At 33.9% G+C, this 72,089-nt stretch overlaps 4 protein-coding genes and 1 non-coding gene across 5 annotated transcripts; 3 read left to right on the top strand and 2 right to left on the bottom strand.

The window, feature by feature from the left end:
• Positions 1-31,792: 31,792 nt before the first annotated feature.
• Positions 31,793-35,128, bottom strand: LOC105973915 (uncharacterized). Its single transcript, XM_088815111.1, has 5 exons — positions 34,367-35,128; positions 33,999-34,206; positions 33,844-33,894; positions 33,196-33,760; positions 31,793-32,063 (listed from the first exon to the last, which is right to left on the bottom strand). Exons 1-5 carry the CDS (start codon positions 35,126-35,128, stop codon positions 31,793-31,795), a joined length of 1,857 nt encoding a protein of 618 aa, XP_088671237.1.
• Positions 35,129-38,457: 3,329 nt separating this feature from the next.
• TRNAN-GUU (transfer RNA asparagine (anticodon GUU)) lies at positions 38,458-38,531 on the bottom strand. Its single transcript has one exon. It is a non-coding gene; the product is annotated as a tRNA-Asn (tRNA).
• A 5,198-nt stretch (positions 38,532-43,729) lies between these two features.
• Positions 43,730-45,083, top strand: LOC105973917 (uncharacterized). Its single transcript, XM_088815110.1, has 4 exons — positions 43,730-44,264; positions 44,375-44,604; positions 44,743-44,953; positions 45,007-45,083. The coding sequence occupies exons 1-4, from the start codon at positions 43,730-43,732 to the stop codon at positions 45,081-45,083; spliced, it is 1,053 nt and encodes a 350-aa protein (XP_088671236.1).
• A 2,254-nt stretch (positions 45,084-47,337) lies between these two features.
• On the top strand, positions 47,338-47,799 carry LOC148771545 (uncharacterized). Its single transcript, XM_088815109.1, has one exon. It carries the CDS (start codon positions 47,338-47,340, stop codon positions 47,797-47,799), a length of 462 nt encoding a protein of 153 aa, XP_088671235.1.
• A 1,852-nt stretch (positions 47,800-49,651) lies between these two features.
• On the top strand, positions 49,652-51,952 carry LOC148771544 (uncharacterized). The gene is made up of 3 exons (XM_088815108.1): positions 49,652-50,209; positions 50,310-50,628; positions 50,835-51,952. The coding sequence occupies exons 1-3, from the start codon at positions 49,652-49,654 to the stop codon at positions 51,950-51,952; spliced, it is 1,995 nt and encodes a 664-aa protein (XP_088671234.1).
• Positions 51,953-72,089: the final 20,137 nt, after the last annotated feature.

Here is a 72,089-nt window from a genome sequence, read left to right as displayed (position 1 = left end):
AAGAATTTTAGGCATTCTCTTAGCCCATTCGGAAGGATCTCATCTTATAATTATCTATAACTGTTTATGTCTCTAGCATGACCATTTGATGAAATTGGAGGGAAGTGCAGTAAATGGCCGATACTACTGGAAGGATTCCTCTTTGGATAACAGGTACCGTAGCTGGTATTCTTGTGATCGGTTTACTAGGTATTTTCTTTTATGGTTCATATTCCGGATTAGGTTCATCCTTATAGTAATTAGTAGCCAAATCTTTTAGTGTCTCAAGAAGGCCTTTTTGTCTATCTGAAATAAAAGTCCACTTGTTTTCCTCTACACCACCAAGATCTTCAAGAAATGAAGCCACAAACCAACTCCACATTTCCCTATTCTCAACAGGGACAACAACAAGTGCATTGGGAAATAGATTGTGATTTCCATACCAATTGTACAAAGAAGTTGTCCCCCATGCAATGTTTTAAGAAAACACCCATCTAATCCTATCAGTGGTCTACATCTATTAAGAAAACCCCGTTATCATTGCATCAAGACTAAAATACATTCTCTCAAACACAGGTGGCTCAGAATACGGTACCTTTTTTAGCAGCATTTTTTATCGATCCAGGATTTGCACTCCTTACTGTTTCACAGTAATCCCATAATAACTTGTATTCTACTGCATCTTGCCCTCTTATCCTCTCAAGTGCTGTCTTTTTAGCTCTCATTGCCTTCCAATATCCAGCATCAACACCAACTTTTCTTAAAATTGCATTTTGCAGCTTCACTATAGATACATCTGGATTATCTTTTATTCCTTGCTCCAGTCTTTTTCCAATGTATTTGGCCTTAGCATGCTTAATAATCTTTGTCCGGGAACATGTGTACTCACCTTTTATTGTTTTGATCTACAAAATAAATAATGTACAGGTTGTAAATAATGTGCATGCTGAAAATATATATAAAAAAATTAAAAAAAAAATTAAAATATATATTGTACAGGATGTAAATAATTTACATGTTGATAATATATAAAACACTAAAAGATATAGTGCACAGTTTATAAATACTCTTCATAATGAAAATATATAAAAAAAACTAAAAAGTACATCACACAAATTCTAAATAATATACATGCCGGAAAATATATAAAAACATTATAAGATATAGTGTACAGTTTACCTGATATACATACTAAAACACTAAAAGATATAGTGTACATGTAGTAAATAAATAATGTACATGCTGATGAATGTATAAAAAAATACAATATATAATGTACTTACTGAGAATAAATATATATATATATATATATATATATATATATAAAGTATATAAGAAAAACTATAATATATAATGTACAAGCTGAAAATAATATTGTACCTGAAACAGTGGACCACCTTGAACTATAGAAGCGTGAATTCTACAATTGCATCCATTTGCATTGCATTTTGCAGTCACTCTCTTCCTTTCATTTTTCAGATATTCTAACTCATAGTCATTCCTCACAACCCAATCTTTCAGAGCCTCTCTATAGAGATTAGCATTTGGAAACTTCATACAAACCTCTAAGTTTATGTTCTTCATACCTTGTCCCTCGATATGTGCAGGAAATCTCTCATCACAATCATTAATGTTTTCAATATCATCTTCATCTGCTTCATTATACCACCCTGCTTCATTATTCCACCCTGATGGAGATGGATCGATTCTACACTTCTGGATTGTCGGTGTAGGACTCTTAGCTTTTCTCAACATAGCCTTCAGTTTGTTGACTTGGTCTTTCTTGGTAATATTTTTTCTTCCAAAAATATATCATCATCTGAAGAGCCTTCGATGTCTTCCAATTCATCAGAAGGAGCATCTGAATAAATGTCGACATCATCGTCATAATCATGTTGGATATAGTTCTCATCTGTTGAATCATCAAATTCAAAAGAACTTTGACGAACTTCATTTGTTAAAGGCTGCTCAGGCTCTTCATTTGTTGGAGGTCTATCTGTTGTTAGAGGCTCTGCATTCTTGGAGCATCATCATCTACTGAGTGTTGTTCTATTGTGAAAGACTCATCAAAATCAAATTGTGATACCCATACATTAAAATCATCTTACTCCGGAACCTCATTTGTTGAAGGTGGTCTACATATGTGATTCATTATGTATAAATAAATAAGAAAAATATAATTAAAAATGAACCACATTTATAGTTTAAAGTGAACAACATTATTAAAATATATACTTTATAAAGTAAATAATTTAACATTCAAAGCACTGTACTGAACACAACACAATAAACAATTGTTCTTAGTACAATATATTAAGCCCTAAGTTCTGATATACCTCACATATAAGTCTTGGGTAAATAGTACTTAACCCCCTTGTGGTTTTGACATTTTGCACATGACCCCCTTATGGTATGAAATTAGGCACATAACCCCCTTGTGGTTTTGATATTTTGCACATGACCCCCTTATGGTATGAAATTAGGCACATAAGCCCCTTGTGGTTTGAAATTTTGCACATGACCCCCTTATGGTATGATATATTATATTTCTCATTTTACAGAAAAGTACATTAAGCTTTTCATTTTACGGAATAATTATTTTTAAATTAAAATAAGAATTTTTGACTTGATAGGGGTGATTTAGTCTTTTCCAGTTTTCTATTCAAGGGGGTTATGTGCTAATTTCATACCATAAGAGGTTATGTGCAAAATTTCAAAACCACATGGGGGTTATGTGCCTAATTTCATACCATAAGGGGGTCATGTGCAAAATGTCAAAATCACAAGGGGATTATGTCCTTAAATTCATACCATAAGGGGATCATGTGCAAAATGTCCAAATCACAAGGGGGTTAATTGATATTTACCCATAATTCTTTTATAGCAGGAATTAGTGAAAGGAGCAATACACAACAAGAATCCAAGATAGATAAATAATAACAAACAAAAAAGCTACAGACAAAAAACCCTATAATTTGCTACCCCACAAAATGTTAGAAATATGGAAAAATTAACCCCACCTTTTTTTTTGAGAAAATTAACCCCACCTAATATTCCACGAAGTCAAAAACCCAGCCAACGTCCTAAGAGGTCAAAAAAGGTTACAATTTTACTTTTCATAAATGTCCAAAAGCAAGACCACAACCCAAAATTCCCATACTCATCTGTGTGCGTGTGTATATACATACATGTAGGGGTGAGATCGGCTCGGATCGGGTCGGTTTTAGCCTCAAACCGAACCTGGAACCGAAATGGTCGGTTCACGAAGAACCAAAAACCAAACCGGTCGGTTCATGTCGGTTCGGTTCTACTCGGTTTTTCGGTTCCTAAATTTTCGGTTCGGTTTCTTAACGGTTCCGGTTTTCGGGTTGGTTTTTAGCCCTTTTTTTTCTCTAAAATAAATCTAAATAAGCCCAAAATATGCTAAAAATAATTCAGCCCATTTGGAACCAACAAAGCCCAAAAAGAAACGAGTTGGGGCGGGTTATTGGGCTGGGGCGGGTTATTGGGCTAGGGCACATTAAAATTCAGAGAAAAAAAAAATCAGGAATATATATTAGGCTCTATCAAAACGACGTCGTTTCGGTTCGGTTCGGTACATCGGCTCGGTTAACCACTTGAAAAACCGAGTGTGAACTGAAAATTTCGGTTCGGCGGAAATAAAAAATCGTATATGCGGTTCTTGCTTCGGGACGGCATACTTCGGGTCGGTTTTTCGGTTTTCGGTCCGGTTTTTCGGTTTTCGGATTTTTTTTCCTCACCCCTACATACATGCGTGTATGTATGTATATATATACACACACATGTAGCTGTTAAAGGCTTTCAAAAATGCAAAAATAAAGTGCAACTCACCTAAAGAAAATAAAAGATCGAAATGGCTTGGGTTTTGTGAGAAATCACATTAATGATTTCACCTTTTTTTTGGAATTGAGTGACAAAAGATGTATTCTGTTAGGAATTTTTGGGGGTTTTGGTGAGATTATTTAGGGTTTTCAGGAATACATACGCTTCTTTTATTCTTTTTTTTTTCTTTGTGAAACAAAGAGAATTAAACCCATTAAACAAATATAATCCTTGCTTTTTACTCGAGGGCATTTTAGTCTTTGTATGTTGGATCAAAGCATAAATAGGTAATGGGTCATGTGTGTTATTTATAAAATTTCATAAGGGGGATTTTTGCTAGTTTATTTATCACACAGGAGTTTTTGCTATTTCAAGATAACACACGAGTATTTTTTGCACAAAACTCTATTAATAATATTGATATGAAAAGGCACATAATTTCATGTAAGAATACACAAATTAATTTCGGAAGTAAGGATTTTAAAAATGTGGGGTGTTACGCTTCCACCACTTTTTGTTGTTCGAAAGTATAATCAAACAGATGAAGATATCTAATCTTCTACTGTATTCCCAGATAAGGGTGGACTTGTGTTCTAGAAAAGCACTAAAATTATAATTGAGAAAGAAAAAATATTCTCTTGTTCGTGGACTGGGTCGGCTGAACAGAGACAAAGAGGGGGACAACAATTGTATTCTCGTCTCAACCCAATATCACTTATATGTAGCACAAGGAATTTGAGTTATACAAGGAAATGGTTACTTGTAAGCAAATCCATCTCTATACATGACTCCTAGTGGCCGAAAATTGTTGTCCGAGAAGACTCAATTTGTTCGGTCACTTAATTCCTAAAATATAATATTGGTTGAATTTTATTTTCTCGATTATTTTCTCAATTAATTTGATTATTCAATGGGCTACAATAGGGAGTAAGGAGAAAATAAAATACAGATAATTTAATAGTTAATTAAATCCAAATTGTAAAAATAAATCATTTAATTGAATATTAAATAATTATTTATATTCCATTATCAAATAATTATTGGTTCCCGGTTATATTGTCAAAATTATATTTTGAACTCCTGTTTATCATTACCTAAATACTTCTCGCATTAAGATATACCAGTAACCACCAGTGAATTTAATTTTATTCACTGGAAAATAGATTAACTTGGCATATTTTCTTGAGTCTTACTGGCTTAACATCGGATATAAAATCCACTTGGCCGAGTTTATGTAGTAAACAAAACTTATAAGCTACTCATCAATCTCATATTTCAGAGATGCAAATTCCTTTCGATAATTATTTCCACCTATTGATTCTTAGCATCTCTACCCAATGCACCGAGCTCATTTGACTCAATATAGATTTACAGATTATAACCGAAGGTAAGACTTGCAAGATATAAGAATTAAAGATTAACACCATATTTTCATTTTCCCCCCAAAAAATCATAAGTTTCGAAATTTTTAAAAGTATTTTAGGCAATCTTGCAAAATTATTTTTAATACTATTGATACCTTCTAATTGCTGCGATAAATTGAATTTCTTACCTATATAGCCGAAAGGAAAAGAAAGACCAATCAAAGGAAGATGCTTCAAGAGTTGACGCCAAATTCGAACTAAACAACCTTGATAGTGAAAGAGATGGTGCGGGTTTCCAAGAGGGAGATGATTATCTCTCTGGTGAAGGAGCAAGTTTTTCAAATGGTGTTCCTGGCAGCATACTCAAGAGCCACGGTTAAATATGGGACTTTTATAGAGATTTTTGTTTTTTCTTTGGAAAATGGAGACGAAGTGGAAGAAGTTGTTTCTTCGGTGATGAAGAAGAGAAAAATTCAAGTGTGAGATTATGTGGAAGAATGACAAAGAAGAAGAGTGTCCTTTGAACTCTCTTGAGTGTAAGATTCGGAAAAATGATTACTATGTGACACGTGCTAAACTATGCAAAATTATTACTAGTATATTTATTTATTTTAATTATGCAACTTGCTTACCAAACACACTCCATCCGAGAGTAAATTGCAAATATCATCCATGAGTAATATCTAATTGCCAAATACCCCCTGCAAAAAACAATTAACTCATACCTCCCTGTGTGATATTTTTCGAAGCACACTGCACCAATTGGTAGTTTAATTTTTGACCAAGGGCGAAAGGACAAAAATGCCCTAGGGTTTTTTTGCAATTAGTAAAACTTACCAGTGTTAAACAAATTTTTAATAATTTTATTGTGTTAAATAAATAAAATGTATAATAAAAATAAATAATAATAAGAAAATTTGAAGGAAAAAAAAAAGAAAAAAGAAAAATAGCACCCCACAAACTGCACACCACCCTACCCCACACCATTTATCCCAGCCCTTTGCCCGCTACGCCGCTCACTATCAATTCACCCCTCCTGCACCACCACCACCACCGTGTTTTTCTTGTCAAACTTTTGTCCAAATTTTGTTCGTTCCCATTTCAAAATACACACACCCATACAACAGGAGTGAGCAGCAATTGCACGATGATGATTGGCGGAAGGAAGAAAAGGAAAATATGAAGGCATTGATTGAGGTATAATCCACCTTTTCCTTTAAAATCTGAAGCTATCTGTAATCCTTTCGCGGATCATATTATACATTTATATGTATTTTTTGGAGATTACAAATTGCTTCTATGGCGAACACATCTGTAAATCCTGGCTTTATCTCCATAATACGTGTTAGGTTTTATTGCTAAAGATGGATTTTTTGAAGATTTCAACTGTTCGAGCAGTGTAATTACCGAAAAGCCCTTGTGTTCTGAAGTGTGTATCCTACATAAACTATTGTTTTTATGTGATATTCATATAATTGCAAAACCTTTATTCATGTAATTATGTTCCGCTTTTGGATTACGTAGAGCGAGACAAAACGAAATTTAGATCTGCATTAAGACCGGATTACTTTCTAAAAAAAAATCTTATAGTTTTCGGGGCATACTTTAAAAAAGGGTAAATTACAAACACCCCCCTGAGGTATGGTCAAATTACAAAAACCCCCCACTTGTTTGGATAATTACAACCACCCCTCAACTCCTCAAATTTAGTAGAATCTTCGAGATTATATGGAATATTATCACCTTTGTACCCGTTTTATCCCATTCGAACTCTACATTATGAAACAAGGTGATCATAATATGTGTTTTTTAGCTTGTATATATAAGATTGTGGTGCATCGAAAACTGTATTTTTACACAAAACGAGTACAAACTAGAGCACATTCCACGGAATCTAGATGATTATGTTGAACATGGCACCATAAGGGTAGAGGTGTAAGAAAAAAGCATAGTTGAGGGGGATAGATGTAATTATCCAAACAAAAGGGGGGTTTTGTAATTTGACCATACCTCAGGGGGGTGTTTGTAATTTACCCTAAAAAAGATTATTAAGTAATTAAGTTGAATGTTGCAAACCTACAATTTAAGTACAAGGTTCAATATCTTTTTGGATTGGTTGTCGTTTTACACATCGCATGCAATTTTAGGAGTTGATTGAACTTCCATTTAACAATTGGGGGGCATTGTTGTGCAAATTTTGTAGATAACACGAGACTAAGACTTTGAATCTCTAATCCGCCGTGAATTTATGTATTCCAATTACACAAGTAATTTATTGGCTTTTGACTTATTACTAATTCAAAAAAGGAATGAGGTGGTTTTAATTTCCCATTCATTGCTTTGGAGACAGATAAAATCGAATCTCAGAGAAAATTGTCAAAAGTGCAGGTATGAATCATTAATTGCCATTGAGGCAATTAATGCGCTAGAGATGGAAAACCGGGTGGCGGCATGTGTCAAAGGAAGATATTATAAAGTCGATAATCTGCGCGGGAACTGCATGAGTAGCTTTGCGGGTATGATTTACGGGCAATATTTCCTCCACTATACCTTACCCTTTCCCAGAAGACCACAAAATGTTCGCCCGGGCCCCGCTTTCCTGGAAATTTAATGTCGAAAGAAACAACATTCACTTAGACATCGGTGGTGCTGCAGTGGAAAGCAATGGTCCATTAATTTTATTTCAGCAGCAACATTGCAACATTAATTCAAAAAACCTCGTATCTGATTAATATATATATTATTTTGATTTAAATATTAGGTTTATTCGCAATATTTGCGCTTTCGTTTCATCCTTCTAGGTTGCCTCATACATCAAGCATAGCTCAAGTTGTGGTTCATATTAGCGCAACTCGTGGTTCGTATTAGCGCAAGTCGTGTTGCATATGAGATCAAATTATGTGTCACCCTTTCGCATTATTTGAATAACTTTCTCCTTTTACTCAAGATGAAAGCAAATCAAATCAAATTAGATTTCGTATCTTCTTAATATATAATTTGTAACCACTGCATATATATATTTCTTTAAATGTAATTTGAATTGATTTATAACATAAATACATGGCTCCAACTTTTAAAATCACAAAAATATTGATTTAATTTAAAATATAATATAAATTCTTAACTGGTATTTGTAATTCCTTTAGCAATATTTAATTTTTTTAGTAATGGTTGTTTCTTTTTGTAATTACTAATTAGGCTAAGTTTAAAGGATATATATATATGCAGGGATTATTAATTCGAATATTTGATTGGAAGATACCAAAAATGAAAAGAGAAAAAAAGAAAAAGGAACAAAAAAGAAGAGCCGGTTGTACTCTTCTAGTAGAGTCCCACCTCTCTTCATCTTCCCCACTACTCGAACAAAATCTTTAGAGTTAATTGCAAATACCATCCTTGTAAAATCTCTAATTGTTAAAAAAAAAAATCGCTCATACCCCCTGTGTAATACTTTTCGAAGCTCACCGCACTCATTATCATTTTAATGGTTGACCGAAGTTTAAAAGACAAGTATACCCCTAAGCAGTATAACATAAAATTACATTAATTTAAGAGGCTAAATTGGAATTTTGTTAAACTTTTAAAACTTAATTTGGGGGACTAAATTGCAATTTTCCAGAACCCATTCCCCTTTCTGCAATTTCGCCCAGCCGCAGCCCCAAATCCCCACTATTCCTCTCAATTTCCAACCATACTTATCATTCACCGTCGCCGCCCACCACGCACCACCACATCCATCAATTGTTTGGGCTTCTTCAAGCTCCGAATTTTTTGGTGGCAGCGTAGAAGCTCGCTGCTCGCGGCTTGATCGATTTTGTCGATTTCTAATAAAGGGTCTGTAGATGGCTGTGGATTGCGTTTTTGCAGGTCTTAAAATGGTGGCGGGTCCGGCGGTGTTGTTGTTGAAGTAGGAGGGAGAATTGGAGTGGGAATGGGCCGAGGTTTGGACTCGCTTCTCCCAATTGAGCTATTCCAGCAATTTTATTATACTGATCAACTAAGTAAATTGATGCATACTTAATAGTACATGAACCATGGGCATTTTAACATACTCCAATATTTCCAATTTCAACTTCAAGCAAACAAAAAAAAATCTTTTTTTTAGGAGGAATAAAAATTTTGTTAGGCAGATTGTGCCAATTCTTGAAGAAGGATAACTCTCTCGTTACATACTAAACCAAATATAGTGGCAACATGCAAGAAAATGCACCAAATGATTACCACTAGTTCAAATGCGTGTCAAATGATTACCACTACGTTTAACAAAGGAAAACTCTCATAACACCAATGAACTTGCAATATGCCAAACAATCTTCTATGAAGGCAGGAAAAAATATGTAGTACGCGTATATATATATGTATGTGTATGTGAATATATGTATATATAATATATGCATGCATGTGTTAGAAAAATGCACTTGTATGTAAAATACATAGGGCACGTATGCACACACTAGTCTAGATTAGGGTGTTTTAAAATTGGGAAAATTAGAGAAAACACCCTCATCTAGGAAAATGAGTTAAGGAAACACCTCCTCTAAAAAATAATTAGAGAAAACCCCCTTACCTAATATCCTACCCAAATGCTATTTTAATAGTTTCCAAATCACCCTTATTAATACTAAATCTCATTTTCACGTTTCAAAACCCTAACACATTTCATTTGCAGTTCTTTCTTCTCCTTTTCTCATCTTTTCTTCTCGACTGAAATTCGCAGGAAAAACAAGGCATCGTCGGAGAAGGATATCGGAAAGCGACTCTGGAAGAATGTTTGACGGCGACCGACGGCGGTGGTGCTGGAAGAACGTTTGTCGCCGCCCCCCGATGCCGCGTGAAGGGTGGTGACAGATCTGTAGTTGGCGGCGGTGGTTTCCATCGACGACGCTGAAGATGATGACTGCCAATCGTCGTTGAGGACGCTGTGGCCTGTGAGTTAGTGGGTGTGGTGTGGTGATGATGGGGTGGCGGGGGTGGAGCTCTGGCCGCGACGACGAGGTTTCGGCTCGACGATATGAAGACCCCGTCAAACAAGCTGCTGCCGACGCGGTTTGTTTTCTTAAACTGATTGATTTCTTTTTATTTTAAATTCATCATCTCCATTAAAATTTGATTTTGAATTCTCTGCAACAAAAATTTTTGTGGAGTAATTAATTACTGTTTGTTTTATTAAATTTTATCTGTCGAAGAAATCACGTTTCCCAAACAACACGCATACTACTTGATATCCATCATCAATTTGTTGGAGTCTTATTCCTGTTTTGGGCCACTGATCATCTTCTACAGTAGCATTTTCTACAACAGCATGAATAGTGTGTGTGGCGGCGGTGTGGTGACGATGGGGAGGCAGATTTAGTGTTTTTTGGTGGATCGGGCGGATGACGGCGCATGTAGAGAAATTCGCGCAGGCTGGAATCTTAATCGACTATGTACATGTTCAATAGTTGATTAAGCTAATCGAATATGCTCTGGTAGTCGATTAAGGTTGATCAACTCCAGTTTTTTATTTTTTATTTTCGATTTTTTGTTTATTGATTCCAATTGTAGAAATAAATTATAATGTTGGTATATTTTTTGTGTTTTGTAAAATGTAGTTGATTTTGCATTTTTTTGCAGTTGTGATTTGTTGTTTTTATTAGCAGATTCTTAATCGACTATGTTCTGGTAGTTGATTAAGGTTGATCGACTCCAATTTTTTTTTTTTTTTTTTTGTTTATTGACCAATTGTATAAATCAATTATAATGATTTTTTTTCCCTTTTTTTGTTTTTGTAAAATATAGTTGATTTTGGGGTTTTTGGCACTTTGCACCCTTGAATTACACTTTGGCACTTTGCACCCTTAAATTGGAAAATTGGCAGATTGCACCCTTTAAACATAAATTGTTTGGCACCTTGCACCCCAAATCACTTTTGGCTTAGAAAAATTATCTGCAACTTGTTGAAAACCTGAAAGATGGGCAAATTCGTAATTCTCTAATTATCTAGCCTCTTCCCCCAATTCTTAATCATCGTCCCACCATTTTTATATTTCGTCCTATTAATCAAAAAATCCTAAGTTCTTCTTAGCCGTTTCTATTTGCCATAATATGTAAATTCTGAACTAAAACTCAAGAATGGTCGGAATATATAGACAAGAGTCCGATAACACACCTTCAGAAAATCAAGTTTTATTCCATGGTAACGCTATTTTTTTTAATAATTTTGCAGATCCAAACTATTCAATGGGAGCACAAAAATCTTCCCATCATGAAACTAATAGGCACCACCTTTCTACCACCAAATAAACTTCTAAGTAGCCTTATTTTGTCATTTGACTATTTAAAAAAAAAATTGAGGGCTCGGCCTAAAATTTTCAGTTACATTATTTTTCATACTCAAAAGGAAAAAAAAAAGTGATGTACTATTGTTGTTTAGTGTTTATACCGATTTTACCATTGAAAGAAATGGCTAAAAAGATATAGGATATTTTGATTTAAGGGACGAAAGATAAACATGGTGGAACGATGATTAAGAATTGAGGGAAGATGATAGATAATAAGAAAATTATGAATTTGCTCATCTTCCAGGTTTCTAGCATGTTGCAAGTAAGTTTTTTCAGCCAAAAGTGATTTGGGGTGCAAAGTGCCAAACAATTTATGTTTAAAGGTGCAATCTGCCAATTTTGCAATTTAAGGGTGCAAAGTGCCAAAATGGTGTAATTTAAGGGTGCAAAGTGCAAAAAACCCTTGATTTTGAATTTATTTGCAGTTTTGATTTGTTATTTTTAGTAGCAGACTCTTAATCGGCTATACTTCATCATAGTCGATTAATATATTGATATAGAAAAAAAAATTAAAAAACAAATTTTTTTTAAAGAATTTCCTTAATCGACTATGAATCATAGTTGATTAAGGTAAATCGACTATGCTTCATAGTCGATTAAGAAAACTGATACAAAAAAAGAAGGGGGAAAAAAACGGAAGAAAAACAACAGGAAAAACAAAAAATCGCTGAGCGCGTGACCCGATGATGATGTGGCGGGCGGGGGCAAAGCTGTAAAACATAATGGCTCAAGATGGGCGTGGGCTTTTCTCAAATGGAGAGAAATATTTTGGACATCTCTCCATTAAAAGAAGTAATGAGAGGGTTTCCTCAAAGAGTCCCAAAATTAAATGACATACTTAGGCATATTTAACGTAAATGGTATAATCAATTCATATAATTCACATAATAATTAATAATATAATTCACATATTTTCGAGCAGATAAAAATAATTAAAGTTTATCATAATAAATCTACCAAATATTAATAATATTGATATGAAAAGGCACATAATTTCATGTAAGAATATAAAGATTAACTTCGGAAGTAACGGTTTTAAAATGCGGGGTGTTACACTTCCACCACTTTTTGTTGTCGGAAAATATAATCAAAGAGATGAAGATATCTAATCTTTTATCGTATTCCCGGATTTATTTTTCATCAAGGGTGGACTTGTGTTCTAGAAAAATACTAAAATTATAATTGAGAAAGAGAAAAAATATTCTCTTGTTCGTTGACTGGGTCGGCCAACAGAGACAAAGAAGGGGACAAAAATTTTATTCTCGTCTCAACCCAATATTACTTATATGTAGCACAAGGAATTTGAGTTACGTACACAAGGAAATAGTTACTTGTAAACAAATCCATCTCTTTCCATGACTCCTAGTGGCCGAAAATTGTTGTTCGAGAAGACTCAATTTGTTCGGTCACTTAATTCCTAAAATATAATATTGGTTGAATTTTATTTTCTCGATTATCATCTCAATTAATTTGATTATTCGATGGGCTACAATAGGGACTAAAGGATAAAATAAAATACAGACAATTTAATAGTTAGTTAAATCCAAATTCTAAAAATAATTCATTTAATTGAATATTAAATAATTATTTATATTCTCAAAATTATATTTTGAACTCATGTTTATCATTACCTAAATACTTCTCGCATTAAGATATACCAATAACCACCAGTTAATTTTATTTGCTGAAAAATAAATTAACTTGGCATATTTACTTGAGTATTACTCACTTAACTTATTTGAGTACGTCGGATATAAAATTGACTTGGCCGAGTTTCTGAAATAAACAAAATTTGTAAGCTATTCAAGGATTATTAATCAATCTAATATTTCAGAGATACAAATTCATTTCGATAATTAGTTCCACCTATTGATTCTTAGCATCTCTACCCAATGCACGGGTTCATTTGACTCAATATAGATTTACAGATTATAACCGAAGATAAGACATGAAATATATAAGAATTAAAGATTAACACCATATTTTCATTTTCCCCCAAAAAAATCATAAATTTCGAATTTTTTTAAAGTATTTTAGGCAATCTTGCAAAATTATTTTAATGCTATTGATACCTTCTAATTGCAGCGATAGATCGAATATCTTACCTATATAGCCGAAAGGAAAAGAAAGACCAATCAAGGAAGATGCTTCAAGAGTTAACGCCAAATTCGAACTAAACAACCTCGATGGTGACGGAGATGGTGCGGGTTTCCAAGAGGGAGATGATGTTCTCTATGGTGAGAGCAAGTTTTTCAAATGGTGTTCTTAACATACTCAAGAGCCACGGTTAAATATGGGACTTTCATGGAGATTTTTGTTTTTTCTTGGAAAATGGAGATGGAGTGGAAGAAGATGTTTATTCGGTGGTGAATAAGAGAAAAATTCAAGTGTGAGATTATGTGGAAGAATGGCAAAGAGGAAGGGGATGTTTGGTTATGTTTCCAATGGGAATTTCTAGTTTTCAAAATTTCTGATGGAAAAAGTAGTTTATTGGTTTTTGTGTAGAAAATGGGAATATGTTTGGATGAATGGGTATTTTTAGTTTTATGTAGGTGTAGAAATGAGAATATGTTTGGTTGTGGTGAATTTTCTCTACGAAAGTACGTGAAAAAGTAGAATATAATGATTGAGGATGATGATAGTGATGATTATTATTATTATTATTATTATTATTATTATTATGATTATTATTATTTTTTTATTATTATGATTATTATTGTTTATATTCTTATATTATTATAAGTATTATTATTTTATTATTTATTAGTATTATTATTACTATTACAATTATTATTATTATTACTACTTCTACAATGAATATTATTTTTAATAACAATATTATTATGATTATTATTATTATTATTAATTTTATTATTATTATTATTATTATTATTATTATTATTATTATTATTATTATTATTATTATTATTATTATTATTATTATTATTATTATTATTATTATTATTATTATTATTATTATTATTATTATTATTATTATTATTATTATTATTATTATTATTATTATTATTATTATTATTATTATCATCATCATATATTAATTTTTTTTTCAGTATTATTATTTTTGTTATTATTATTATTATTGTTTATATTCTTATATTATTATAATTATTATTATTTTATTATTTTTTAGTATTATTATTACTATTACCATTATTACTATTATTACTACTTCTACAATAAATATTAACAATAATAATAATAATAATAATAATAATAATAATAATAATAATAATAATAAATATTATTATTATTATTATTATTATTATTATTATTATTATTATTATTATTATTATTATTATTATTATTATCATTATTATTATTATCATTATTATTATTATTATTATTATTATTATTATTATTATTATTATTATTATTATTATTATTATTATTATTATTATTATTATTATTGTTGTTGTTGTTGTTATTATTATTATTATTATTATTATTAGAAGAAGAAGAAGAAGAAAGAGAAATTAGGAGGAGAGAGAGTGTAGATATTAATGAGGAGAGAGAAATTTGAGGAGAGAGAGTGTAAATATTAATGAGTGATGAATGGAAGGAGAGAGAAATGAGTTGGTGGAATAAAATATATAGGTTAGTTAGTAGGTTTTAGTATGTTTGAAAATTGAAAAAAATATGAATAGTGAATTTCCAATAGAAATTTGAGAATGAAAAATGGGATTTTCTGGATAAAATTGTCAAACAAACATAATCTCGGTTTTATGAATAGTATAAACCTGGAAATCCATTTTGGAAATAGAAACAAACATCCCCGAAGAGTGTCCTTTGAACTCTCTTGAGTGTAAGATTCGGAAAAATGATTACTATGTGACACGTGCTAAAACATGCAAAATTATTACTAGTATATTTATTTATTTTAATTATGCAACTTGCTTACCCAACACACTCCATCCGAGAGTAAATTGCAAATATATCCCCAGTGTAATACCTAATTATCAAATACTCTCTCTCAAAAAACAATTAACTCATACCTCTCTGTGTGATATTTTTCGAAGCACACTGCACCAATTGGTAGTTTAATTGTTGATCAAGGGCGAAAGGACAAAAATGCCCTATGGTTTTTTTGCAATTAGTAAAACCTACCAGTGTTTAACAAATTTTTAATAATTTTATTGTGTTAAATAAATAAAATATATAATGAATATAAATAATAATAAGAAAATTTGAAGGAAAAAAAAAAGAAAAAAAAATAATAGTCCTGTCTTCTTCGCAGCACCCCACAAACTGCACACCACCCTACCCCACACCATTTCTCCCAGCCCTCTGCCCTCTGCCCGCTACGCCGCTCCGGCACCACCACCACCACCACCACCGTGTTTTTAAGATCCACCGCCCACAACCGCGAGCAAGACGTCGTCATTCCCGGAGAAATTGGACATCAGAGTCCAGAGAGGTGCAATAGTGTTGGAATGCGATAAAAAAATTGCTTCAAATGATAAGCGAAGCAACTCACAGTGAAGGTGGAATTCACTTGAGATTCGAATACCCATTTATCCTTCGCAAAGGTTCATTTTGTCGACTTCTTTAATAGTTATTGTTACACAAAATCCATCGCTGGCGATTGAAGACAACGGCCGTGGATTGGGAGTTCTTGACAGAGAGGGGTCGATTAATTGGTGACGACGATGACGAGCAAAGAAGGGAAAGAAATGATGTTGGGGGCAACTCAGTCATTTCACACAGCAAAAGTGAAGAAAAATCGCACAACTCGCGCTTGTGAGACACGATTTGCCTTCAGGGGTCTTAATGCTTTAACTTTGATTACACATGGAGGTTTGAGTGAATTTTTATTCGTCAGGAGGTATTTGATAATTAGGAATTACACATGGGTGGTATTTGCAATTTACTCTTTTTTATTATATCAGTTTAGGAGCAAAAGCGCGTTTGTAATATTTGAGCTTCGCTGAAGTTATACACTAACACACTTTTTACTTCCTATTTAATTTAATTTTTATTTTTATTATCTTTATATATAAAAGAAAGGTTTGCCCCAAAACACTAAAAACAATTTTTTTTTTTATAAATATTTTTGTGAAATATTTGTTTTCTTTATTTTCTACTTTTTGTATAGCATATTCAAAAATTATTTCGGTCTTTATATATATAAAACACGTTTCGTTTTTTTTAATTGTTTTCATTTTCTTTTTTTCTTCTTCCTTTTTTTCCCTTCCTCACTAAACATGGTCAAACTTTTTTCACTTTTTTTTTTTTATTTTTAAATATTTGTTTCTTCTTCTTTTTTCCTTTTCTGGCACTAAATTTTCTCTCTTTTTTTATAGGATATGTTTTTTTAATTATTTTGTTTTTTTTCCCCTTCCCCCTTAAATACGATCAACTTTGAATCCTTTTTTCAGGTTTGTTTTTTCTTTTTTGATTATTTTCTTTTCTTTTTTTTTTCTCTTCATCACTAACTTTTCTCTCCTTTTTTTATAGCACACGTATGTGTTTTAAATTTTTATTATTAAAATAGATATATAGATTATGATTGTAATTAGTGATTTTTTTACATTTTCGATATTCCATTGTTTTTCTATTATGCATGTCATATATGTTTACTAATTTCTAATTTTGCTTATCTTATATTTTTTTATATATCCACCCGTACAACGCAAGAGGCAAAATACTAGTAAGTATAAAATGTTAGTAATTTTCCGAAATCATATTTACTGTAATCTCTGTCGCTCCGTTTCTCTCACAGACGCACACGCAATGTTGGGAATGAGCAGCAATTGCACGATGATGATTGATGGAAGGAAGAAAAGGAAAAGATGAAGGCATTGATTTTGAGGTACAATCCACTTTTTCCTTTAAAATCTGAAGCTATCTGTAATCCTTTCGCGGATCATATTATACATTTATATGTATTTTTTGGAGATTACAAATTGCTTTTATGGCGAACGCATCTGTAAATCCCGGCTTGTTTTCCATAATACGTGTAAGGTTTTATTGCTAGAGATGGACTTTTTGAAGATTTTAGCTGTTCGAGTAGTGTAATTACCGAAAAGCCCTTGTGTTCTGAAGAGTGTATCCTGCAGAAACTGTTTTTATGGAGAATATTATGTGATATTCATGTAGTTGCAAAACCTATATTTATGTTATTGGAGATATTAGTATTAAATGATACATTTCACTAACAGCTTAAACTTTTGGTTGAGATGGTCATTCAATATATGTAATTATGTTCCGCTTTTGGATTACGTAGAGCGAGACGAAAAGAAATCTAGATGTGCATTAAGACCGGATTACTTTCTAAAAAGATTATTAAGTAATTAAGTTGAATGTTGCAAACCTACAATTTACGTACAAGGTTCAATATCCAATGTCCGAGTGCCTCATCTTGTACTAAGGCGAGACACGTAACAATTACCAATAATTTATTGTACTGCGTCTTTAGTAGAATTTGAACGTTAAGCGGATATCTTTTGGATTGGTTGTAGTTGGCATCATCATCAAATGATGGTTTCGTTTTACGCATCGCATGCAATTTTAGGAATTCATTGAACTTCCAACAATTGGGGGGCACTGTTGTTCAAATTTTGTAGATAACACGAGACTAAGACTTTGAATCTCTAATCCGTGAATTGATGTATTGTTTCGTGAACTCGGTAGTTTTACAAGATACAACGTCGATGTTAGAGTAATTTCAAGAATTAATTCATCTATTTCAACCATATATATGGTCCTTATATTTACGTGGAACATTCTGAAAATAGCACATTTTAATCTTCCATAATACATCCAATTACACAAGTATTGGAATATAAAGTAATTTATTGGCTTTTTGACTTATTACTAATACAAAAAGGAATGAGGTGGTTTTAATTTTCCATTCATTGCTTTCGAGAGTTATTTCTATGCTACACCCGGTGAAGGTTACACCGGGTGATTTTTTACCGTTGATCTACACACGTACACCAATGTGTGTGTGTGTGTGTGTGTTTATGTGTATATGAATGGTAAATATCTACCCGGTGTATTTCACCCGGTGTAGCATAGTATAAGCCGCTTTGGAGACACATATGTGAGAGAAAATTGTCAAAAGTACAGGTATGAATCATTAATTGCCAGTGAGCAATTAATGCGCTATAGATGGAAAACCGGGTAGCGGCATGTGTCAAAGGAAGATATTATAAAGTCGATAATCTGCACGGGAACTGCTTGAGTAGCTTTGCGGGTAGACGAACCAATGCCTCTAGTTCAATCGGGATATATGTATCGAAGGGATCGTACTATACGTTAACTATATCACAAGGTTCTTGCAGACACTTCATTTTTATCTAGGGAATCATGACGCGTAGTTGCTAGACGCCAATCTTGATTCGTTGGGTAGTTAAGTTGAAACTAGATTCAACTTAATTGTAACTCTAGGGACGAGTTTAAACCACAACGGGTTGTGGGCCCACGGCTAGCTTACATCTGAACCATCGAGGGTCCCACTGCTCGTGAACTTGAGATCCTTAATGCAACGAGCTAAGATTAATCAGTTAATCTTAGTGTAATTGGAAGTCAATGTGATTGAGTCCAACATTCGTAATTGTTAATTACAGATGATATAAGTAGAGGAAAAGGATCCAATGGAAATTTAGTGAACTTTCTATTTTGGGAAGTTTCCCAATTTGGCAAGTCCTAAATTAGGGTTTCCAATTTCGAAAATTGGTAAATTGCAAAGTGGTACTCGTATCGACGAGAATTTGTGCTTGTTGTCAAAATATAATTGTTATATTTTACAAGCATTCGTTTGTTAGAAACGAGCCGAGAAAAAGAGTGGACTTAAGCTGTTGGGCCTAGCCCAACTTAAGGCATGTTAGGGTTTTCACAAGGAGCTGTTGGGCCTAGCCCAACTTAATGCGATTCTGAAAAACTGCTCTCGGATTTTCTGCGCAGTCCAACGAGAAAATTTGCCATAAACCAACCGGTGATCGGATGGACGTGAAATTTTGGCAGAAGCTTCACGACTCATAACTCTACAATATTCCAGAACGAATTGTCCTTCCAGAGGGTTGTAATTTCAGATCAGCAAACATGTTGGATCAGTAGGAGTGGGAAGAGCAGCTAGCCATCTTCTCGAGTCTTCGTTCGATTCATGCTTCAAGGGTAAAGTATCGTTTTCCCTAATTAGTATATATATATATATATATATTAATTAATTTATATTAATTGAGATTAATGTATGTTAATTGATTATTGAATCATATGAATCTATATGTTCAATTATGTGTTTATGTGAATCGTTCGTTGAGCATGTTAATTATTTGATTTAATTTCGAGAGCATGCTATGATGATTTAATTTTTGTTATTTAAATTAATTATATATGCCAGCATGTTTGTCAGTAATTGGAAGCGAAAAGGTACGCAATTAATTGTAATTATTGTGCACGTGTTTGTTTATGTAAATTAGTTTATATAAATAAAATAATATTTTTTTTGTATTCCGCTGCGTACACGTGCCCGATCCCAAACAATATGGTCATACAGTGAATATGTGTTACAAGATTCATGGTTACCCTCCTCAATATAAGCCCAAAGGCAGATTTGCTCCTCAATCTTCTTATGTTCATCAAGTCTCTGGAATGGAGTCTTCAATGAACCATCTTCCTCCTAATGAGGCTATTCAGCCTTCCCAGCCTTCTCTTGGCATGGATAATTTTCAACAAAATAATAACAGTGAATATTAAAATACGAATAAAGCTATATCTTCTTTCTCTTTTCTCAAGTCTTCAATGGAAAACCATAATTGTTGGTTTCAACATGGTAGCAGCAGTTAGATATTTTCGATTTTATTGTGATATATGGGCCGGGGCCCCTACAATGTTCCATCTTACAATGGTTTTAAGTATTTTATTACTTTAGTAGATGATTCTTCCAGATTTACTTGGGTACACATGATTAAATCTAAGTCAGATGCTTTGATAGTTATTCCTAGATTTTTGTCTATGATTAAAAATCAATTTGGCAAGCAAATCAAAGTGTTTAGGTCAGATAATGATCCTGAGCTTTCTTTTAAAACATTGTTTGTTGGCCTTGGAATTCTTCATCAGTTCTCATGTGTTCAAACTCCTCAACAGAATGCTATTGTTGAAAGGAAACACCAACATATTTTAAATGTTGCTAGATCTTTATATTTTGAATCTAATATTCCAATAGAATATTGGGATGAGTGCATTAGTACTGCTGTTTTCCTTATTAACAGAACTCTAGCCAAAAAATTGGGAAATCAAGCTCCATATAACATTATTTATCCTAACCTTTCTGTGGATTATGTTGCTTTGAAGGTGTTTGGTTGTTTGGCTTTTGCATCTACTTTGCCGGCAGCTAGGGATAAGTTTCAGCCCAGGGCAAGAGCTTGTGTATTCATTGGCTATCCAAGTGGTATTAAAGGGTACAAATTATTTGACTTTCATACTAGAGAAGTTTTTATTTGTAGAGATGTTGTGTTTTATAGAAATCAATTCCCTTTTACTGCTATTCCTAGTAATGAATGTTTTGATGATATTCCAAAATATATGCCTCTGTTAGTCACTCCTACGTCCATTACATCATCTTCTTCTCATATATTTCATGATGTTATTCAGCCTATTGATCCTTCTTCTGTAGTTCCTAGTTCTGAAGTGTCTTCTATTGCTGAACCTAGAAGATCTTCCAGAAATGTTAAGCTCCCTGCTTATTTATCTGAATATGCTTTTTCACAGCTTGTTATATCCAAGTATCCCATTTCTAATGTGTTAGGTTACGAAAAATTGTCTTCTGACTATAGACACTTTATTATGAATGTTGCTACTGAAACCTTCTCACCTGTTGTTAAACTTAATACTGTCAAACTTTTATTGGCTTTAGTTGTTGTCAAGGGTTGGGAATTACACCAACTCGATGTAAACAATGCATTCTTGAATGGTGACTTAAAGGAGGAGGCCTGTATGGATTTACCATCTGGCTATCCTCACTCTGCTCCTAATATGGTTTGTAGACTTAACAAATCTTTGTATGGCCTCAAGCAGGCTTCTCGGCAGTGGAATGAAAAAATTTCAGAAGTTGTTTTGCAATTGGGCTTCATTCAATCCCAGTCCGATTATTCCCTCTTTACTAGACGGCAAGGTGGTAAATTTATTGCTTTAATAGTCCATGTTGATGATATGGTTATAGCTGGCTCTTCTACTTCTAATATCAGTCTGCTTAAACTTGAATAGGGAAATATTTTCAAACTCAAAGACTTAGGAGGGCATTGAAATTGCAAAGTCAAGAGCTGGTATCTCTATTTCACAGAGACAATACACTCTTGATTTACTTAAAGAAACTAGTTTTACAGATTGTAAACCTATGCTTTTGCTCATGGATCCTAAACTTAATTTGAGTGCTGCAGATGGTGATCTTCTTGATGATCCTTCTTTATATCGAAGACTCATTGGTAGATTGTTATACCTCACTTTAACCAGACCTGATATTACATTTTTTGTGCATAAATTAAGTCAATTTGTTTCGTCTCCAAGATTTCTTCAAGATCTGTTCATTTGCAGGCTGCACATCATCTTCTTAGGTATCTTAAAGCTGCTCCAGGTCAGGGCTTGTCTACTCTTCCAAGTCAGATCTTCTTCTAAAAGGTTTTTCTGATGCTGACTGGGGCTCTTGCCTCGACACAAGAAGGTCTACCACCGGTTTCTGCATTTTCCTCGGAGATTCTCTTATTTCATGGAAGTCTAAAAAGCAGATGACAGTTTCTAGATCTTCTGATGAAGCAGAGTATAGAGCATTAGCATCTACATCGAGTGAACTTGTTTGGATTAATCAACTTTTATAGGATTTCCAGATTCCTTCTTCTTCCACTCTACTTTTTTGTGATAACTTAGTAGCCGTTTTTTTTTTTTTTTTTTTTTTTTTTTTTTTTTTTTTTTTTTAAAGATAGGAAATAAAATCCGCATCTACCTTTTCCTAATATATTTATTCCTATCATACCTATTCCTTAAAACATCTCCTTTTTTTTTTTTTTTTTTTTTTGGCCAAAATGTTTTTATTCCATTAACTACTTGTGAAAGTACAAGGGGGCCTCGTTAAAAACCTTATGGGCCTACACAAGGAAAAGAGTACCCCTACAATCGGAGCGGAATAAAAACGGGACAATCAAAGTCCTATACAATCGATTACAAAACAGCCCAAAAAACGGGTTAAAAAAGACATAAACAAAAATTACTATGTCTAATATGGACAATTTTTGGAAATTGCTCAAGAACCCCATGTGTGGATGAAAGTGCAAATACGCATAAGAACCATGTGTAAGTTGATATTCCTTCTCACCAATACAAAAATTGCAATTCGACCCCTTATTAAATTGAGAAACCCACATGTCATCATTGGTCCACATCAATTTAGGGGCGGAAATTAGCAATCCCCAACCTATCACTGATCAAAGCAGCTCGAACCTCCACTGGAAGACTAATTTCGGTAAAATATTCTTGACTTGATTGGTGATTATACGCCCAATTAGCTAATCGATCCGCCACCGTATTCTTTTGACGAACTACGTGCTTGAATTGAAAAGAAGAATCCACTTCCTGCAAGCACAGCCGAAGAGTATATTCTAACTCCCATGTAACGACCTTGGTTTTAATAGCATTAATAGCCAACAACGAGTCACTCTCCACCGTAACATGAAGGATCCCCATGTGCCTACACATTTTTAATCCATAAACTATAGCCAAAAATTCTGCAGAGTTGTTCGTACCATGCCCGAAAAACGAAGCGTATGCAGCAACAATATTCCCCCTCGAATCTCTAATAATACCGCCTCCTGAACTCATCCCACCTTTTGCCGAACCATCTGTATTAAGCGTATACTTTCCTGCCAGAGGAAATTCCCATTTGTGCCATGCCCCCCGTTTATGAGGCGGCTGCACCACCGGGAGACCAGCGGCTTGAATACGAAGGCTTTGAATCTTGGTAGAAGATTGCCTGGGACGATGCAAAGCCACCATGTTCTGCGTGTGGTAGTAAACCTTACGAATAATTTCCTCACTTGACATATCCCCATCAGCATATACCACCCGGCACCGAGCATTCCAAATTTCACGAAAAATGTGACATACCACCGAATTCCTAATCATCGCATAAAGAGAGAGATCGGATGGCCGCGGGACCCAAACACACAAAGCATGTTTGGGCGACTCAAACCGATCTTGGACATGGAAAAGGGAGCCGAAGTGCTTCCAAACCCTTACCGCAATCTCTGAGTGCAAAAATAGGTGAGCAATTCATATTGCTTCCAATCCAACATTTCATGAACGAACCAAGAATATCGAAATCGATTGCCACTTTGTTCGAAAGCAAGTCACCCAAGGCACACTGAGACTCATGCCTATTCGAGGTTCTGACCAGCTAGCAGATGTTTTCACTAAAGCTCTTCCTCTACCTGCTTTTCAGTATCTTTTATCCAAGATGTCCTTTATTAATATCTACAGTCCAAGTCCATCTTGAGGGGGATATTGAATATTATTTTATGTTTGTTATTTTCAACTCAAGTTGTTTATTGTTAAAGTTGCTATTTAGTAAATAGCAACTTCTATTCTTGTAAATAAGTGAGTAACACTTTTTCCTTACATTACTTTGTATATATAGTTGTACTCTTAGTTTTAGCAGATTAACAAAATAATAATAGTGAATATTAAAATACGAATAAAGCTGTATCTTCTTTCTCTCTTCTCAAGTCTTCAATGGAAACTAATTGTTGGTTTCAACAACTGTCTTGCCCATTGCTTAACTCGTAGGCATGTTGATGATTCTGAGGAACATGTTAATCTCCCTTGAATTTGGAACATATTGTTTAATGAAATATTCACTTTTTTCTCAAAAAAAAAAAATAAAAAAAAATAGAGGTAACTACATGTATCTGACATTTTTTTTAATTTAATTTTGTTTTTTAACAAAAATTATGACTTCAATTTTTGACATTTTTTTTAATTTAATTTTGTTTTTTAACAAAAATAATGACTTCAATTTTATTTTTAAATTCTAATTATATAAGAAATAAATATAATTTATAATATTTCGTTAGAAGGAAGGGTCGAACCTCCGACCTTGTGGTTAACAGCCACACGCTCTAACCAACTGAGTTATTCCAGCAATTATGATTAAGCTTTGTTTAATACAGAGCAACTAAGTAAATTATAATGCATACTTAATAGTACATGAATCATGGGCAATTTAACATATACACACAAACACACACACACCCACATTGGTATGTGTAGATCAGCGGTAAAAAATCACCCGGTGTAACCTTCACCGGGTGTAGGATAGATAAAACCGTCGTTTTACACATCGCATGCAATTTTAGGTATTGATTGAACTTCCAACAATTGGGAGGCACTGTTGTTCAAATTTTGTACATAACTCTGATATTTACGTGGAACATTCTGAAAATAGCACATTTTAATCCTCCATAATACATCCAATTACACAGTATTGGAATATAAAGTAATTTATTGGCTTTCGACTTATTACTAATACAAAAAGGATTCTTTCTACCGTGAGATCCCAAGAATACGACTTATATGACATACCCCTTCAGATAGCGACACGTGTCTCAACAACGAAACCTGTTTTTTCTCCATTTATGAATTGTCGCAAATACCCTTTGTACAATTATTATTTTAAAAAAATCAGCAATTATAAATTTTAATGAAATGTCAATTTTACCCTCTCTATTTTAATGCAATTTTAAATCTATATTTATTGCTGAATTAAAATTTATAAAGTCAATTATATCATTATTGGTAAAAATCATTAAACCAACCATCCAAAATTCCAACAACCTGAATTCAAATTTGTGATCATCTGAAAGCATACAAGAATACTTACCATTAAGACACAACACATAATTGACAATAAAATAACAATATGGATATATATCACAAAGCTACAATGTATAATGATTATAAAACTTATATAAATAATGTTAAATAAATTATTAATTCTCATATAATTATTATTATATATTAAAAATATCCCATACTAACAAATCTTTATATAATATAATTTAAAAATCTAAGGAAATGCTGATCAACTCGCGTAATTTTAAAATGAATTTCGAAAGAATTTGAAGTTTGAATTGAATCGTAAATTGTAAGATTTAATTTAATCGTAATATTTGAATCAATTAAACTCATGTGTTTTCAATTCAAAAACAATATTCAAAGATTTGATCGATATCAAGCTCAACTCATTTCAATTCGTAGACAATATTCAAATATTTGAATCGGTTAAACTCAATAATTTACAATAGCGTATTAATCAAGCTATGTATAGTTAAAGTTCAGTATCTTTTTTTATTGAATTTTATCATAAAAATAATAAAATTTAATTCGTAAAAATCGTAAGATTTAATTGGTTCATGGCTAGATTCAATCTTACGATTTACAATATTATTCTTACGATTTTACGAATTAAATTATTATTTTTTTGTTAAAATTGAATTAAAAGGATAGTAGACTTTAATTATAAATAGTTAACTCGATTAATACGTTCTTGTCGGTGGTTGAACTTAATCGATTCAATTTTTTAAATAATATTTACAAATTAAAAGGACTTGTGCTTAATTGATTCAAATCATATGCTTTAATTTATCTTGTGATTTGATTCTTACATACTTTAGGAATTATTTTTTTATGATAAAATTGAGTTAAAAATGTATTACACTTTAATTAATAATAGTTAATTTGATTAAGACGTTCTTGTCAATATTTGAGCGCGCTTAATCGATTCAAATATTTGAATAATGTTAACGAATTGAAAGGACTTGAGCTTAATTGGTTCAAATATTACGCTTTGATAAAATATTACGATTTACGCTTAGGTTCTTACATGTGTTAGGAATTAAATTTATTATTTTTTATGATAAAATTGAATTAAAAAGATATTAGACATTACTTATAAATAGTTAAATCAATTATGTAACACGTTATGTCAATAGTTAAGCAATCGATTCAAATATTTGAATAATTTTTACTAATTGAAAGTATTTGAGCTTAATCGATTCAAATCTTACTATTTGATTAAATTAAATATTAAAAGAAAATTCACAATATAGTATTTGTAGTATATAATTTTATTTTAAAGTAAGAAAACTACCTAATTGGAATGAATTATAATTTTTTCTTCTTCTAAATAAACATATTATTTTATTTTTTATTTGGATTTGTCACACTATCGATTTAATAACATAAGTGAGTTTGGATTAAGTTATGCATTTTTTTATATTTAATTGAACATTCTATACATTTTTAAATGGTGGAGTTTATTAATATTTCTAATAGGGTGCAAATTTAGACCGGATGGCCTGGTTTAATAGGAAAATCGGATGCCATAGGATGATTGACACGTACGTGGATAGTTTAAATAAAAATATAATTATGATTCTAATAATTGGAAAAAAAAAGAAAGAAAAAAGAAAACCCTAGAAAAAAAGAAAACCCTAGCAGAACCCGTAACCCATCTAACCATAATTACAATTAGCGTGATTTATTTAGAGTTAAGACTTAAGAGTGCCACATGTCAAAAAATTAGTGGAATCCGATTTATATTAAATATCGGCTCATCCGCTCAGAATTTATCTCTTTCTAATATTATATAATTAATGATAGATGTTTGGCGTATTGAACTGTAATTCTTTATATATTTTCAAACTTTATTATATTAAATTTGTTAACAATTTATTTAATATCATTTAATAATAATGAATGTCGCAATTAATATTTTATTTAACAGTAAATTATGGTTAAATATATCATACTAAGTTAATGTGCTTGGATGGTTAGGAGTGATGAATGTACTAAGATGACACAAGTTTTATCCCTAATAAATGCATTTTTTTCGATTATTTATCAAATAAAACTCGGTCACAATGAATTTAAATTAATTATTTAATTAAAATATAGTAGGGGGTAAATTAGATAATTCGATGTGAATCTATTTTATATTAATTTAATAGAAAAAATAGTCGAAGGATGATTTGGTAAAGTAGTTCATTTTTTGGAACATAGGCCATGTTATTTTCCTAGAGTCCAGATTTAATCTTAGAAAATTAATGGTGATTAATGCATATCTCATATAAGTTTAGAACACAGGTGGTCTCTCCCTAGTCAGGTCCCAAAAGGGTAGGAATGAGGTGGTTTTAATTGCTTTCCATTCATTGCTTTCGAGACAGATAAAGTCGAATGTGAGAGGAAAATTGTCAAAAGTGCAGGTATGAATCATTAATTGCTCGAACAAGAGTTGGTAACACCATTTTTAACCTGGCATAAGTCTAATATCATGATATCACTATATCAGCCCTAGGTTTTTTTTGGTGTCGAGAAAATAAGTGGTGTTTATAGGAGAAATAGAGTTGGAGAAAGAGGAAGTTGTGTCTCTCACGTATATTAATCATATATATAGTTACATGTAGGAAACCCTAATCTATTACACAAGGTAACCTATTACACAAGGTAACTATAATAAATAATAATAATAATATATACGTAATATGTAATATATATACGCTAATAGTGTTCCTTCTGGCTACTCTTTCTCGTTCAAATCTAAATGCAAATACGTATAGATACATATCCCTACTGTAGTCCGTGAAATATTCAATTCAGTTTCAGAAGATCGACAATTTCTTGTCTACATTCACAGGTGAGACTCAATTTCCTAAATAAGTTTTTCTATTACAATAATACCATCTCACGTAAAGTATCGATGCACTATTAAGATATTCAAAATTGGCTTTATAATCAGAGAATAATAGATTGCACTGTGCCTGCTCTTTGTTGTTGTTTTAACGAGGAATCGATTGCACAATTAATGATAAAACTTTTGTTTTTTCCAATTTAACAGAAGACCGCAATCTTTTTTAGTTTTAACATGTTTCCAACATGATAATTTTTTAAAATAATTCAGTTAATAAAAGAAATTTCATACTATATAGGTAACTTAATTTCGCGAATTGATTGACTGATGATGGTATCATAAACTGCATAAGCGACGGCATAAAGAAGTTCTTCGTCAACACAATTAATCGGAGACATGCGCTAGGAGATCATGGAAAACCGCGTGGCGGCATGTGTCAAAGGAAGATATTATAAAGTCGATAATCTGCATGTGAATCTGCATGAGTAATGCTGACTCGTACGAACTGGAAGACGACTTTCCTTCATCGGATAATTGACTGATTAGGTAAGTTTCACCATCTAACAACCCTAATGGGTGAATTTTTTTCTTCCTTTTTATGTATATATATTTCCACGGTTTGTTTATTCGGAGTCGTTTCATTTAATGAACATTAATTCGAAAAACCTCGTATCTGATTAATATATATTATTTTGATTTATATTAGGTTTATTCGCAATATTTGCGCTTTCGTTTCATCCTTCTAGGTTGCCTCACACATCAAGCATAGCGCAAGTCGTGGTGTTCATATTAGCGCAAGTCGTGGTTCGTATTAGCGCAAGTCGTGTTGCATATGAGATCAAATTATGTGTCACCCTTTCGAATTATTTGAATTACTTTCTCCTTTTACTCAAGTTGAAAGCAACTGATCTAATCAAATTAGATTTCTTATCTTCTTAATAAATAATTTGTAACCACTGCATATATATATATATATATATATATATATATATATTTCTTCAAATGTAATTTGAATTGATTTATAACATAAATACATGCCTCCAACTTTTAAAATCACAAAAATATTGTTTTAATTTAAAATATAATATAAATTCTTAACCGGTATTTGTAATTCCTTTAGCGATATTTAATTTTTTTAGTAATGGTTGATTCTTTTTGTAATTACTAATTAGGCTATGTTTTGAGGATATATATATATAATTCACTCTTAAATTTATTTTATTTTATTTTTTCTATCCCAAACCAGAAAATTGCAATTAACAGGGATTATTAATTCGAATATTTGATTGGAAGATGCCAAAAATGAAAAGAGAACAAAAAGAAAAAGGAAAAAAAAAAAGAAGAGCCGGTTGTACTCTTTGTTGGATCGATTTAACAATATAGAGTGAAAACACGCAGCGGAATAACTTAAATAGAGAGGAAGAGTAGTGGAGAGGAGATAAAATTATATTACTCACTCAATCAACACAAATATATAAACTCACTCAAGAACTCTCTTTTGATTCTCTCTAGAATACTTCTTGTTTTTTTGACTTGCTCCAAATGAAAAACTACATAGACTATTTATAGGATTTTCCTAGCATGTATCTAAACAAATACATGAACACATAATTAATAATATTCTTCCTCCATAGCAGTATACATGAATCTCTCCAAAAGACACATTCATGTATTCTTCCACATTCATGAATTATAGAACCTTCAATACTTTGAACTTGATTAATGAATCTAGCTAATTCATTTCCAACACGCCCCCCTAAGCTTGATTCATGCATTCCAAGTTGACTCCTCAACTTCTCGAACAATTCTCTCTTGAGGGGTTTCGTGAAGATATCGGCAATTTGGTCGTCGGACTTCACGAACTTCACTTGAACTTCTTTCTTTGAAATGCACTCTCGAATGAAATGATATCGAGTATCAATGTGTTTGCTTCGATCATGAAACACTTGATTTTTCGCTAGTGCAATCGCTGATTTGTTATCGACAAAAACTTGTGTCGAATCTTCTTGAGCGAAATTGAGCTCCTTTTGTAAACTCCTTAGCCATATTGCATGACATACACTCGATGTCGCTGCCACATATTCAGCTTCACAAGTTGATAGAGTAACTATCGGTTGCTTCTTCGATACCCAAGTGAATGTTGAATCTCCAAAGTAGAATACAAAACCACTTGTACTCTTTCAATCATCGGGATCTCTCGCCCAATCGCTATCGCTATATCCGGCTAGCTTCAAATCTCCATTTGTTGGGTAGAACATTCCCAAATTAGTAGTTCCTTTGATGTAGAGGAGTATCCTCTTTGCTACTTTGAAATGGTACTCCTTTGGATCCTCCATGTATCGGCTAACAAGACCAACTGCAAATAGAATATCGGGTCTTGTGCATGTAAGATACCTCAAACTTCCCACCAAGCTTTTGAATAAGGTCGGATCAACGGGCTCTCCTTCAACGTGCTTCGACAATTTGTCTCCAATGTCAATTTGAGTGTTGATTTCCTTGCATTTCTCCATTTTGAATTTCTTTAGCACATCTTTTGCATAGCCTTCTTGTGAGATGAAAAAGCCATCATCTTGTTGCTTCACTTCAATGCCAAGATAATAAGACATCAACCCAATGTCTGTCATCTCGAACTCCTTGGCCATCTCCTTTTTGAACTCATCAAACAATTTCACATTTTTCCCTATAAATATTAAATTATCAACATACAAGCACACAATTAGCATATCACCTTTATAGACCTTCATATGTAGCGCATGCTCATGGGGACATTTTCTGAATCCCGTTTCCAAAAAATATTGATCACTGCGGCTGTTCCACGCCCTTGATGCTTGCTTTAACCCATAAAGTGTTTTTTTCAATTTTAGCACTTTATTCTCTTGACCACGAACCAAGTAACCTTCTGGTTGGTCAACGTATACCTCTTCTTCAAGCACTCCATTAAGAAATGCCGATTTCAAACCCATTTGATAGATATTCCACTTCTTTTGAGCGGCTAATGAGATTAGCAATCTAATGGTCTCCAATCGGGCAACGGGAGCAAAGACTTTGTCATAGTCGATTCCCGCCTTTTGCTTGTACCCTTTGACAACAAGCCTCGCCTTGTATCTTTCCACCTTGCCTTTGAAATTCTTTTTCACCTTGTAAACCCATTTGACTCCGATAGGTTTATGCCCCGATGGTAAGGAAGTGAGCTCCCAAGTATCATTCTTCTTGATAGCTTCAATCTCTTCATTCATGGCCTTTCTCCACTTCTTGCTTTTCGATGCCTCCTCAAAGTTGATAGGCTCCGTATCAACAAACAAACACAATAAGTTTCGATTCTGATTAAGTTGATCATAAATCTCATATAGAGACCTTGTCTTTCGAGGTCCTTCACTACTCGAACTTTCACCCTCAGAAGAAGATGCAGGTGATGATGGTGGAGTTACTTAATCTACGGGCTCCTCTTCAACTTCCTTAGTTGTTGCCTCAAACGGGTAGAATGTATAATGCTCCTTTTCTTGAGCATTCCAATCCCACGAACTCTTCTCATCAAACACAACGTCTCGACTGATTTTACTCTTCTTCTCAACAGGATCATACAACTTGTATCATTTCGCTGCTTGATCATAGCCCACAAAAATATACTTTTGGCTTTTGTCGTCAAGTTTCTTTCGTTGTTGGTCCGGAACATGCATATGGGCAATACTCCCAAACACTCTCAAATGCGCTATGCTAGGCTTGTATCCACTCCAAGCCTCTTGTGGTGTTTTCTCAAAAACACGCCTCGTCGAACTCTGGTTTGATAGATAAACAACACAATCAACGGCTTCTGCCCAAAACTCCTTCGGCAATTGTTTGGACTTCTGTTGGTTGAAATACCTACACGCAAGTGCACGTATCGTACAAGTAATATAGTGGACTAAAAGTCTGGATATCGAACCCACATGGAATATTTAATTATTTAATGCTAGACGCTAAATCCTACCAATTATTATCAAGCCCACCCTACACAGTCGAATTTTGAGAGAATTAAATTAAATTAAAAAGCAAATTAAAAAGGCAAAAGCAAGAAAGCAATTTAAACACGAAGATTAATCAAAGTAGACAAGCCTAGGATTTTATTCTCCCCCTATGTGATTATTATTTCCCAATTCATTCAATTAAGCAAGCAATTAACCCGGATTATTAACCTGAGATGCTAAAATAATCATAACCCGCTTCCGCGTGTATTACGATTCTAATACTCTCGATTCAATTACTATGTTCCTATGCAATTAATTCTAGAACGCAACATTAAGCACAAATCTCAATAATGGCTACCTAAGAGATTAACTATATTCCTATGTTAATACCACACAAAAGCTCTTCTACCGCAGTTCTAATTATTAACCCGATCTTCCGATTCATGCGATTAACAATAACATAAAAGCACATAAAGTGGCCAGTTTCATGAACTTAATAAAACAAGTAGAAGAAATAATTCGGAATTAAAACTTGCATAAAATCATAGAAAAGGGTTCATAAATCCCACATAGGGTTCCAAATAAAATCCTAGAAATAAGAAAATTAGCTACTCGTGATTAAAGGAAAAATGCAAATAAAATAAGTCACAAACGATAAATCTATGCTTGGAGTCTTCGAATTCTTCGTTATTGTTTTATTGCTCTTGAAATTGCGTAAAAGACCGATCCCCAATTGTGTGCTAGGCTTGGTCTTATATAGGGTGAAAAACTTGGGGAAGAAGGCAGTTTCCTTGTGCAATTAAAATCCCTTTACTGCGCTGCCTCGTGGTCTCGGACGGCCGTCCGAGCTTTAAATCTTCAGAATTTTGATTTTTTCACTTTTGGCTCATATTTTCTCCAAAATTGCAGTTTTACCCCATACTTTTCCAATTCTTCAATTTGTACCTAAAATACAATAAATCAACTTTTTAAGCACCAATTACCGTTAAAACACACCAAAAACTCAAATATAAAGGTACGATAAAGTGTAAAAGTATACACTTAACAACTTCAACATGCGTCGAACCATGTTCATAATTGATCGATTCTTCCTCTCTGCGACACCGTTTTGCTGGGGTGAGTATGCAACGGTGAGAGGTCTACGAGTACCGTGTTCATCACAAAACTTCTTGAACTCACTTGAAGTGAATTCGCCTCCACGGTCAGATCTCATCGCCTTAATGTGATAGTCACTTTGCTTCTCGACAAGAGCTTTGAACCTTTTGAAGGTTGAGAATGCCTCTGATTTTTTCTTCAAAAAATAAACCCATGTTTTCCGAATGTAATCATCAATGAAAGTCAGAAAATAGCGATTCTCCCCTACTGATGTAGGTTCAATAGGACCGCATATATCCGTATGGATCAAGTCCAACGGTTGCGTTGCTCTTGACAAAGACTCCTTTGGAAAACTTAGTCGAGATTGTTTTCCGGCAATACATCCTTGACATACTTGATCGGGATGATCAATTGATGGTAGTCCTTCACCACCTTCTTCTTGGACATCATCTTTAGTCCACCAAAGTTGATATGGCCTAGCATCAAATGCCATAGCCAAGATGGATCCTCGTAACACACCTTTAAGCACTTCGCCATATCGTGATAGATATTCAATAAGAACATTCGATTGCTTGTCATTGGAATAGTAGCAATCAACGTACCTTGACTATTCTTCAAGCATAGGTTAAGACGTCGTATCCTTTCTCTAGCAGCTGGCCAATACATATAATGTTTGTCTTTATTCCAGGCACATAGTAAACATTCTCGATGAATTGGTGTGCTCCACTTTTCAATTTGAAGAGTATTCTCCCTTTACCTTTGATGGTAATTTTCGACATATCTCCAAATGAGATATTTCCCATCACGGACTCATCGATCTCTACGAACATGTGTTTGTTCCCGCACATGTGATTGCTCGCACCCGAATCAAGGTACCACGAACAATCTTTCTCCTCCGTCGATTCTTTACACGCCATTAGGGATAGCTCAGCAACTTGTTTTTCCGTTGCTTCAACATAATGAGTCTGTTCATCATTTGACTCATTTCGACACTCCCAAGCATAGTGTCCGTATTTGTGACAATTATAACATTCGACATCTTTCTTGTCTTGACGCCGATTGAATCCTCCTCTTCCACGACCTCTTGTAGGTCGATTCTCTTGCTTCGTATCACCATTGTCGTACAAGGATTGTCCTGCACGACCTCTGACGACCACGACCGCGCCCACGACCACGGCCTCTACCTCTGTCACGAAATCGAGCACCATCATATTTCGGTTGGTCGGCAAGGTTCGTCTTTGCTTGAAGGGCTTGTTCTACTTCGGGCCCTTTGTTTCGCCTCCTGATCTTCTCCTCATGGACATGTAACTTGCCCAATATTTTGTTCACTTTAAGACTCTCAACGTCGTTTGACTCTTCAATTGCCAAAACAATGTAGTCGAACTTAGGATCAAGGGATCGAAGTATTGTTTCGACCACTCTTCTCTCTTCCATTGTTTCACCATTTCTTTCAAGTTGGTTGACGATCAAAACCACCCTTGAGACGTAGTCGGAAACTTCTTCGGAGTCTTTCATATTCAAAGACTCGAACTCTCCACGAAGTGATTTGAGTCGTACCTTCTTCACCTTATCAATGCCTTTGAAAGCATCGCTAAGAATATCCCACGCTTGCTTCGCCGTAGTAGCTTGAGAAATATTCTCAAAGTTACTATCGTCTACACCGAGTTGGATGATGGATAGCGCTCTTTGATCCTTCACCTTGGCTTCTTTGGATGTCTTCCTTTGGGCTTGGCTTAATGAAGCCAAATTCTCCGGTTCAACATACTCTTCTTCAACGGCTTCCCAAACGTCTTGTCCACCAAGAAAAGTTTTCATTTGTATGCTCCATCGATCATAATTCTCTTTTGCAAGCTTTTGAAATGGGAAAGCTCCACTTATGGCTGCCATCGCTCTTTTCTATTCAGATGTGGCTCTGATGCCACTTTGTTGGATCGATTTAACAATATAGACTGAGAACATGCAGCGGAATAACTTAAAATAGAGAGGAGGAGTAGTGGAGAGGAGATAAATTTATATTACTCCCTCAATCAACACAAATTTATAAACTCACTCAAGAACTCTCTTTTGATTCTCTCTAGAATACTTCTTGTTTTTTATTACTTGCTCCAAATGAAAAACTACATAGACTATTTATAGGATTTTCCTAGCATGTATCTAAACAAATACATGAACACATAATTAATAATATCCTTCCTCCATAGCAGTATACATGAATCTCTCCAAAAGACACATCCATGTATTCTTCCACATTCATGAATTATAGAACCTTCAATACTTTGAACTTGATTAATGAATCTAGCTTATTCATTTCCAACACTCTTCTAGTAGGGTCCCACCTCTCTTCATCTTCCCCACTTGAACAAAATCTTTAGAGTTAATTGCAAATACCACCCCTGTAAAATCTCTAACTGTCAAATACCCCCTGTCAAAAAAAAAATTCGCTCATACCCCCCTGTGTCATACTTTTCGAAGCTCACAGCACTCATTATCATTTTAATGGTTACTCGAAGGTAAAAAGACAAGTATACCCCTAAGCAGTATAACATAAAATTATATTAATTTAAGAGGATACATTGGAATTTTGTTAAACTTTTAAAACTTAATTTGGGGGACTAAATTGCAATTTTCCAAAACCCAATCCCCTTTCTGCAATTTGGCCCAGCCGCCGCCGCAGCCCCAAATCCCCACTATTCCTCTCAATTTCCAACCATACTTATCATTCATCGTCGCCGCCCACTGATACGCGTAAAACCTACGTATAAATAACCGCAAGTGTACAGTATCGCGTTTTGTAGAATAGTGAATTCCAGATATCGATCCACAGGGAATTAAGTTCCTAAATCTACCAAGTACCGTAATTATACTATCCTAAACTTTATCTTGACGATCGAAAGGGTGGGGGATGAAGCTAAAAATAAAGAAACAATAATAAAAGCAACGGTACGGTCCGCCAGTATAAACGAGGAATTCCGACGTGTGATGGCTTCTAGGGAAAATCCACCAGTGTACTATCGATAAAGATCTACATATCTAAATCTAATGTCAATTCTATATTCGCTAACCCAGACACTAAAATACTCTAACCCCCGTCTCCAGTGTAGTTAGAGTCTACCCACAGGTCCGACGTCTCCGTTCAGAACCTGATATTAAGAGAGCATTTAGGTGAAGTCCTTAAGGGCTACCCGAGGTGCATCACGTCTCCGTTTTCACACCCCGAGCTATGTTTTCCTAACTTGAAACGAGAAATCCTCTCTCGAGTTCATTCCCATTTACAATCAATTCAACTGTTGGCCAAACAATCGAAAGCATTTAATACGGGAAAACATAAACATAATCAAAGAACGACAAATAGATCACAGATCTGGAAATCAAAATCAATATATACAAGGTTTCATTTCCCTAAAAGAAAATGCTTAGTTCATTACAAACATAGCATCCAAATGAAGAACACGAGAAATCATAAACTAAACGTAAAGAAAAAGCTTATGAAAAACCCGAGTCGAAACCCTTGTCGAAGTTTCCCGCGAAGAACTGGCGAAAACCGAAGACAACCCGAGGACGAAAACCGAAGAAAGTCGAACCACCACCAAAAGAGTGAGGGGCTTGCTTCTATTTATAGTAAGGCAAAGCTTCTTGAGGAAGTTTTGCCTTTTTAGATATTTTTTACACATCCCGAGGCCATATCGCGATATGGGCATCAGTATCGGGCGATATGGTAAAATTGCAAGCTCTCTGTTTCGTTTCTCCCCATATCGCGATACAGGATGGCATTTCGCGCGATATGGCAAAAATGCAAGCTCTCTGTTTCATTTCTCCCCATATCGCGATACAGGATGGCCATAGCGCGATATGGTGACTGTCTGAACTTGAAACTCCGTGTTGACCCTTTTTCAGGCCGAATTCGACAAAAATGCATTTCACAAAAGTTGTAGCCCTTGCACTTGGCTTTCTAACTCCACATGAATCAGCTCAATCGGAGGTCATATGAGAGAGTTATGCATGAAATACCGAACGCTGCCATTGTCCGCTAAAATGCAACTTTGCACTTGTTTAGTTTGATTCTCGGCTTCGCTTCCAAAATCGTTTCGAATCGGCAAAAATAGCTTCTCTTTACCTATAATAGAAATAAAACAAGAAACGCAATAATATGTACAAATAACGCCGAAACTCGGACGAACGAAGACCAAAACTCGAAGATTCGATAAATAAAATCGTGCAATATGAACACATATCACCCACCACGCACCACCACATCCATCAATTGTTTGGGCTTCTTCAAGCTCAGAATTTTTTGGTGGCGGCGTAGAAGCTCGCGGCTTGATCGATTTTTTCGATTTCTGATAAAGGGGCTATGGATTGCGTTTTTGCAGGTCTTCAAATGGTGGCGGATCCGGCGGTGTTGTTGTTGAAGTAAGAGGGAGAATTGGAGTGGGGATGGGCCGAGGTTTGGACTCGCTTCTCCCAATTGAGGGCGCCCCATTTCGCGGCGGAGGTGCAGTGGTGGGCAGCAGTGGGGACGATGAAGAATGAAGAAGAGGGAAGGAAAAGCAGCTTGGGGACATTTTTTATATTTCACAGTCGAAAATTAAGAAAAAAATCGCAGTAGTAGTACGTGAGAGACACAATTTAGGCATATAAGTGTGCATAGAGACACACACATAATGGCAACTCTCTTGCCCATAGCTTAGTTCATAGGCATATGTTGATGATTCGTTTTTTAATTTAATTTTGTTTTTAACAAAAATAATGACTTCTATTTTCTTTTTAAATTCAAATTATATAAAGAAATAAATATAAAACATAATATTTCGCTAATGACTTCTATTTGCTTTTTAAATTCAACAAGAAACAAGCAACAATTAAATTATAGTATATTAAGCTTTTATAGATCTATAAAATATGTACTATACCATGTAATTTAAGAATTATTTTTATGCATTATTAATTTATATATTATATGGGGCTTCTTAAATTTTTCGAATGTGTATTATCTTATAAATTTAGCGAATTATTAATTTAGCAAGTTGTCCCCGGGTCGGGACCGGGAAAATTTATTATTTAAGCGAGGTTATTAATTTATCGAGGTTCTACTGTATTTTCTTTTTAAATTCAAATTATATAAAGAAATAAATATAAAACATAATATTTCGCTAATGACTTCTATTTTCTATTTAAATTCAAATTATATAAAGAAATAAATATAAAACAAAATATTTCGCTAGAAGGAGGGGTCGAACCTCCGACCTTGTGGTTAACAGCCACACGCTCTAACCAACTGAGCTATTCCAGCAATTACATTTAAGCTTTCTTTAATCCTGAAGAACTAAGTAAATTAATGCATACTTAATAGTACATGAATCATGGGCAATTTAACATACTTCAATATTTCCAATTTCAATTTCAAGCAAACAAAAAAAAAATCTTTTTCTTAGGAAGAATAAAAATTTTGTTAGGCAGATTGTGCCAATTCTTTAAGAAGGATAACTCTCTCGTTACATACTAAATCAAACATAGTGGGAACTGGCAAGAAAATGCACCAAATGATTACCACTAGGTCAAATCTAGTAACAAGAGAATGCGTGTCAAATGATTGCCACTACGTTTAACAAAGGAAAACTCTCATAACACCAATGAACTTGCAATAAGCCAAACAATCTTCGATGAATGCAGCAAATAATATGTAGTACGCTATATCGTATATATGTATGCAGATTTCCACGAGTAAAGAAATCCGCCACACTTGGGAATCAAAGATTGGCAAATATTTGTATTTCATGTTTATTTTGGAATTTACTAGAGTCCTACTTTTGTAATACTTCTATTAGGACTTTGATTTATTTCCATGTACTTTGTTCTAGTTAAGTATCTCTTATATTTATCTAGAATAGAAGTAGAAATCGACTAGGAGTCTTTTTCCTAGGTTAATCGATTTCTTTGTGTACAAGATAAGTCTTGGAAGGTTGCTTTCGCATCTATTTAAGCCTCCTAGACTCACAAGAACCGTACACTTTTTTGGGAGAAAAATCACTCTATAGCATTGAAGAATTGCTGAGACGTTCTGCTGAGCAGGACTGTGCCATCGTTGCATCTGTCAACAGATACAAATTTGCTGTATAAATCTTAAGGGAGATCAACCGCGTTTCTGAAAGGAGTTCGAGGCACGCGGTGTGGAGCTGTTGTTGGAAGAGACACGAAGTTCTAGTTGTGTACAAGAACGGCATAAAGAATTAAAGAGGGAGTCTTAATTGTTTTAATAAGTCCTATTAATGTACAATGTAAATCTGAACTAGTGAAATTGTCTTTGAAGGTCCACGTGGATGTAGGGCACAATTGTGTCTGAACCACATTAATTCTTGTGTCTTTTTATCTGCTTTCGGTAGAATATAACTGTTAACTCAAGAATTATAGGTGTAACTAAATATTGTTTCGACAACTCAAACTGTTACAACTTAAGATTAATTGAATTTATAGGCATATAAATCTTCACCTTGTAATATTTCTCTATATGTAATCAATGTTAATTAACCCAAAGTCATGGGGGTTTCTATTATGTCTTAATTCTCACTTTCTCCAATTTTATTTTTCCTAGAGTTAGTTATAAAATAGTTGAAAATTTGAAAGAGAGTATTAAGTTGGTACTTACATGATTTACTTCATCGGAAAATATGTCCTTTCTTGAAATCTGCAGTCAAACTGTCAAGCTTCATCTTGAAAACTCGACAAAGAATATCAGGACGATCTTCTGGTCGCAAATTCATATTTTTTGTAACTTTCTTTGTATTTACGGTCACTTTTAATTGCATGTTATAGTAAAAATAATTATGGAAACCCAATCCAATAACATATTTATAGTGCGTCCATGAAATTGTTGAATATATCGGGTTGTTTGTAAATTTCGCTGGAATAATTATACGCGTACCAATAGGTTTGCCATTACTATCTCCACTTCCAACTTTTTTCTTCAATGCTCCTGTAGATATCAACCCTAAGTTGATATTGGTTATATTTTATAAAACTCAATCTCTCTAGTTCAACCATCGAAAATGCATCCAAATTAACTGCTGAAATAATTTCTTTGAATTCAAGAGTACCGGACTGTCCCTAATTCTTCTATATATCTTGCATGCAAAGAACTATCTCATGGTTACACATCTTCACTTCCTACTATTACTTGTTGAAGATTCCCTCGAAGGAATGTCCTCTCTATAACCATCTTCCCCGCAAGGAAAAATTAAGGAGTACTGTAACGGCAAATAAAGAGGATGTAATTCACTAATACGTTGAAACTTCTTGGACTGTGTTTCTACTACAATGTCCCTAACCCCTTCTTAATTGTCAAAGTCTCCAACAATAAGATTTGCTATTTCACTAGCATTTGGAAGATTGTATCTATGATCATTTGTGTTTCGACTCTTTACCAATTTCAATTTTACTCTTTGCTCTCCATATCTGGAAATACAATCACAAGCAGCTATGTATGACCATGCAAGTACATTGGAATCATAAATCATATCTTTTAATGAAGACACAATTGCCGGATCTAAATCATGTAAATTATTTCGAGATCTGAAATAATATTGATAATAATTAGTTGATATTAGAGTAATAGAAATTTTAAAAAACAGATGCATAAGCAAATATAATTTTATGCCTGAGAATATCAACTCTATTTTGTATTTCATTTTCTATGTCAAAAATGTACAGCTGAGCAAATTTAGACATTGTAGCTTCCTCAGGTAATAATCTTCCAAGCAAATGATAATTTTTACAGGGAAGAAGAAAAATGTACGGACCGACTCCATTGTTTATAGATGTCTCTATGCTTCCACCAAGAGAGGTAAACGAAAACATCATATTGTAAGATCGGATTTCGTCTTGGAAATATCTACTCCGTCTATCTCTTCCAAACAATAAATTCGACAATACAGTTGGAGGTTCTTTGAAGTTAGGTAATTGAACTTTACCATTCATACAACAAAGTAAAATTTTTGGGTTTGATGTATCTTTGTGTTGGTCAAGCCTTCCGTCTTACCAGATATTGCACTACATGATTGCCAAACATAGGACTGATCTCCAAGATCATCATATATATATATATATATATATATATATATATATATATATATATATATATATATATATATATATAGGGCAAATGGCAAATAGGCCCATAACACATGGACTTAATTAAAAAAGGGACATTCAATTTTTTTGTCTTGCAAAAAAACCCAATACTTAAGACCAAGCCAAGCACACAATTGGAGATTTTTTTTTTTACGCAATTTCAAGAGCAACAAAGCAATAGCGAAGATGAAGAATTCGAAGACTCTAAGCATATATTTATCGTTTATGACTTATTTTATTTGCGTTTTTCCTTTAATCACGAGTAGCTAATTTTCTTATTTCTAGGATTTTATTTGGAACCGTATGTGGGATTTATGAACCCTTTTCTATGATTTTATGCAAGTTTTAACTCCGGATTATTTCTTCTACTTGTTTTATTAAGTGCATGAATTTGATCACCTGATGTGCTTTTATGTTATTGTTAATCGCATGAATCGAAAGATCGGGTTAATAATTAGAACTGTGGTAGAAGAGCCTTTGCGGTATTAACATAGGAATATAGTTAATCTCTTAGGTAGCCATTATTGAGATTTGTGTTTAATGCTGTGTTCTAGAATTAATTGCATAGGAATATAGTAATTGAATCTAGAGTATTAGAATCGTAGTACACGCGGAAGCGGGTTATGATTATTTTAGCATCTCAGGTTAATAATCCGGGTTAATTATTTGCATGCTTGAAGGAACTGGGGGAATAATAATCACATAGGGGGAAGAATAAAATCCTAGGCTTGTTGACTCTGATTTAACCTTCGTTTTTAATTGCTTTCGTGCTATTGTCTCTTTAATTTGCTTTTTAATTTATTTTTAATTTAGTTAATTCTCTGCAAAGTCGACTGTGTAGGGTGGGCTAGATAGCAATTGGTAGAATTTAGCGTCTAGGATTAGATAATTAAATATTCCCTGTGGGTTCGATATCCGGACTTTTAGTCCACTATATTACTTGTACGATACGTGCACTTGCGTGTAGGTATTTTAACCAACAAGTTTTTGGCGCCGTTGCCGGGGAATATTTTAATTATTTATTTTATTCTAACTCTAGATTTGAACAGTTTTCACGATTCACCCATTTACTTTTTGTTTTATTTTATTTTTTCTTTTTAGGTACTGTGTATGCGCAGGAGACTCGATCTTGCTAGAGAACCGTTTGATCCCGAAATTGAACGTACTTTTCGAGCCGCTAGGAGACGCCAACGCGCAACCAATACAATGAAGGACGAAGAACGCAGACGCGCAGAGGGTAATTTACTCGAGGCCAACGGAAACCAAGTCCAAGACCCACCCCCTCAACTTCCATTACAACCAGCAGTTCGACCACGGGCACTTCAAGACTACATAATCCCTACTCTCGATGGATTCCGCCCAAGCATCCAATATCCACCTATTGAGGCGCACAATTTTGAGATCAAGCAAGGCCTATTGACGATGCTCCAAAATAACGGGCTATTTAGTGGATTGGCGGGTGAAGATCTTCACATTGTCAATTTTCTAGATACCTGTAATTCCCACCGTCAAAACGGCGTTTCCCAAGAGGCGATTCAATTAATTCTCATCAAGCACTCCTCACAAGGAAGAGCGCGCCAGTGGTTGATGTCCCAAGCCCCCCACTCTATCTCGTCGTGGCCTCAACTCCTCAACCTTTTCATGAAAGTTTATAGCTCACCCGAGAAGGACGAGAGAATCCGACGAGAAATTCATAATTTCGTCCAAGAGCAAGGTGAGCAATTGTACGAGGCATGGGAGAGATTTAAGACCCTTTTGAGGCAATGTCCAACACATGGAGTCGAACAATGGCGGCAAATCCACATCTTCTACCAAGGGATTAACGAGAATGCACGAACCGTCTTAGATGCATCAACCGGAGGGAATTTCATGAGTCAATCGATACCGAATGCATTTATCATGTTGGATCAAATTGCACAAAATAGGTTTGCCAAGTCAAGCGAGAGGACGGTTAGTGGAGCCAAGAAAGTTCCCGGAGTGTTGGAGTTAGATGCAATTACGGCCCTTCAAGCCCAAGTGACCCAAATTGCTCAACAAAATCAACTCCTTCTACAGCACATCAAAGCAACTCCACCACAACAAGTCCAAGCCCTTGATTCTCCATGTTGTGAAATTTGCGGTGGAAATCATTACACGCTCCAATGCCAACAAGATGTGGAATCGCTCACCTACGTCAATTATGCGCCTCGCCAATTCCAAAATCAAGGGTGGAGATCACAAGGACAATATGGAGGAAATCAACAAGGCCTAGGGTATCAAAGACCTCAAGGTCAATTCCAAAATCAAGCCCCTCCTCAACAAAGCTATCAAGGCAACAATCCACCGGCCCAAAAATCAAACACGGATGAGATATTGGCCCAATTCATGACCGCTACCCAAGCCTCGTTGCGGAACTTGGAGAATCAATTCGCTCAATTTGCTTTGAATCAAGAGAACCGTCCGCAAGGAGCATTGCCATCAAACACGGAGGACCCAAGAAAAAGGCAAAACGAGCAAGTACAAGCGGTGAGCCTACGTAACGGACGACAATTGGAAGAAGCCCCTAGAAATGAGACAAATAATGGAAAAACAAAGGCGACCGAGGCGGCGGAAGAGGACACAAATGTTCAAGGCGAAACTTCAAGGGCAAAGGTTACACCGGCTCCTCCCATTCCATACCCACAAAGGTTCCAACCACCGAAGTTAAATGCCGAATACCAAAGCTTTGTTGACAAGATGAAGGAAATCCGTATCAATATCCCTCTCATCGAAGCACTCCAACAAATGCCAAAGTGGGTGAAGTTTGTCAAAGAACTCGTAACCAAGGGACGGAAATTGCAAGGAAACGAAATGATTCAACTCACCGAACAGTGTAGTGCAATCCTTACGAGACCTCTCCCTAAAAAACTCGGCGACCCAGGTAAGTTTACTATCCCTTGTACAATAGGAGATAAATTTTTTCGATCACTCATTGATTTAGGGGCTAGCATCAACCTTATGCCTTTTCTACATATAAGAGTCTTGGGTTAGGTGAAATTGAACCAACGGCTATAACACTCCAATTAGCCGATAGGTCTCTAGTCTACCCAAAGGGGGTTTTAGAAGATGTCTTAGTGAAGGTTGACGAATTTATTCTTCCTGCTGATTTTGTGATTCTTGATATGGATGAAGATAGAGAAATCCCAATTATTTTGGGAAGGCCGTTTTTAGCTACTTCACGTACTGTTATTGATTGTGCTAGTGGGGATCTCACCATGACGGTGCATGACCAAACTATTAAATTTAACGTTTTTAATGCAATTAAGCGTCCGCACAATTCTAATGAGTGTTTTTCTATTGATTTAGTGGAGTCTTGTTCTTTTGAAAATTTTGATTCGTTACTCTTGGATTCTTTGGAGGCATCTTTGGTTGAAGGTAACGATTGTGGAGATGAGAGAGTGGAGGAGCAAATTTGTTGGTTAGATTCCGGCGACTTTCTCGCTCGACAAAAGTTTGAAAGTTTGGATTTGGCCACCCTTACCACCACCAAGGCATTCAAAACGTCATTGGAGGAACCAGCACAGCTTGAGATGAAAGAATTACCCGCACACCTCAAATATGCCTACCTCGGTAAGAATGATACTTTGCCGGTAATTATCTCACAATCTCTATCTACTTTGCAGGAATAAAGGCTATTGGAAGTACTACGGGAACACAAGTTGGCGCTTGGATGGAAAATTGCGGATATCAAGGGAATTAGCCCTTCATTGTGTATGCACAAAATCATCTTTGATGATCAACTACATCCGTCGGTAGAGCAGCAAAGGCGTCTCAACCCCATCATGAAAGAGGTAGTCAAGAAGGAAATTCTCAAGTGGCTTGACGCAGGTATTATTTATCCGATTTCTTATAGCGCATGGGTAAGCCCCGTTCACTGTGTTCCTAAGAAAGGAGGTATGACAGTTATCCGTAATGCAAATAATGAATTAATTGCATCTAGAACAACAACGGGTTGGCGAATTTGCATGGATTATAGGAAATTAAATAAAGCCACTAAAAAGGATCACTTTCCTTTACCTTTTATTGATCAAATGCTTGATAGATTGGCAGGTAAAGAATTTTATTGTTTTTTAGATGGATATTCGGGATATAATCAAATAGCCATTGCACCAGATGATCAACACAAAACCACATTTACATGCCCTTATGGTACTTTTGCATTTAGACGCATGCCTTTTGGTTTATGTAATGCACCTGCTACTTTTCAGCGGTGCATGATGGCTATTTTCACCGATATGGTAGAGAACGGTTTAGAAGTATTTATGGATGACTTCTCTATTTTCGGTGATACTTTTGACACTTGTCTTTGCATGTTGGCTAAGGTTTTGCGTAGGTGTGAAGAAACCAACTTGGTGCTAAATTGGGAGAAGTGCCACTTCATGGTGCATGAAGGAATTGTGCTTGGGCATAAAATCTCGCGAGAAGGCTTGGAAGTGGACAAAGCAAAGATTTCCACAATTGAAAATCTTCCGCCACCTATTTCGGTCAAAGGAATTAGGATTTTTCTTGGACATGCGGGGTTTTATCGGCGTTTTATCAAAGATTTTTCAAAAGTTGCCAAGCCCCTTTGTAACCTACTTGAGAAGGAGACAAAATTCAATTTTGATGGTGAGTGTCTTCAAGCTTTCAACGAGCTTAAACAAAGGTTAGTATCCGCTCATATTATTTGCGTACCGAATTGGGACGAACTGTTTGAGCTTATGTGCGATGCTAGTGATTTTGCGGTTGGCGCCGTTTTAGGTCAACGGAAAGAGAAAATTTTTCGATCAATTTATTATGCTAGTAAAACTCTTAATGATGCACAATTTAACTACACCACTACGGAAAAATAGTTATTGGCTGTTGTTTTTGCTTTTGAAAAATTTCGCTCTTACTTGTTAGGAACCAAAGTTGTTGTTTTTACTGATCACGCTGCCCTCAAATACTTGTTTACTAAAAAGGATGCAAAACCTAGACTCATTAGGTGGATTTTAATGTTGCAAGAAGTTGACATGGAAATTCGTGATCGAAAGGGTAGTGAAAATCAAATAGCCGATCATCTATCTCGACTTGAGAAAGATATAGACGAAAGCGATAGAATTTGCATTAACGAAAATTTTCCTGGTGAACAGTTGCTTGCTTTTGATAATAAGGTACCTTGGTTTGCCGATTATGTGAATTATTTGGTTAGTCAAGTGCTTCCACCGAATCTTAATTATCATCAAAAGAGGAAATTTTTGCATGATGTTAAATTTTATTTTTGGGAAAAGCCTTTTCTTTTTAGACAATGCAGTGATTAGTTGGTGCGAAGATGTGTCCCGGAACATGAGCAGCAAGACATACTCTTTCATTGCCATGGTTCGGATTATGGAGGACATTATGGGGGCGAAAGAACAGCACGTAAGGTTCTTCAATCAGGTTTTTTTTTGCCCACTCTTTTTAAAGATTCGTATAAATTCGCTATTACTTGTGATCGGTGCCAACGCACGGGCAATATTTCGGCTCGCCACGAACTCCCATTGAACACGATGATCGAAGTCGAGCCTTTTGATGTTTGGGGTATTGACTTTATGGGACCTTTTGTCCCTTCATTCAATAACCAATACATTTTAGTGGCCGTCGATTACGTTACTAAGTGGGTAGAGGCAATAGCCACCCCTACTAATGATGCATCTGTAGTGTGTGCTTTCTTGAAGAAATAGATTTTCACTAGGTTTGGAGCACCACGGGCAATTATTAGTGATAATGCATCGCGTTTCGTCAATAAGCAAATTGACAACTTGATGGGCATGTATGGCGTAAAGCACAAGGTTGCACTCGCGTATCATCCACAAACGAATGGGCAAGCCGAAGTTACGAACCGCGAAATCAAGAATATCTTGGAAAAAGTGGTCGGCCCAACAAGAAAGGATTGGTCGAAAAAACTCGACGATGCACTATGAGCATATCGCACAGCTTTTAAAACGCCATTGGGAATGACCCCTTACCGTGCGGTGTTCGGTAAAGCATGCCACTTACCGTTGGAATTGGAGCATTGTTCTTATTGGGCGCTAAAAAAGATGAATTTCAATTACAAAGAATGCAAGGAAAGAAGGTTATTGCAACTCAACGAGTTGGACGAGTTACGAGAGCAAGCGTACGAGAGTAATTGGTTATACAAAGACAAAGTCAAAAGGTGGCACGACAACAACATCTTGCACCGTCAATTTCAAAAAGAGCAAGAAGTCCTCTTTTTCAATTCACGGCTTCGGTTATTTCCGGGAAAGCTTAAATCAAGATGGTCGGGGCCGTTCATAGTCCAACAAGTCTTTCCACATGGAGCTATAGAAATCATGGACCGTGAATCGGAACGAGTATTCAAAGTAAATGGGAATCGACTCAAACACTATTGGGGAGATGGTGGCGAACGCCAAGTGGCCTTGATCACCTTTGCTTGAAGAGCAAGAAGCAACGTCCGGCTGAAGACTTTAAACTTAGCGCTTCTCAGGAGGCAACCCGAGCTTTATTGTTTTCATAGTTTTCTTTATATTTTTTTTTCGTAGTTCAAATTGTGGGACGGCCGTCCGAGACCCCGAGGCATCGCAGTAAAGGGATTTTAATTGCACAAGGAAACTGCCTTCTTTCCCAAGTTCTTCACCCTATATAAGACCAAGCCAAGCACACAATTGGGGATTTTTTTTTTACGCAATTTCAAGAGCAACAAAGCAATAACGAAATCGAAGAATTCGAAGACTCTAAGCATAGATTTATCGTTTATGACTTATTTTATTTTCGTTTTTCCTTTCATCATGAGTAGCTAATTTTCTTATTTCTATGATTTTATTTGGAACCCTATGTGGGATTTATGAACCCTTTTCTATGATTTTATGCAAGTTTTAATTCGGGATTATTTCTTCTATTTGTTTTATGAAGTGCATGAATTTGATCACCTTTTGTGCTTTTATGTTATTGTTAATCGCATGAATCGGAAGATCGGGTTAATAATTAGAACTGTGGTAGAAGAGCATTTGCGGTATTAACATAGGAATATAGTTAATCTCTTAGGTAGCCATTATTGAGATTTGTGTTTAATGCTGTGTTCTAGAATTAATTGCATAGGAATATAGTAATTGAATCTAGAGTATTAGAATCGTAATACACGCGGAAACGGGTTATGATTATTTTAGCATCTCAGGTTAATAATCCGGGTTAATTATTTGCATGCTTGAAGGAATTGGGGGAATAATAATCACATAGGGGGAAGAATAAAATCCTAAGCTTGTTTACTCTGATTTAACCTTCGTTTTTAATTGATTTCGTGCTATTGTCTGTTTAATTTGCTTTTTAATTTATTTTTAATTTAGTTAATTCTCTCCAAAGTCGACTGTGTAGGGTGGGCTTGACAGCAATTGGTAGAATTTAGCGTCTAGGATTAGATAATTAAATATTCCCTGTGGGTTCGATATCCGGACTTTTAGTCCACTATATTACTTGTACGATACGTGCACTTGCGTGTAGGTATTTTAACCAACAGCATCTAGCTGTTTCGCGTCGGTTCTCGCCGGCCGTCGTGTCCAGCTTTTACCGCCGATTATATCTGCTGAATTATTATTTTCAAGGAAGGTGTGTCAATTTTTTTTATCTCCATGCGAATGTTGTTTTAAGTTACAAATGTCAACATCGCTATATGTATAGTTTGAATTGTAGTAAATTGAACACCATGATGTATGGGCGTTCAATTACTGTTTACAGAAATGTGTTTTTTTGTTTGTTGTGTATTTTTGTTTTTACGCTATTTTTTGTTTTTTGAAGTTTTTATACAATGTTGTTGCGATTGGCAGTATAATTGCATGCGTATGTTTATTTCGCTGGTTGTTAATGTATTTTGACTTTCATTTAGCAGTATAATTATGTTTTGTTATGTTTTTCTTTTTGAAAGCGTTTATATAATGTTGATGCCATTGGCAGTATAATTGAATGTATATGCTGATTTACTTGATGTATTAGTAATGTGACTGTTATTAGCAGTGTAATTATGTTTTCCTATGTTTGTTTGCAAGTGTTTATATAATGGTATTGCCATTGGCAGTATAATTGAATGCACACACAGATTTACTTGATGTATTAGTAATGTGACTGTTATTAACAGTATAAATATGTTTTATATGAAATTGCAGGATGACTAGTTCTATTGTGTTGTTGTTGAGATATGGTGCATTTTGTTCGATCACAGATTTTACAAGAGGGATGAGTTTTTCCAATCTTGTGCATTTTGTTTGTTCAAGATGGAATTCTTTAAGTGTTGATAACATGTCATTATCGTACTCTGTCCCTGAGATTGGTGTTTTTTCAATCAACGATGATGATGATGAAGATGTAAAAGGGTTATTTATTATTGTGGAACAATGGTCGATTCAAAGGATTGAAAATGTTGTGAAGCAAGTTCATGCATATCTTAGTACGTCTGATACTAGTTACAACTCTATGGTAGGTTCATCGAGTGTGTTACCTGTCGCTGCAATTGAAGCAGCAGTTAATCCCCCATGCAACACATTACGTGCCATTGCCCCCAGAAAGACTTTGCTTAGCTCACATTGGATAAATCTGATAACCGATGCTGGACAAGTTTTCCGTGGGGGACGTTCAGAATTTAGAATATGTTTGGCTAAGTTTGCGTATGAGCTTGGATTTGGATTCGATTTTATCAAAAACGATACGAAGAGAGTGACTGCAGTTTGTAAGCTTAGACAGGAGAAAAATTGTTTGTGGAGAATTCATGCTACAATTCAACCTTCAACCGAATATTGTATTATTCGCACGTATGAGAAACATCACACGTGTGAGTCGGCATTTAGTGCTGTTAAGAAGGTAAAAAATGGGCGTTAAGCTCGTAGCTGATTTAATCGTGGAGGACATTCGGAATAAGCCGTTGATGTGTGCTAACGACGTTATTCATGACGCAAAAAAGAATTATGGGATTGATATTAGCTACAATACAGCATGGAGAGCTATGGAATCTAGTCGGAGTTTTATGTTCGGAGACGATGGAATATCTTATTCGTACCTCAAAGCGTATTTTGAAGAAGCTGGGCGTTGCAATCCAGACAGTGTGTTTCACCTTGAAGTTGATGGGAAGCATAACTCGTTCAATCGTTGTTTCTTCAGTTTTGGTGCTTGTCTGTCCGGATTTAAGTTTTGCCGTCCGATTCTTTTTTTGGATGGAACATTTCTGAAGGGTAGATACAAAGGTATTCTTTTGAGCGCCATGGCGAAAGATGCAAGAAATGGTAATTTTGTTGTATTACATTCTTTATTTCAGTCCCCATATATCTGTTAATGTCATAGATAGTGTATTAAGGTTATATTACTGTCACAGACAGTAAAATAAGTTTTTATTATATGTGGCAGTAAAATAAGGTTTATATGACTATTATAGACCATGAGTTCATGAAATGACAAGTTTTTTTTTTACATTGATTTTACGGTGTTTCAGGTCTTTATCCAGTGGCATTCGCCGTTGTGCATGAGGAAAATGATTCAAACTGGAATTATTTCATGGAACATTTAAAATGTTGCATTAGCTCAGATCGTGTTTTGACATTCGTATCCGATCGGCAGCACGGTATCTTGGAAGCTGTTAGAAATATTTTCCCTAATTGTTACAATGCATTCTGCTTGTTGCATTTAGAGAATAATTTGAGGTATAAGTTGAGTGGAATAAGCTCTAGTTATAGAGATGTTTTAGTTAATCAGTTGATAGCATGCGCGTATGCTCCCACTAAGGAAATCTTTCATGAGAAACTTCAGAAATTTAAAATTGATGGTTCACGGAAAGTTGTTGATTTTTTGTCAGATTTGCCTTTTAAAAATTGGGCAAATGCGTATTTTGAGGGGCATAGGTATGGTGAGCTGTATTCAAATGCTGTGGAATCATGGAATGGTACGATAAAAAAATTCCGACATTTGCCGATTACCCATCTGATTGACAGCATTAGGGGTTATATGATGGATAAAATTTGCAAGAGGTCTGCAAAAGCGAGGGGTTGGACTACGATGCTTTGTCCAAAGATGGAAAAGATTTTAAGAACTTTTGTCGAAGACGGGAGGACATGGACTATTAGAAAATCAAATCAATTTGTCTTTGAAGTGCATTCAGACTCTCATGAGATTGTGGATTTTTTTGCTAGAATGTGCACATGTCGGGATTGGCAGCTTAAAGGATTCTCTTGTTGTCATGTGGTTGTGGTTCTCAAGAATATCCCCGTCGGTGAAAGATATGGGTACATTGACCCCTTGTTTTATGCCAGCAATTTCCGATCTACGTATTCTTTTTCTATTTACCCATTTATGGTGGACTTTACAAAAGTTGAGCAGCCAGCTATTGGACTGGATTTCCGATCTACGTATTCTTTTTCTATTTACCCATTTATGGTGGACTTTACAAAAGTTGAGCAGCCAGCTATTGGACCTCCACTTTGCCAGACAAGACGTGGAAGACCAAAAAAGAAGAGGATTCCATCTCGTGGTGAGAATATCAAGAAGAAGATCAAGTGTGGAAGATGTAATGAGATTGGTCATCACAACAAGAAGACTTGCAACGAAGCTATTTGAAGATCTACTATGATTTGAATGCTTACAGTTTTTTTGTTCAGTAATTATATGTTACTATCACCGACATTTATATTGTTTCATTAATTTTCTTCAGTAATTCTATGTTACTTTCAGTGACAACTATATTGTTTCAGTAATTTTCTTCAGTACTTATATGTTACTGTGACTGACAGTTATACTGTTTCAGTAATTTTGCTTCAATAGGTCTATGTTACTGCAAGTGACAGTTATATTTGTTTCAGTAATTTTCTTCAGTAGTTCTATGTTACTGTAAGTGACAGTTACTTTTGTGTAACTCATGTAATTTTCTTTTGAATGGTTCTGTATAACTGTCTACAACAGGTACATTATGTATGAATTGTAAGTAAGTACAACATTTTCAAATTCAGAATAATACTATATGGCAGTAGTATATTTGTTGCACTCTTGAACATAAAGTACATAGTGTAACATACTACAAATAATCAACAGTACATTAAGACCACGACCATAGAGTATCATACTACAAATACTTAACAGTACATTTAAACCTACAACCATAGAGTTTTATACTAAAAATACTTAAAAGTTCATTTAAACTTGCATTACATTAAGCCTATCACACTGGTTTTGACCGCCTAACTCTGTGATTAATAGTGTTTTTGTGGTTCAGGAATAAGTGAACTAGTTCATTTCTGAAATTCTTAACATTTTTTTTCTGCATCCAACTTGTCCACTGGCTGTTGACGGAAATACTGTCTGATGATATATAGTACAAAAATCCCGCAATCCTCCATGCCGTACTCTTGCTGAGGTGAATTCTCAACTTCTTCAAGTGTTGCATCTAGCGGGATTTTCTTGATTTTACATTCTCTGGTGACTGCTTCAACAGCTTTTACCTGCAATTTTGCAATTTTGTTGATTCAGTTTAACAATATGGAGTTTCATTTATTTTGTTTATTCAGTGTTACTTACCATTGTTTCCGCGATATACAGATATGGATCTGTGCGTTTCTGGTTTTCCACTGCCCTTGGCTTGTAGGAGTTGTAATGTTTCCACGTTTTGAGCTTTATATCCAGGACAACCAAAGTCAAATGATCATTATCCTTGCGTGTGTTGCCTTTGGAATGTAGTGGAAACAAGAGGAATCGATACTGCTGAACATGTATCTCAGAATTTTATTGAAAGATTCTTCACTATTTGGTTGCTGAAGAACGGCATGTATGTTAACACACCATTATATATATATATATATATATATATATATATATATATATATATATATATATATATAAATAGAATAATATATAAATTTTAATATTTGCTGACATCGTTCACATACCATAAGCGAACTTGAAAATACATAACTGTCCCCATCCAAACCATGATTGATATTATCATTAAAATATCCTTCCTCTTGTCGCATTTGCAGAATGGACGAGTATGAATCAAGTGCCTATATGCAACAAGAAAAATAGAGTTAGTCTAGACAATCATTTGTGTAATTTACTAGTTTTGGCAGTTCTTTAGGTAAAGTGTCTGTGTTTGACAGTATTTTTGTTTTTTTGTAAGTGGGTGCTCACTTGTGTACTGGTTGATCCCTCCTTCAACAATGTGATTATGTCAGCCATCTCAACAAACTCATACACAGTTTCGTCTTTTTCGTACCAAATCGAGATCTGACCCCTACATAAAGAGCTAATGCGTTAGATTTATTTAAAGATAAATAAAAAAAGATTTATTTGTGACGGACGATTGCGTCACTGAATTGAAGAAATTCCGTCACGAATACCTTTTTGTGACGCATGTGTGATGGAAAACGTCCGTGGGAAAACCCCTCGTCACTACTTAAAACTGTGACAGATATAATCGTCTGTCACATATTTTGTCACGGAACCGTTTGTCACGACAAAATACATTTCCGTCACAATTACCATGTCCAGGGTCTATAAAATTTGTGACAGAATGTGTCACAAATGTTTTTTAGTTGTTAGTAATCTGTCGCATATTAAGAGGCCACATTATTATTTATCCGTCACACCTACTGTCATAAAACCGTCACCAATGTTCCGTCGCAAACTACATGTTACAAGTACACGTCACCAATACCAGTTATCAGTGTCCGTCACCCAATACCGTCACCAATTCCCGTCACACAATCTGTCACACATGGCGTGACACATATTCGTCACCAATGTCTGTTACATAATATCGATCACAAATGTCCGTCACCAATGTCTGTCACCTAATATCGATCACAAATGTCACACAATATCGGTCACCAATGTCCGTCACACATATCGGTCACACAAACGCCGTCACAACATACTTGTCACACAACATCCTGTCACAAATCCCTCACAATCGTTTTACTAAATAAATTGTATTGCGTCATCTAACAGTCACATTTCCGTCACAAATCATTAAAATAATAACTATGAAATTTATTTATTACATTTTGTATAATATGTTCCATATTTGATTAATATTCAAATTTAATCATCCACAAAATAACAACATTAAAAGAACTAAGAAAATCCCAATAAGAATGTAAATCTAAATAGATCATCACACGGGTATGATTCTCAATAGTTTCAACATGAGCATAAATTCCAAAACATATAATCATAACAAAATAATGTAAAAATAATCTTAACAAGCCAAAATGATCGTATCATAGTCTAAATGTTTCATTCACTAGGTATTTGTACTCTGTACATGTCCCCTTGTTCTAGACTTTCGGTAGCTTACATTTCCTTTATCCATCCTGCCGATAATCATGAAAATAATCTATAAAAAAATACACATAAATATCCAACTGCCAATAATTATATGAAAAAAAACATACATAACCAATGAAAAAAAAATGACACTACGATATATCAAATAAAAATAATATAAAACTGAGAATAATTAAGTGGCAAGTGCATGATTTTAGCAATTTAAATGATTGAAGTGCTACAAAATCATGCTATAAAGTCCAATACAAGCACTGTAAAATTTAATAAACTAATCAATTCCTATGCATTCATCTACGGAACTCATCACCATTTAGTAATCTATATCATAAACGCAGTCAAAATCACAACATTCTAGGCTTAAAATTAATACAAGAAGTGCATACATCCTATTATCATATATATGCTTCTTACCATATTATTTGCAAAGATATACAAATCAGTTTTCCTGAAGCATATTTTAATTTTCATGTCAATGAAATACAAACTTTTCGGAGACTTGTAGCATGTACAACATTCAACAGTTTAAATTTAATAATGTTTCAGATACTAATAAACACATACTTACATACTACGCCTAGAAGATACAAATTCGCGTCTTGATGATCAAACACCAGATTCTGCTTGCTCGATTTCACGATGGAGATTGCTGTACAAGAAAAAATAAGTCATATCTATTCGGTTAGCTAAATAAAAATATTGAATTTCATTCAGGTTCTAAGCACATAATTTTTTTTTTTACCATAACTAAGAAGACGCTAATATGTGCAAATAGTTTTGACAGCTAAGGGGCGAGATAAGATATGGTTTGGCCATTTTGGAAGAAATGGTTTTCATGTATAAATTGATACCTCGTGGAAACAAACGACAATATATCAGTTTTTTTTTTTATTTTAAATAAGAAATTCCCCTCACCACATCTATACAATGTGTATTGGATACAAAGACATAGCATAAAAAACTAGTTAAATAGCTGACAATTCTTCGCCTAAAAAAAGGAAAAACTATTGAAGAGTTTTTTGTTCAATGAGTCTATTCTCTCTTGAGTTGCCGTAGGAGACTAGGAGTAGTGGGGGATGGTAGTTATTAGTGATACGTAATTAACAATTGATTTGTTAATTCAATTGTCTTTGTTAGAACCCCTTGGATTCTAATTATACGAGAATTAAATAAAACTTGTGCCACAAGTTTGCATATACCGTGAGCTAAAGAAGGGAAGAGTCCTTGTAGCTTTTAATTCTTTTAATTTGTCATTAATTGATTTATAATAGGAATTATTCTTCTAAAGAGTTATTCTTATTTTAACCCAAGACTTTCTTGTGTGCAGGTCTCTTATTGTTAGAACCAAAACTGGATTCTAATTATTCTCAAATCATGGGCAATAAATCTTGCATGTTGCCGTGTGTTTTTAGAAGAAAAAGGAAGAAGTGGTTTCCTTGGTTTATATGTTGTCTTTAATTGAGATATTATTTTATACGGAAATTAGAATTAGATTAGGATTGAAAATCTTGTGATAAGGCATTATCCCATTATTAAATATCCTTTGTGATTCTTATACGTCTCTTAATTATTGGACTCTTACAGGTTCTCACATGACGTATAAATAAGGGAGCAGAGCACAACAGATCTTACGCTTTTTGTTGGAGAGAAAAATCATATTTTTCTGCTCTTTTTTTTTTGGCTGCGCATTTCCGTCTTTGATCGAGAGAAAATATACAGACAAAATATTCTTCGCTCTCGTTTTTATAGTTCCATCGTGATACGTGATTTTCATAGAAAATATATCGGCTTCAAGGCTTTGTGGTGAAGACACCAAGATTCAAGGAGTATCACAAGTTTGCTTCTTCTATACAAAAAGAAGATCGGTTCTTCGGGAGAGGGGCTTAAACAGATCTCGGGAGGAGATCGATCCGCCGACTGAGGGATTCAACGTTGAAGGGAGTTCAACCGTGCGGAGCAAGGGACGTGCTGCAAATTGAAGATTTATAATTCAGCGTAGTATACAAGAACGGCGTCAACAAAGAGGGAGTCTTTGTATTTTGATTAAGTCCTACTATTGTATTCGTAAAACTAAAAATTAGTAAATTTTATTTGTAGGTCCCCGTGGATGTAGGGTACAATTGTATCTGAACCACATTAAATTTGTGTCTCGTTTATTTCTGTTTTTACGAACTGCTTCACGAACTGTTGCAACACTTCACGCAACAGTAACGAAAAACTGAATCTGACACAAATAATTAATATCTGCACGAAATAAATTCTAACAATTGGCATCAAGAGCCTGTCACTAGATATACTTAGTGAGATTTTGGGATTTAATTATTTTTTATTTTGTTTTGTGCAGACATGAATAATCATCGTGAAGGCGCATTCCTACCACCTCTCTTGGGTGAATTAAACTACTCTGATTGGAAAATAAGAATGGAGATGTTCATCAAATCTATTGATGAATGGGCCTGGCGCGCGATTCTAATTGGTTGGACACCTCCTACCTCAATGAACGAGTCACACGAAATCATTCAAACGCCAAAAGAGAAGTGGAGTGATGAAGAAGTACGTATAGCAGATTATAATTCCAAGGCAACCAATGCTATCCTAAGTTGTATTGATGACGATCAATTCAAACTGATATCAATGTGCAAATCAGCAAAGGAGGCATGGGATGTTCTACAAGAGGCCTACGAAGGACCTACTCAGATAAGCGAGTGCAAAGAGACTGTCGCTGAAACTGTTACAACAGTTGGACAAACAGTTCAGACAGAACTTAGGTATGATAAGTTGCATTCAATATCTGATAAAAGATTAACTCCGTTAAATCTTGCAGGTGATGATTGGGATTCAGAAAACAACAGCGATGATGACGTGTCATCCTTGGAAGAATTAAAGGAGTGCTATGAAAGGATGTACGAAAAATTTCTTCAGGTATGCGAGTCTAATAAATTCTTAGAAAAAGAGAAGCTTGTCCTAATTGAGGAAAATAAAGTGTTGAAGGTAAGAATTTCTACTCTTGAACAAAATGTTATTTCTTCTAGTAGAGAAACATATAGCTTGAAGGCTAAATTTGCTCAAACCCAAGATGCTATTTATAAGTTTAATACTGGTAGGGTTACTTAGAATGAAATTTTGAACAAAAATCAGCCGAACTGCGGTCGTATAGGTATAGGGGGTAATCAACTATCTAATGATGCATTGAAACAGAAAGAAGATCCAAAAAGAAAAATCAATTTTGTTGAACAATCCATTGTTTCACAAACTGTTGCGACAGTTGCATCAACACAGTCATCTCAAAGAAAACGTTTTGTTCCTACCTGTCATTTTTGTCATGTTCCTGGTCATATACGACCCAGGTGTTTTAAGTACTTGAAAATGGTTAAAAGAATAATGGCCCGCTCACCACTTTCCGCTAAAATTGATCACACTTTTGTATTGTCTCAAAAACCCAAGATAAAGGTTGATTTAGTGAATAAAACTCAACAAAAAATCTGGGTAAAGAAGTCTGATCATAATTGTTTATCTGCCATTACTTCTTTAAACTCATGTGATGATAGTACTAACTGTTCCAACAGTTCTGGTGACAAAGCTAGTTTGGGGAATAAAAAACTTGGTAATCTGAATTGTGATAATTTGTATGCGAAAAATAAGTTTATGAATCCAATTCAACATTCAAGAACTAAGCTTACTGATATTTGTCATTGTTTCATAAGGGGCTTGGTCGAAAAGGGGGTTGTCTCAATTGATTATGCTGCAACGGAGAATGAATTAACTGATGCTTTTAAAAAAACCCTTGATGCACATAGATTTGATTCCTTGCGAAAATCGCTGGGAATTTATGTTGTTTAATCTGATGCAGTTGCATGAACTGTTGCAACAGTCTGTGTGTCCAGACTTGCAACTTTCAGTGGTAGGACACTTCATATGTTTTTGCATCTCATATAGGACCTGCATTAAGCATACTGTATATGATTGAGACAAATGTGAGTTTGATACTTCGTGTACTTCTAAACTTTGTGGGGGTAAAACTTCACAAATTCCCAAAATGATTACTTAAAAGGCTCCAACTTATTTATTTCTCTGAATAGTCTTGTCATGGTTGGATGTTTTTATATGGAAAAGCTACCTCTTTTAATGAGTGAAAGCTACTCTTGAATTACTGTTACTAATATATATATCTACAACCCTTTGGTCAGTGAATAGTTCGAAGCCTTTTTGAGTCGAGTCTGTAAATCACGCGGCCGAAAGCTCGCTACAAGGCTCAATTAGAAAGCCCAGGGGACTACACATTGCTCGGCGATATAAATTATATATATGGTCAGTGAATAGTTCGAAGCCTAGTTGAGTCGAGCCAGTAAACCACTTGACCGAACACTCACTACAAGGCTCAATTAGAAAGCCCAGGGGACTACACATTGCACGACTACTATAATCTTGTTCCTTTTAATTGCTCTGTTTTTCATGGAAAAAAGCTACCATTAAACGTGTGTGTTCGCTACCTAATAAGAGCATCTTTGTGTTTGACTTGAGATAATTAAGTTAATTGGTTGCATTGGCAGTCGGATTTTTGGGGATTGCGTTTACCGTGAATGTGAAGATAAATCCCATATGTTTTGTTTGTCCATGCAGTATCCTATTCACATATGTCTCTTCACTCATGTTTATTTCTCATGTTTACTTCTTGTCTTGCATTAGGCATTATTTAAAAAAAAAAAAAAAAAAAAAGAGAGCGACGGGATTTTTGTTTATATGCCGGTTAAATTTGATTTTTTGTTGCAACCGGATCTACTGGGCCTACTACTCACATTTCCACGTTTCGTATGATGTTTGGCAAAGTCTGTAGTCTTTGTTATTTAATGTTGGATTTGATATCATTATCCTTTGATTTTCGCATTGCAATTATCGTGTGGTATTGAGTTGTGAGTTTGTGATTTTGTGTGCATGTTATGTTTGGTGATTCTTCTCACCTACTTTCAAAGTTCTCTCTTCGTTTGATCTTTTTGTTAAGTGTTTGAACAGATTGCTCGACACATCAAGATCATTAGTCCATGTTGATTTATCTATGCATGGTGATTGCCCAGAAATGGGGAGAAAAGAACAGTAACGATGGCATGAACACAGGGGGAGTTCCGACAACTGTTGCTACAGTGCATCTAGCAGTTGCTGGAACAGTGCAGGAATGCAGGGGGAGTTCAGACAACTGTTGAGACAGTGAATCAGACAGTTGCTGGAATAGTGCAGAAATATAGGACAATTATGAGCATTGTGAAGAGAAGTTGTTCCTGCTACCGCATATCCTTTTGTCTCGTTCTTATCTAAACGAATTATCTGATTTAATTTTGGAACTATGGTTTATTTATAGTTTACACTATCTGCTGAACTGTTTGATAAACTGTTGCAACAGTTTATATTTGCAGATGTTATTTTGAATTTGCTGACCCTTGTTCATGCATGTATCATATATTTAGGGGGAGTAAATATTCTGACCAATCAATGCCAAAGGGGGAGAGTGTTAGAATCTCGGTGGGATTCTAAGTCCACAACACCAAGTGGAATTCTATGGAGATGTGTATTAATATGGGGAACATATTTTCCTTAGTTATCTCATTAGATAATTTGAGAAGAAATAAATTATCTCTTCATATTAATCACCGGAACCTGTATCTCGAAAATAGAAGGAATTTCACCTGCCGAAGCCACTACTGTGGGAACAGTTGCTGAAACTGTGGCACTTACTATTGCAGCAGTTGATGCCACTCTTGTTGCTGAAAGAGATGAAGATGATGAGCTGTTCCTTTAATGCTGAGGATGATCTTTAGTTTTATTATTTCCGTCTATCATCTGATTGTTTTATTTTCAGGTTTTCACTCAGCGGAAGAAAATGATTAAAATCAATAAACAACAAAGGGGGAGATTGTTAGAATCCCTTGGATTCTAATTATACGAGAATTAAATAAAACTTGTGCCACAAGTTTGCATATACCGTGAGCTAAAGAAGGGAAGAGTCCTTGTAGCTTTTAATTCTTTTAATTTGTCATTTATTGATTTATAATAGGAATTATTCTTCTAAAGAGTTATTCTTATTTTAACCCAAGACTTTCTTGTGTGCAGGTCTCTTATTGTTAGAACCAAAATTGGATTCTAATTATTCTCAAATCATGGGCAATAAATCTTGCATGTTGCCGTGTGTTTTTAGAAGAAAAAGGAAGAAGTGGTTTCCTTGGTTTATATGTTGTCATTAATTGAGATATTATTTTATATGGAAATTAGAATTAGATAAGGATTGAAAATCTTGTGATTAAGGCATTATCCCATTATTAAATATCCTTTGTGATTCTTATACGTCTCTTAATTATTGGACTCTTACAGGTTCTCACATGACGTATAAATAAGGGAGCAGAGCACAACAGATCTTACGCTTTTTGTTGGAGAGAAAAATCATATTTTTCTGCTCTTTTTTTTTTGGCTGCGCATGGAACGTCTTTGATCGAGAGAAAATATACAGAGAAAATATTCTTGGCTCTCGTTTTTATAGTTCCATCGTGATACGTGATTTTCATAGAAAATATATCGGCTACAAGGCTTTGTGGTGAAGACACCAAGATTCAAGGAGTATCACAAGTTTGCTTCTTCTATACAAAAAGAAGATCGGTTCTTCGGGAGAGGGGCTTAAACAGATCTCGGGAGGAGATCGATCCGCCGACTGAGGGATTCAACGTTGAAGGGAGTTCAACCGTGCGGAGCAAGGGACGTGCTGCAAATTGAAGATTTATAATTCAACGTAGTATACAAGAACGGCGTCAACAAAGAGGGAGTCTTTGTATTTTGATTAAGTCCTACTATTGTATTCGTAAAACGAAAAATTAGTAAATTTTATTTGCAGGTCCCCGTGGATGTAGGGTACAATTGTATCTGAACCACATTAAATTTGTGTCTCGTTTATTTCTGTTTTTACGAACTGCTTCACGAACTGTTGCAATACTTCACGCAACAGTAACGAAAAACTGAATCTGACACAAATAATTAATATATGCACGAAATAAATTCTAATAGTCTTCACTCTTTTATTTTATGATTGACAATTCACTTGAGTATTTTTTTTTCTTCCCAATATGCTAGATTCAATTTTATAGTGCTTAAAAAAGAATTAAAATATAATGTATCAAGCAATATGCTATACCATATTAATAAAATGTTAATAATAATATTTAAAAATAAAAGATCAACCTTTTTTACATATCTCAATTTATAATTGTTATAAATAATAATAATAATAATAATAATAATAATAATAATAATAATAATAATAATAATAATAATAATAATAATAATAATAATAATAATAATAATAATAATAATAATAATAATAATAATAATAATAATAATAATAATAATAATAATAATAATAATAATAATAATAATAATAATAATAATAATAATAATAATCATAATAATAATCATAATCATAATAATAATCATAATCATAATAATAATCATAATAATCATAATAATAATCATAATAATAATCATAATAATCATAATCATAATCATAATCATAATAATAATCATAATAATAATAATAATAATCATAATCATAATCATAATAATCATAATCATAATAATAATAATCATAATAATAATAATAATAATAATAATAATAATAATAATAATAATAATAATAATAATAATAATAATAATAATAATAATAATAATAATAATAATAATAATAATAATAATAATAATAATAATAATAATAATAATAATAATAATAATAATAATAATAATAATAATAATAATAATAATAATAATAATAATAATAATAATAATAATAATAATAATAATAATAATAATAATAATAATAATAATAATAATAATAATAATAATAATAATAATAATAATAATAATAATAATAATAATAATAATAATAATAATAATAATAATAATAATAATAATAATAATAATAATAATAATAATAATAATAATAATAATAATAATAATAATAATAATAATAATAATAATAATAATAATAATAATAATAATAATAATAATAATACTAATAATAATAATAATAATAATAATAATAATAATAATAATAATAATAATAATACTAATAATAATAATAATAATAATAATAATAATAATAATAATAATAATAATAATAATAATAATAATAATAATAATAATAATAATAATAATAATAGTAGTAGAAGTAGTAGTAGTAGTAGTACTTGATATTTTTTAATATAAATATATAAAAATATTAATAACAATAATTAAAATTCAAAATCAAACTTCTAGGTGTTCAACCGGGGAGCCAACTCACGAGCCTTGTTGGTGAGTTTGAGTTTCAAAATTTTAGGCTCGAGCTAGCTCGACAAATTTACACTTCCAAATAGTATTACTACATAGTTAGGGTGGAATCGAATGAATCAGAATTAGAACTTTCAAAAAATTCTCATATTTTTTCAGAAGTGAAAAAATTATATCAATTTCGTTCCAAATAATCTGGAAATCAGAACTTCGTAGTTTTGGAAACTAAAACGAAAAAAAAAACCTAATTTTAAAATTAGAAATTTTGGGATTGGAGTTGACGGAATTCGGAAAAATCCAAATATTTGGTCATCTATAATTTCTACTCATTAGCTGGCTCACGAGCCTTTATGGTGAGTTGGAGTCCTAAAACAATAGGCTCGAGCTCATTTACACTCCTAAATAGTATTACTTCGTTTACAGGGGTGTAGATCGGACGGATCGGATCATACTTCGTACTTTAGAAAAAAATTAATGCTTTTCGAAAGTTGAAAACAACTTTCAATTATAAAAAAATAATAAAAACAAGTCAGAAAAATAAAAAAAATTAGAAGTTTCAGAATTTTGGAATTTCAAATATTATTACGAAATCCGAAATTTTTAAATCGAAATCGGTGGAAACCGGAATTCCAATATACTCCTTTAGTCATAATATTGTCATTCCTAATTATAATTCAATTGTCCATCAACTTCTTAGTTTTTGGAGGTCTTATGGTTTGAAAATTACTGCCATAGATTAATATGTTTAATTTGCCCACATAAACTCCCATGGGCCCTCCATTGTTGTACAAGACTTTTAAGTATTGAAACTATGCTCCTCCATTGTAGTAATTATGCAGGAATAGCAGGGCAAGCCGGCAGGATTCCCTCAGAAACTTTTGAAATTGCAATAAAGACCCCATCCAGGGGTGAAAGTGCAAAAAACAAAAAACTGAGGGCAGAAATGCAAATATCCAAAAATCAGCCCATCTTCACCATCTTCATCCCTGAACGTCTGCATCATGGACGGAAGCTAAAAATCACCAACTTATCACTAATGTAAGTCTTTTACATCAAAATACTCTTTATAAGATTTATGATTATAAGCCCAATTTGCTAGATAATCCGCACCATGACCAAAACTAGAATGTGACGACTTTGTTACCAAATAAAGATAGTGACAATTCAATGACAGAACATACATGTGACGACTTTGTTACCAAATAAAGATAGTGACAATTCAATGACAGAACATACATGTGACGACTTTGTGACCGTATTATGCATGACGGATTTGTGACGACAAAGATATTGTAATAGATTAATAAAGGACATTAATAAATTATTTACATCAATTATAATATTATGACAGATTTGGTGACAAAATCAATTTCCGTGAAAACTTTAGTGAAAAAACGGTTACGGATTTGTGTGTGTCACAATGTCTGTCACGCACTCACTCACATAGATGTCACAATAAAAGATGGATATGTTTTGTTAAATTCCATCACAAATTTGTCAATAATTTCGTCATTTGTTTGTGACCGATTTGTGATGGAATTGAGTTGTGACGAATATGTGACCAATATTAGTCAAGACGTTATTTCTGTGAAAAAATAATGACATATATGTGACCAAACAAATTTCTGTCACAATATTAGTGACTGATATATGACAAAACTAATTTCCGTCGAAATATAAGTGACATAAATGTGACCGACATTTGTCTGGGACAAAATTCGTCGCAAAGTTCGTCACAACCTCGTCACAATGTAATGATGATATTTTTTGTTGGCATCAGTCACATATCCATCACTTAGTCTGTCACAATTAGTGACCGATTAGGCCCGTCACAAGCTTTCCGTCACAAAAGGCATGTTTTTTGGTAGTGTAATTTGAATTGATTTATAACATAAATACATGGCTCCAACTTTTAAAATTACAAAAATATTGTTTTAATTTAAAATATAATATAAATTCTTAACCGGTATTTGTAATTCCTTTAGCGATATTTAATTTTTTTTAGTAATGGTTGATTCTTTTTGTAATTACTAATTAGGCTAAGTTTCAAGGATATATATATATATATATATATATATATATATATATATATATATATATATATATATATATATATAATTCACTCTTAAATTTATTTTATTTTTTCTATCTCAAAAAAGAAAAAATCATAGTTGAGGGGGATAGATGTAATTATCCAAACAAGAGGGGGGGTTTTGTAATTTGACCATACCTCAGGGGGTGTTTGTAATTTACCCTAAAAAAAAAGATTATTAAGTAATTAAGTTGAATGTTGCAAACCTACAATTTACGTACAAGGTTCAATATCTTTTGGATTGGTTGTAGTTGGGGCATCATCAAATGATGGTGTCGTTTTACACATCGCATGCAATTTTAGGAATTGATTGAACTTCCAACAATTGTTGTTCAAATTTTGTTGATAACACGAGACTAAGACTTTGAATCTCTAATCCGCCGTGAATTTATGTATTCCAATTACACAAGTATTGGAATATAAAGTAATTTATTGGCTTTTGACTTATTACTAATACAAAAAGGAATGAGGTGGTTTTAATTTCCCATTCATTGCTTTCGAGACAGATAAAATCGAATCCGAGAGAAAATTGTCAAAAGTGCAGGTATGAATCACTAATTGCCATTGAGGCAATTAATGCGCTAGAGATGGAAAACCGGGTGGCGGCATGTGTCAAAGGAAGATATTATAAAGTCGATAATCTGCACGGGAACTGCATGAGTAGCTTTGCGGGTATGATTTACGGGCAATATTTCCTCCACTATACCTTAACCCTTTGCCGGAAGACCTCAAAATGTTCGCCCGGGCCCCGCTTTCCTGGAAATTTAATGTCGAAAGAAACAACATTCACTTAGACATCGGTGGTGCTGCAGTGGAAAGCAATGGTGATGGAAACAAAACCATTAATTTTATTTCAGCAGCAACATTGCAACATTAATTCGAAAAACCTCGTATCTGATTAATATATATATATATATATATATATATATATATATTATTTTGATTTAAATATTAGGTTTATTCGCAATATTTGCGCTTTCGTTTCATCCTTCTAGGTTGCCTCATACATCAAGCATAGCGCAAGTCGTGGTTCATATTAGCGCAAGTCGTGGTTCGTATTAGCGCAAGTCGTGTTGCATATGAAATCAAATTATGTGTAACCCTTTCGAATTATTTGAATCACTTTCTCCTTTTACTCAAGTTGAAAGCAAATCAAATCAAATTAAATTTCTTGTCTTCTTATAAATAATTTGTAACCACTGCATATATATATTTCTTTAAATGTAATTTGAATTGATTTATAACATAAATACATGGCTCCAACTTTTAAAATCACAAAAATATTGTTTTAATTTAAAATATAATATAAATTCTTAACCGGTATTTGTAATTCCTTTAGCGATATTTAATATTTTTTTAGTAATGGTTGATTCTTTTTGTAATTACTAATTAGGCTAAGTTTCAAGGATATAATATATATATATATATATATATATATATATATATATATATATATATATATATATATATATATATATATATATATATATATATATATATATATATATATATATATATATATATATATATATATATATATATAATTCACTCTTAAATTTATTTTATTTTTTCTATCTCAAAAAAGAAAATTGCAATTAGCAGGGATTATTAATTCGAATATTTGATTGGAAGATACCAAAAATGAAAAGAGACAAAAGAAAAAGGAAAAAAAGAAAAAGAATAAGTCAAATAATCGACTAACCAAGCATACGTCCCTAGTGAAAAAAATAAGCCCATCTCTTTAATATTTACTAGCATTTTCCCCAATGCGATGCACGGGATATTATTTAAATAGTGAAAAAAATAATCAATTTAATACATAATAAGAAAATATAGTACACTAATATAATAAAATTTAATAATGTAGTATTATTCATATTGAATTTCTAGCTTTATTTCTTAAGATTTAAGATATATTGATGAAAATTATAGTTAAAAAATTAGTACAGAAAAAATATTAAAAAATAAATAATTACATAAGTAGCAATAAGGTAGAATTCTTCACTGGTTTGTTTTAATTTTGATAATTGTTAAAAATTATAGTTAGAAATTAGTAGAGAAAAAATATTAAAAATAAATAATTACAGAAATATCATTAGGGTTTTTTAGGGTTGCCCGGCGTTTCTTTCTTTTGTATATAAGATATTGTTAAAAATTATAGTTATAAATTATTAGAGAAAAAATATTAAAAATAAATAATTACAGAAATACCATTCGGGTTTTTTAGGGCTGTCTAGCGTTTCTTTCTTTTATATATAAGATTATAAATAAATGAAACATTCATATATATGACAATATTACCCCCAATCCTTTATACCCAATTCTTAATTGTAACCCAAATTTAATCAATTTTGTCCACAAAAATCCAATATTGATTTTTTTTTTCCAAAAACTTTTTTTTTTCAAAAAAAAAAATTTTGCCGCCTAATTCCGGCATTGACTTTTCGATTTTTTTTTTCTGGTCTGTTTTTTTCCGCCGCCAATCCGTTGACTTTTTTAGTGTTTTATGTTAGTTTTTTTTTTTTTGTTTTTCGTTTTGTTTAGTTTTTCTTTTTACGTCCGCCGCTAAACGTTGACCGTAAAAGTAATGACTTCTATTTTCTTTTTAAGTTCAAATTATATTAAAGAAATAAATATAAAATATAATATTTCGCTAGAAGGAGGTTCTCCGACCTTGAGGTTAACAGCCACACGCTCTAACCAAGTGAGCTATTCCAGCAATTACATTTAAGCTTTCTTTAATACTCATCAACTAAGTAAATTAATGCATACTTAATAGTACATGAATCATGGGCAATTTAACATACTCCAATATTTCCAATTTCAACTTCAAGCAAACAAAAAAAAAAACTTTTTTTTAGGAAGAATAAAAATTTTGTTAAGCAGACTGTGCCAATTCTTGAAGAAGGATAACTCTCTCGTTACATACTAAACCAAATATAGTGGAAACTGACAAGAAAATGCACCAAATGATTACCACTAGTTCAAATCTAGTAGCAAGCAAATGCGTGTCAAATGATTACCACTACGTTTAACAAAGGAAAACTCTCATAACACCAATGAACTTGCAATAAGCCAAACAATCTTCTATGAAGTCAGCAAAAAATATGTAGTACGCGTATATATGTATGTCAGTATATGTATGTGAGTATATGTATATATAATATATGCATGCACGTGTTAGAAAAAAATGCACTTATATGTAAAATACATAGGGCACGTATACATACACTAGTCTAGATTAGGGTGTTTTAAAAGGGAATATTAGCAATAACCCCTCATCTAGTAAATGTAGTTAAGGAAAACCCTCCTCTCAAAAATAATTAGAGAAAGCCCCTTTTATTATTAGCTTGGATAATTAATAAAGGTAATCTCTCAATTATACCCTTACTCCTAACCCTAAATTTTAACTTGTCATCTTATGCCGCTTCTCTTCTCTCTTCTCTCGTCTCGTTCTTTCTTCTCTCCCTTTCTCTTTTTTTTTCTTTTTTTTTCTTCTGCTTTATTCTCTCTTCTCTCTTCTCTCGTCTCTCCTTCTTTCTTCTTCTTCTTCTTCTTCTTCTCTCTCTCTCTCTCTCTCTCTCTCTCTCTCTCTCTCTCTCTCTCTCTCTCTCTCTCTCTCTCTCTCTCTCTCTCTCTCTCTCTCTCTCTCTCTCTCTCTCTCTCTCTCTCTCTCTCTCTCTCTCTCTCTCTCTCTCTCTTCTTTTTTTTTCTTCTCGATCTGCTTATTCTCTGCTCGATCAGAATTCGGCCGTCATCGTTAAATAATGCTCCGACGAATTGGCCGACATATTGGGTGAAGAACCGCTGCAACCATCAGAATTGGACACAACCCTTTTCTCGTTCTGGATTGAACGAGAAAGCGCCTTCCCATTTGAAATATTTGTGGCAGGTTTCCCGAGGGCGAACAACCATCCATCACTCCGACCAATTCCAGCCTCAGTTGCTTTTGTCTGGTTCGAAACCAGCTAGTGTTACCTGTTTCCTTGACCATGCCTTCCATTGCATTAAAGCAATTATAGATCAACTATGATTTTTTTCTATTTTATTGGTAAATAATAATCTTTTGCGACGGCGTGGGATACAGATGTGTGGTGTGGCGACGTTGTGATGACGATGGGGAGGCAGATCTAGGGTTGTTTGGTGGATCGGTCGGAGGACGGCGCGTGTAGAGAAATTCGCGCAAGCTGGAACATTAATCGACTATGTACATATTCAATAGTCGATTAAGCTAATCGACTATGCTCTGGTAGTCGATTAAGGTTGATCGGCTCCAATTTTTTATTTTTTTTTGGATTTTTGGTTTGTTGATTCCAATTGTATAAATCAATTATAATGTTTGTATATTTTTTGTATTTTGTAAAATATAGTTGATTTTGCATTTTTTTTTGCAATTGTGATTTATTATGTTTAGTAGCAGATTCTTAATCGACTATGCTTCATCATAGTCGATTAATATACCTGATATAGAAAATTAAAAAAAAAAAAAAAATCATTAATCGACTATGAAGCATAGTCGATTAAGGCTAATCGACTATGCTCCATAGTCGATTAAGGAAACTGATACAGAAAATACAGAAGAAAAAAAAACGGAAAAAAAAAAAAAACGCTGAGCGCGTGACACAGTGATGATGTGGCGGGTGGGGGCAAAGCTGGAATATATAATGGCTGAAAATGAGTGTGGACTTTTCTCAAATGGAGAGAAGTATTTTGGGCCTCTCTCCATTAAAAGAAGTAATGAGGGGGTTTTCTGAAAGAGCCCCGTTTTAAAATTGGGAAAATTAGAGAAAACCCCCTCATATAGGAAAATGAGTTAAGGAAACACCTCCTCTAAAAAATAATTAGAGAAAACCCTCTTACCTAATATCCTACCCAAAGTCTATTTTAATAATTTCCAAACCACCCTTATTAATACTAAATCTCAATTTCATGTTTCAAAACCCTAACCCATTTCATTTGCCGTTCCTTCTTCTCATTTTCTCATCTTTTCTTCTCGACTGAAATTCCCAGGAAAAGCAAGGCGTCGTCGGAGAAGGATATTGGACATCGACTCTGGAAGAATGTTTAACGGCGGCCGATGGTGGTGGTGGTGGAAGAACGTTTGTCGCCGGTCCCCGCCGGCGCATGAAGGGTGGTGACAGATCTATAGTTGGCGGCGGTGGTTTCCATCGACGACGCTGAAGATGATGACTGCCAATCGTCGTCGAGGACGCAGTGGGTCAGTGGGTGTGGTGTGGTGATGATGGGTGGCGGGGGAGGAGCTCTGGACGCGAAGGCCGACGACGATGAGGTTTCGACTTGACGATATGAAGACCCCGTCAAACAAGCTGTTGCCGACGCTGTTTGTTTTCTTAAACCGATTGATTTGTTTTTATTTTAAATTCATCATCTCCATTAAAATTTGATTTTGAATTCTGTGCAACAAAAATTTTTGTGGAGTAGAAATTGATGGAGTAATTAATTACTGTTTGTTTTATTATAATTTTATCTGTCGAAGAAATTAATCACGTTTGGCAGATTTAGTATTTTTTGGTGGATCGGGCGAATGACGGCGCATGTAGAGAAATTCGCCCAGGCTGGAATCTTAATCGACTATGTACATGTTCAATAGTCGATTAAGCTAATCGCCTATGCTCTGGTAGTTGATTAAGGTTGATCAACTCTAGTTTTTTTATTATTTTTTGGATTTTTTGTTTATTGATTCCAATTGTATAAATCAATTATAATGTTGGTATATTTTTTGTGTTTTGTAAAATATAGTTGATTTTGCATTTTTTTTTTTACAGTGGTGATTTATTACTTTTATTAGCAGATTCTTAATCGACTATGCTCTGGTAGTCGATTAAGGTTGATCGAATCCTATATTTAATTTTTTTTGGATTTTTTGTTTATTGATTCCAATTGTATAAATCATTATAATGTTCTTATATTTTTTATTTTTGTAAAATATAGTTGATTTTCCATTTTTTTTTGCAGTTTTGATTTGTTATTTTTAGTAGCAGAGTCCTAATCGACTATGCTTCATCATAATCGATTAATATACTGATATAGAAAAAAAAATTAAAAAACAAAAATAATTTTTTTTAAAGAATTTCCTTAATCGACTGTGAAGCATAGTCGATTAACGATTAATATACTGATATGGAAAAAAAATTAAAAAACAAAAATAAAAAAAAATTAAGAATTTCCTTAATCGACTATGAAGCATAGTCGATTAACGATTAATATACTGATATAGAAAAAAAAAATTAAAAAACAAAAATAAAAAAATTAAAGAATTTCCTTAATCGACTATGAAGCATAGTCGATTAAGGCTAATCGACTATGCTTCATAGTCGATTAAGAAAACAGATACATAAAAGAAAGAAAAAAAAGGAAGAAATAATAAAAATAAAAATCGCTGAGCGTGTGACCCAATGATGATGTGGCGGGTGGGGGCAAAGATGGAAATCGGCTCAAAATGAGCGTGAACTTTTCTCAAATGGAGAGAAATATTTTGGACATCTCTCCATTAAAAGAAGTAATGATGAATTTTCCTCAAAAAATCCCTTTAAAATTAAATCACATACTTAGGCATATATAGAAATTCTTATATTTAACGTAAATGGTATAATCAATTTATATAATTCACATATTTTCGAACAGATAAAAATAATTAAAGTTAGAATAATAAATCTATCAAATATTAATAATATTGATATGAAAAGGCACACAATTTCATGTAAGGATATAAAGATTAACTTCGGAAGTAACGGTTTTGGAAATGTGGGGTGTTACACTTCCACCACTTTTTGTTGTCGGAAAATATAATCAAAGAGATGAAGATATCTAATCTTCTATTGTATTTCCTGATTTAGTTTTCATCAAGGGTGGACTTGTGTTCTAGAAAAATACTAAAATTATAATTGACAAAGAGAAAAAATATTCTCTTGTTCGTTGATTGGGTCGGCCGAACAGAGACAAAGAGGGGGACAAAAATTGTATTCTCGTCTCAACGCAATATCACTTATATGTAGCACAAGGAAT

Source organism: Erythranthe guttata, chromosome 3 (genome assembly GCF_056151865.1).
Source record: "Erythranthe guttata isolate IM_541 chromosome 3, IM_541, whole genome shotgun sequence".
Lineage (NCBI taxonomy): Eukaryota > Viridiplantae > Streptophyta > Magnoliopsida > Lamiales > Phrymaceae > Erythranthe > Erythranthe guttata.
This window is presented reverse-complemented; position numbering and strand designations above follow the sequence as displayed.

What these genes read in the sequence shown, in the direction of transcription:
- LOC105973915 (XM_088815111.1), bottom strand. Translation starts at nt 35,128, where the DNA reads ATGGCAGCCATAAGTGGAGCTTTCCCATTTCAAAAGCTTGCAAAAGAG. An exon ending in GTCGAAAATTACCATCAAAG is followed by an intron (nt 33,895 to 33,998) that starts GTAAAGGGAGAA and finishes TGTATTGGCCAG; the next exon opens with CTGCTAGAGAAAGGATACGA. An exon ending in ATGCTTGAAGAATAGTCAAG is followed by an intron (nt 33,761 to 33,843) that starts GTACGTTGATTG and finishes AAGTGCTTAAAG; the next exon opens with GTGTGTTACGAGGATCCATC.
- LOC105973917 (XM_088815110.1), top strand. Translation starts at nt 43,730, where the DNA reads ATGACCGCTACCCAAGCCTCGTTGCGGAACTTGGAGAATCAATTCGCT. An exon ending in GTGGGGATCTCACCATGACG is followed by an intron (nt 44,605 to 44,742) that starts GTGCATGACCAA and finishes GATTCTTTGGAG; the next exon opens with GCATCTTTGGTTGAAGGTAA. An exon ending in CCTCAAATATGCCTACCTCG is followed by an intron (nt 44,954 to 45,006) that starts GTAAGAATGATA and finishes TCTACTTTGCAG; the next exon opens with GAATAAAGGCTATTGGAAGT.
- LOC148771545 (XM_088815109.1), top strand. Translation starts at nt 47,338, where the DNA reads ATGACCCCTTACCGTGCGGTGTTCGGTAAAGCATGCCACTTACCGTTG.
- LOC148771544 (XM_088815108.1), top strand. Translation starts at nt 49,652, where the DNA reads ATGTCATTATCGTACTCTGTCCCTGAGATTGGTGTTTTTTCAATCAAC. An exon ending in CATTTAGTGCTGTTAAGAAG is followed by an intron (nt 50,210 to 50,309) that starts GTAAAAAATGGG and finishes GACGCAAAAAAG; the next exon opens with AATTATGGGATTGATATTAG. An exon ending in GGCGAAAGATGCAAGAAATG is followed by an intron (nt 50,629 to 50,834) that starts GTAATTTTGTTG and finishes ACGGTGTTTCAG; the next exon opens with GTCTTTATCCAGTGGCATTC.